Raw genomic sequence first — 60377 nt, 5'->3', positions numbered from 1 at the left:
TTCGGCTGGATGCTTTGGATTGAGGACTTCATTTTTTATGTAATGGACTTCACTGGATTGAGCAAGTTGTACAATGGACTGTCCTTATCATTTTGCAATCCATTATCTCTTATGCGATGAATCACGATTTCGTCCCATTAGAAATGAAAATATTTCACTTTCATACCCAAAAAAAAAAAAAAAAAAAAAAAAAAAATTGAATATCTGCAACCTGAATTCGAAAACGGGAAATATATGGCAATTCATTACCAGACCCACTGCTTTTCTGTTTTCTTATTTTTTTTAAAAAAAAAATTTAGGAGTAATTTTGTCTTATACACATTTTTAAGAACACTTGTGTTTTTGCGGGATAAAAAGAGTACAATGCAAAATTTTAGTAGTTTTGAGGGACATTAATGCAATTTTTAGCTCGGAATTACATCACAACACAAATTAAGTGTTAATTTGAGAGAGATGTGTGCATTTTTATTCAAATCTCCACCCCAAAGGAGGCACTCTCCTCCTTTTGGTTTGAGTTTGGACAAATGATATATGATGTGATGGAGCAATATGACACGTCATTTTGTTCTGAATCCGCCCGCCCTACTCTCCCTTCTCTCTGAGGCAAAGAATACGTACCCAAGGTTGCTGCCTCACAACAAAGGATATTTAGTGAACCAAGTTTGGAGAAGAATAGTTCTGCTCCCACGACAGGAATAAATAGTGAAAATTTGAATCCAGTTTCTCAACCTTCTGAAATATATATTTGGATCAAACTTCTGATATATATACACATTTTAGATACATAGTTATTCATACAAGCCACTGTATGAGTTCATCTTTCATGAACAAAACTGCTGGTGTTTTGGTAGAAAATGCTGCTGATTTGGCAGCATAACTCCGACCGACTTAAAACAGTTCATGCAAATCTAAGGATGGATTCCAAAGGAAAATTACACAAATATCTGTTTCCTTGACATGATCTGCAAGAGTCTTACAATACAGGGCAACAGTAGTCCTCCTAGTTCAAGAAGAAATAAATAGAAAAACGCATGTGAATATGTATGAGAGAAGGAATATATTATTTTCTATACCAGGAGAAAGAGGATGAATACAAAAATTTCTGCCATTCAGTATATGATTATAGCTTTCATCTATGGTTGATCTTGACTTGCTCAAAGGCCTCTATACTTTGAATAAAAGCTACCAGAGGCTTCAAAGAGGTGACTGGTGGATCCCATGAAGCACAAAGAAAGGGAGCTGCCAAAACATGTTGTGGATTCTCTTCATATAGAAATTTTATTCTACTGAGAACCGGTTTTATCTTCTTGAACCGTCCGTCTGATGAAGCCAGCCAAAAGAATGTATACGCCAGGATTCCTGAAACAGGATAATACAAATTATGTTAAAAGATACAAGAAAGATATAATCATTTGAACCATGAAAACTGAATGGTTTGGGTAAAAGGAGAGAATATGAGAGAATGGGCGAATTGAATGGGTTGATTTGTGAAAAATGAAGATAGACAATCAACAAGATGCTTAAGTCTGCTAGACGAAAGTTCATCTCCTTCAGAAGCCACCGTTATTTCTCTCCATCTAAATCACCCACATTAGACAAAACATAACTAAATGTCAAACTCTATGCCTATATCCCTCGACACTCCCCTATCCAACAATGGAAGTAAAAAAACTAACACCAAACAGCAACAATACTAACAACAAAGATCTGCTGCAATAGGAAAATGTAGTGAAGCAATGTGGACATAAAAATGAAAGTAAGGACCTAATATTTGCCCTTGTCTATTGTTTCAGACTATACATACTGGCATTTTGGAAGAACTTTGGCCCGAACAATTAGTTATTTGTTGGAGAAGCTCAAATGTGATTTACTCTACTCTCATCGAGGCTAGCTACAGATGGCATCATCATTAAACGAATGCAAGAAAATAAGGCATTTTTCACATAGACACACACGAGTGCACATGCCCACATATTTTCTTGCTAAAGCATATTATCAGTGGAAAACATGTTTTAGCTAAAAATGACTTTAGCAAACCTCTAAATGCCAGTGATTACACACCACTTGCATTCATTCCAAGCTTCTAGCTGTTCTACATACGTAGTGAGGGTTTCACACCTTTGGTTTTGTTTTTAAATCTTCTATCTGTTTTTGTTTTAAATTCTCTAGGAAATTAGTGCAGACTACAAATATATATATATATATATATATATATATAGAAGTGATCCAATGTATTCTTAATTTCGTCAGAAGGATGGGTCATGTTTTCTAATGATGATGAAACTTTATCCAAAAAGTTGATTTGGGACATCTTAGTTTCATCAGCATTTTCAATTACTCATCCGAATTGACTGAGTATTCCAGATCCATCATTCAAATTATTATAAGACTCATCATCATCTAACTACTCAATAAACTTCCACTGTTGGCTTCCTATCTAGACCCAACTTTTCCCTGATTGATTTTAACTTTAATTTTGATTTCCGAACTCTGTCCGACTCTAACTTCAGCTAAATAGTTGTTTTTTGCAACAAGCAACCAAATTCGAGTCACGGTAATTATTAAAGCTGCAAAGAACAAAGTAGACATAAATATAGACTGACTGATGGATCTGAACATTGAAAGCCATTCGCTTCTTTTTTATGTTTTCTTCCAAAAGAACCAAGCTTACGAGTTGTGAACCTAACTCTTCTTCATGCCCAAAGAGATATAATAACATAGGTGCAAGAATTGCGTATGCAGGTTATAGACATTAGCTTTTAGTTATAATAAATTTTGTTTCAGTATACTTCATGTGCACTTGGGTTGCGCTTTTGCCCTTTTTAATGAAATTCAATTACATATGAAAAAAATAAATTTTGTTTCAGTTTTGTACTCAGACAGGTGGAAGTTTTCATGTTCGAAACAAACATGATTCAGCCAATTGGTTATTATGGATTGTCACTTTTTGACTTTATATCATACAATAATGTGTCAACATTATGTCATGTAGAAATCTTACTCTTCAAAATGACAACTGGACCTGAATACCCAACTTTGAGAGAAGGGGCTTGCAATTGAGCTAGACTGGTTTCTTTCTCCATAGCTAGTTATTTTAATGCAAGGAAGTACTTCAAAGATCCCTCCTTGTTTCCCTTGACTAGTAAAAGTGATTGAGATGCTCCTAGAATCAGGAAAACGACTGTGCATATCATAGTTGGCAAGTTACCTTAGAGGGGAAGAAGCGGTGCTTTCTCATCATGTCCAACACGATGGCTTGTCTGGGATCACATTAGAGAAAAAAGATGTATAGTATGAATACGATAAATCAATCAAAATCTAATGAAGACTGTTCTCACAAATATAACAAAAAACTGTAGCTGAAGTTTCTTACATCCTCATTTGCGCCAGCTGCCATATTTACAAATGATGTATCCTTTGACCTGGAAAATAATGTAAGTGTTGAAATTTTTTGGTATCTATCAGCTTCGTGATTCTTATTTCCCAGTGATGAGATCCCCAAAAATTATAGTAACCTAAAGCTTTTTTTATGAAAATAAATATAAAAATAGAACTTTCTTTCACTAGAACATATAAGGATGCCCAATGATTCTAACTGCACGCACACAAAAATATATATATAAGGATGCCAATGCAAGAACCACAAAGAACATTATCCCATAAACTAGTCGGATGGATGGTTACTTGTCAAAAATACAAAAGACAACCCCTAATGATCATGGATTGTTTATATATAACTTATAAACAGAAACAAAGTGGACAAGCACACACCTTCGGTTGTTCTCATTGTCCATCATTTCCAAGTTACCATTCTGTGGTTCATCCTTAATCTTCGAAAGTGGTGAAAAGAACTGTACAGAAAAATAATACATAAACCAAGTTCATGAAACCGAATGGATAATTTCTCTCTCTCTCTCTCTCTCTCTCTCTCTCTCTCTCTCTCTCTCTCTCTCTCTACTTTACCTGATGCATAGAGATGAAAACAATAGAGATTCCTAAGATAAAGTTTATGGTCAGAGTATGACCAAACATCGCAGCAGATGCTATCCCTGTGAAGATTGTGGCAACAGTTGATGAATATTTCTTCAAAATTGTATCTGCAAGTACCAAGAAAAATCTGATTTAGAAAAGTACAAGGAAAATGGTACTGTAAACCCTTCAGTACATGGGAGATAATGATAAAATACCAGTACTAAGAATATAATATGGTGGATACAGCAAACCATCCCTAGGTTTATACATTCAGTTTCAATATTTTAAAAGAAGATTTAATTTACTAATTACAAGTGCTTCCCTCACCCCCTTTCACAATTAAAACTTGGAGCTACAAACTCCATTCAAGCTATGGAAAAGACTTCAACAAAAGTCAGCGGCTCAATCCTCCAGATACTTTAACATTGTAACTGCTTTGCAACATTTTAACAAATGTAATCCAGAAATCGAACGCAGCCATTTTCCAACATTTCACATTTGTCTCTAAATAATAAAACTGACTAATGCTGAAGTTCTCTTCTACCTTTTTCTCAAATGGACTTGTAAATTGCTGATTGACTTGTAACCAGACTTTCAGAAAGGCAGAGCCAATGGACTTGTAAATTGCTGATTGGCAGCTACTTGGCCACTAAAACTGAGTCAACGTGTGGAACAGATATTTATTTTACACTTATCTTTACTTTCAGCAGAGATAAGTGTTTGTCAAAATTCAAGTTGATTCTGGTGTTCTTTAATGCATTCATTTTACTAGCAAAAATAAATAAAAACTAAATAAACCCCAAAACTAGGATAAACTGGCTTGTGCCATGTTAGAATTCAACCGCACGTGTGTGTCTGTGTGAGAGAGAGAGTATGTTTTATCCATTCTGTCTGAATCTAAAAGGTCGAGAGGAAAAAAAAAAAAAGCACAATGCTGAAAAAATTGTATAGCAATTAACTGAAATTTGAGCTGCAAAACAAAGTAAGAAAAGTCTAGTAAAGAAATCACCTGCATATTTGAAGAAAAATGATGATAAAATCCCTTGGGCTGCATTGTTGCAAATTAAAAGCATAGTAGCCTTGGAATGTCCTTGCAGTATATCCAAGCTACTGGGACCTTAAAAAATTAAGATTCAGAGGTTAAAGCATTATTTGAACATGTTTTCCTGCCACTCCATGATGACATCGACTTTATAATCAATGTATATGTGAAACATAACTCAACCCAAGTCTGACAATTGGGCTATGCCAGCAAACGAGGAAAAAAATAAACTAAATAGATGATAAAATACATATCTAAAAGGGCATTGCATTCAGAAAAAGCTCTTCAGGTTAATAGCCAAAAAACTGGTCTAAAAGACTTCATTTTAAAAAGTAAAATAAATACAGCACGTGTAAAAGACTTTCAACGCAATCACTTATGACCAACTAAATGAAAATTAGGGAAACCCTATTGACATAATAATACAAGTCAATAATTGATAGCATGTTCTCCATCAAACATTATACATTTATTAGAGGCTTCATACAATCATACTCATTAATACCTTTCCAGTCTTCAGTAATGTCAACCATAATAATTTAAACTATGTTTGATATTTTACCTTTGAAAATGGCGATTCCAACAATAGCTAGAAAGTTGAATATGGCACCATAACCATATAGAAACAAGTTCTGCAAAAAGTAAAAAGTATCTTTTTGATAAGAGAGCATTTAAATTGGTTCTAACAGAGAATAATCGTTTAAAGCTTTTATAAAGCCAAAATACAAGTAAACCTGATAACCTTATTATAAATTACAGTTTAAAGATGCAGAAAAGTTACAGAATCATCCTAAGTTGGGATAAATGAAGCAGCACTCTAAGGGGTCCAATATCCAGTTTAACCTTGCCTGAGATTCAATAACGGGTTTACATGGAAGCAAGCACAAAGTAATACAGAACTGAAATCGGAGGTCAATATTTGAATATCAACTAGCTTTACCAATTCCAACATTTAGTACTACATAATTTCTCTACAACTGTGGCAAACAACGAAATGAAGCTCCTGCTTGAAGTAAAAAATGTACGGATTACCACATCAGCAATAGGACTTTACCTGAAGGTAAATGCTTGTCTCAAATTGACTCTTCAAAGCATATTCATTGTACACTGATGCCAGTGATGGAACAGTGACCTGTATTAATGTTTAATATCAGTTTCCATTACATAATATTCTCGAATACATCAGATATTTGAAATCATACATCTTTGTGTTTAGTTGCAACATAAACACTTCTAATAAACAATTTCTGTATTTCTTATCAAATATAAACAGTTAGTAAACAATGTAAATATAACAACTAAACTTTTCCCATTACTACCTTATAGATATTATTGTACAATTTCTTTTAAGGGAGTATTACACGTGCACCTATTCAGTTTTGAACCCTCCGCATCAGGCTTATGGGGGGAGAGGCGTCAATTCAGCTAGAACTCATTCACCTTTTTATAAATTTTACTCATTCACCTTTTTATAAATTTTTATCCATGGAGAATTGTTACCATAACATAGTTAAACTCGGTGTCCAGTCACAGCATGATAATTCCCAACATGAATAAAACCAAGTAGATCTCTGGAAGCAATTGGCCTCAGAAAAACTCAACTTATTATTATGACATCACCAGCAGGCACCAGATGCCAGTGTGTCCTGTGGGAATCCATTACTATGTGCTTGTGATAAAGAGATTGGCTTGTCTTATATGAATCTCAATGCAATGAACTTATCAAATTCATCCCCCTACTAGCTATGAATACCAAATACATATACACTCAAAACATTAGCAAACAGTAGCCATCTGGATAAATTTCAGCAATTCCCCCATTCAAAAAGGTTAGTGAACCCTTCTTGAGCCAGATTGTTGCACACTAAGTAATCACTTCTTACAGAGACAGCTACAAAAGCTAGCCACATTGAAGAGTGACATAAATTTTCTGTATACGTACAAAAATCAGTGTGTATAAATATGCGCCTGTAGCAATTGGAAGACCTAGAGCAGTGGTACCCTCAGGTAGAGATTTCAGCTGGTTGACACTAATTCCAATGAGCAACAAAGCAAGAGCCTCCCACTGTCACAAAAAAAATAAAAAAAATCAACCAGTACAAAATATGGAGCATTACGAACATTTAGGATATGAACATTCAGAGAGTCAAACTGTGATATGGATCAATTAAAAAATGTTTATTGTTCAAACTAACCTGAATAATGGAAAAACGCCTTCTCATTATTATTCTTAGCAAAATAGCAATAACCAAAACCTGCATATATTTGCAATCCATATATAAATCTTTCGTAATAAAAGAAATCAAACAAGAAGACAACTATTTATAGATCATTTCGTCCATCAATGAGGGGAAAAGGGGAGAACATTCAACTCCATAGGCAATGGTAGCTTTGTACTACTTCTTAAAGGGTTCAAAATCAGTCTACAGCCTGATCATTCTGAAGTCATATCAACTAACTTGTTGAAAAGGTCTGGACCCACACGCCCCCATAGATGAAGCGGAATTAACTTTTCATTAAATGCAAAGCTCAGTTGACAGATTCGTAAGCCACAATGTTTTGTTTATTAGGGGAAAAATAGGCTCTAGATCAATAAATCTGAATATATAATGCATCAATATGAGAACAGCCATCATAATATATCACACATCAACATACCTTCAAATTGCTCAGCATCTTAACCGTCGCGGGATTAAAATAAAGCTGCACATGAAATAGGAGTGTTATTGTGATAATACTTGAAACTCTAACTAATCGAAGGTAGATTCTAGCGTCAATAAGTAAATGTTCAACTTCTTTTAGGAAAGTAATCAATTTGATAACAGAGTTTGTTAAGAAGCTTGTTAGTTTGGTTAGAAGGTTGTTAGTGTGGTTAGTTAGTCAGTGTAATAGTTAAATGGGCCTTATTGTATTTGTTCCCTTTTCTAAAAATCTATAAATAAATGTAGAGAGGGCTATGATCAATATCTAACTAGCATCTCACTTTTCAACGTTTCTCTTCTAAATTCCCTAACATGGTATCAAAGCACTTCACTCAGATCCTTCTCTTTCCTTTCTTTTCTCTTTTCTCTTCTGCAAGCACTTTTCCGTCTTAGTAGCAATCAGCTGTGCTTTCAGTATTCAAGTTGTATAATTCTTGCTTGCTGGGCTGTTCAACTAGTTTGAATCATGGGGTTCTCGAGTAGTTGGTCGGTGGAAGCTAAAGAGTTTGAAGTGGTGGTTGTAGGAGGGGAATCAGGAGTTCGAATTAGGGAGAGCTGTAAGGGAAGACATAGGTCGATCTTGTTGGATAGATCGGAGTTAGCTTGGCTGCTCAAAACCTTCGAGTCTTTGGTGTGCGTGGAAGACTCTCGGGTGTTTTGGGATCAGTCTCGGTATGGATTCCCGCGGATCATTGCGCAACGGCATTTCAACAGACATGGCGGTTTCATGGTTATAGAAGAATTTGTTGGGAGTCGGAGGAAGGACTCGATCTTCATACCGGAGGGAAGAGCCGGGAAAGGCTGGATAAGCTTTCGTGAGGAATTGCGCCTGGTTTCTGAGTATCTAAGAGCCGGTTCCAGAGCCAGGGAGGTTGATTCGGAGGTCCACGCGATTCAAAGAGAGAGGAGGAGTTATGCTGAGGTGTTGGCAAAGAATGCATCCTCGCTGGAAGCACCTTTTGGAGAGATTACCGGCCCTGTAGCTAGAGCGCCGAGATGGGTTAGAGATCGCTCTGTGGGGTATAAGGGTGATCATTGCCCGGCGAAGAGTGATGTTTTTGGTCTAGCGAAAGAGCATCACGTTTTGGAGTCTCTTCCGGCGAAGCGGATTTGTACTGAGGAGAAGAATTCCCTTGCATGGGCTCCTGAATTTCGGCAACGTGTGCCCATGCAGACGATTCCGAAGGTCATAGCGAGGAAAGGAACAGCGGCGGGTGAGATAGCTTCAGTTCCGGACACGGCTCCGACTCCGACAGTGGCTCAAGCTGGACCCTCTGTTGCGTTGGGAAGGTCGTCTGACACTAGGCATGGTGTAGCCGAACCTACGTTTCTCCCTGCAGCACGCAACAGCCATTCTGGTGAAAGCTTCGATGTGGGTGCCCTCAGAGAGTCGTTAGAAAGGATGAAAAAGGAGATTGGCTTTTGGCTGAAGGGATTGGCCTTGGTTGATGGTGGTGGTGGTCTGGGTCGTGCAGCCTCTTCTAGGGCCCGGATGGTGGGTTTCAAAGTGGCTCGGCCCAAATCTAAACCTAAGCCCAAATCGATAAATATTGCATTATCCAATTCAGCCAAGGCCTCCAAAGGAAAGGGTGTCTTGGAGTGTCCAGACCAGGTTATGGAGTGGAGGGCTAAGGTGGATCCAGTCTTCCCCCCCCCCCTTGGGCCCATGCAAGTTCGGTGCATAATCTTGGGGCTGGCTCGACTCCGGGCTTGGACGCCGGTAACCTGACGTCTGGTGCCTCTTCCTCTTCGTGGGTTCCGGCTTTGGGTCATGTCGTCGCCTCCTCTTCTCTCGACGGCCAGCTTCGTTCGCCGGTGAGGGAGTCACCTGTGCTGGTTTCGGCAGGCACAAATCCAGCCGCACGGGGGTATGATTCTCAGTTCAGTCCTCAGAGCATAGTCGCCGACTGTCTGACTTCGACTCCAGCTCTGGGTGTAGATGAAGGGCAGCTCCAAGGACAGTCCAGACTCTTGGATAGAACCTTCTCGCCCCTTTGTAGCTCTGAGGTGCAGGTGGAGGCAGAGGCGGTGCAAAGGGAGGAGCCGGGTCAGAAGAGGGAGGGGGAGCTGATAGTTGGGTCCAGTGCAGCAGGGGATGAGTTGTTTTCGGAGCAGGAGCGGTTGTTTTGTAGTGAGAGCCCTGTCTTGTGCTTAGAGGGTGGTCTAGTGAGGGTCAAATACTCGGTAAATTCGCAGTTGAGGAGTGTGGGTATGCTGAGTGTGCCTCGGGAGTTGACAGGGGACGTGTTTGGGCATCAATCGGTGGATATGGAGATTGTTCCATGCTTTGGTAGTGCTGAAGGGGAAGGTTGTGAGTGGATGGGGGGGCCAGTGGAGGATTCAGTGTCCCCTGGTCTGCAGGTTGGACTGTTGGGTGAGGATTCAAGAAGCTTTACTCCCGGGGAAGTTGGTTTGGTGGAGTTCAAGGAGGGGGGAGGGGCTGTTGTTGTGGGTTCTCCTCTCAATGCCTACTCTCTAGACTTGGGTGGCTTGGGGTACTCGGACTGGGTGATGCAGAGTGCTAACGAGATTTATCCCATTGTTGGGATGACATTCGTGGGGCATAAATTGCAATTGTTAGCTTTTCTGACTTGTATAGAAGAGGAGAGAAAAGAGGAGCGTCGATTGGGTAAAGGACGCACGAAGGGTAAGAGGGAGATCAAGAATTTGGAGAGCTCTATTAACTATGATGCCAAAGGTTCCAGATTGAGTAGCGGTAAGAGGAGGGCGAGGGGACTAGTAGTAGTGCCATGAAGCCGAAGATTCTTTCTTGGAACGTAAGGGGGCTGAATAATAGGCGTAAACGCTTAAGGATTTGCAATTTGCTCAGAGATTGGAAGGTGGATCTTATTTGCCTCCAAGAAACAAAAGTTAAGGATCCTTCTAGGCAGTTTGTGCGTAGTCTTTGGGGGTGTAATTATGTGGATTGGTGTTGTTTGGATGCTAGTGGGGCCTCAGGGGGTATTCTTATTTTGTGGGATAAGAGGGTGGTGGAAAAAGTGGATGTGTGCGTGGGGAGGTTCGCACTTGCAGTTTCTTTGAGGAATGTTGATGATCACTTTGAGTGGGGTTTTGTGGGAGTGTATGGTCCGAATTGCAGGGTTGATCGGATGGGTCTTTGGGATGAGCTGGCGGGGATTATGAGTTGGTGGAGTTTGCCTTGGTGTATAGGGGGAGACTTCAATACTACTAGGTTTCCTAGCGAAAGATCTGGAGTTGGTAGTGTGACTGCCATGAGGGACTTTTGTGATTTCATCTCTGACCAGGGTCTTACGGATTTTCCGCTCGCTGGAGGTTCTTATACGTGGTCGATTTCCTGTGATCCTCCTATTTGGTCCAGAATTGATCGTTTTCTTGTCTCTCCTGATTGGGAAGATAGGTTTCCTGAGGCGTCTCAGAAGAGGCTTCCCCGCCTGTTCTCTGACCACTTTCCTATTATCCTCGATTGTGCTCACTCTTCTGCAAGAAGTAGGCCATTCAAGTTTGAAAATATGTGGCTCAAGGAGGATGGTTTTGTGGGGTTGGTGAAACATTGGTGGGACTCATTCTCCTTTCATGGCTCTCCTAGCTTTGTGCTTGCTTGTAAATTAAAGGCCCTCAAGTCTAATTTGAAAACGTGGAATGTAAAGGCCTTTGGTAATGTGGAGAGGAACAAGAGAAAGCTTCTTGAGGAGCTTCAGGCGATTGATATAGTGGAAGGTAGTAGGGCTTTGGTTGAGGGGGAAATTCAAAAGAAGCTGGAGGTTGTCAGTGAGTTAGAGAGATGTTCTCTGTTGGAAGAGGTCTGCTGGAGGCAAAAGTCCAGGGTGACGTGGTTGAAAGAAGGAGATAAATGCACAAAATTCTTCCATTCTATTGCCAACTCAAACAGAAGGAATAACTCTATTGATTCCTTGTTGATTGGAGATTCCATTTCTTCTAATCCGGCAGAGATAGGGGAGCATGTGGTTCAGTTCTATCAAGATCTCTTCTCTGAGAAGCATAGTTGGAGGCCTCGGTTGGATGATCTTTCCTTTGATGCCATCTTAGAGTCAGAAGCAAGGTGGTTGGAGAGAGCCTTTGAGGAGGAGGAAGTTAGAAAGGTTGTGTTTGCTTATAATGGTGATAAAGCGCCGGGTCCGGATGGCTTCTCTATGGCTTTTTTCCAAGCTTGTTGGGAGGTGGTGCGCTTGGACATTATGGAGGTTTTTTCTGAGTTTCATGCTAGAGAAGTTTTTGAGAAGAGTTTGAATGCTTCTTTTATTTCTCTTATTCCTAAGACTCCAGGAGCTTTGTCTCTCAAAGATTTCCGTCCCATTAGCCTTGTAGGAGGTATCTACAAGATTATTGCTAAAGTCTTGGCCAACAGATTGAAGACGGTTATGGACAAGGTTATCTCCAAATCCCAGAGTGCTTTCATCAAAGGAAGGCAGATTCTTGATCCAATCCTTATTGCGAATGAATGCCTTGATAGTCGTTTTATATCAAGGGAGCCGGGAGTCATTTGCAAAATGGATTTAGAAAAAGCTTATGATCACGTTAATTGGGATTTTCTGTTGTATATGTTGAGGAGATGCGGCTTTGGGGGTAAATGGTGTTCGTGGATAGCTCGGTGCATTTCTTCTGCTAAGTTCTCGGTGCTTGTTAATGGCTCACCATACGGCTTTTTCAGCAGCTCTCGAGGCCTAAGGCAAGGAGATCCTTTGTCTCCCCTTTTGTTTGTGTTTGTTATGGAGGCGCTGAGTCGCATGATTACTGCGGCAGTGAGTGGGGGTGTGTTGGATGGTTTCAGAGTGGGTGATGCTTCTTTTTCCCATCTTTTGTTCGCTGATGACACATTGATTTTCTGTGATGCTAGCTCCTCAAAGATTCGGTCTTTGCGAGTTCTCTTGCTCTTATTCGAGGCTGTCTCGGGGCTTAAGGTTAATTTGGCCAAATCCAGCATTATTCCAGTGGGGAATGTCGATAATGTGGGTAGGTTAGCCGACATTTTAGAGTGTGAAGTTGCTTATTTGCCTGTGATGTATTTGGGTCTTCCATTGGGGGCTCCTTACAAGTCTACTCGTCTTTGGGATGGAGTTATTGAGAAGGTTGAAAAACGGTTGGCTAGTTGGAAAAGGTTATACCTCTCTAAGGGAGGGAGAGTGACCCTTATCAAGAGTACGCTCTCTAACTTACCTACGTACTACATGTCTCTGTTCCCTATTCCGGTGAGTGTTGCTTCTCGCATTGAGAAGTTGCAACGAGATTTTCTTTGGGGTGGCATGGGTGAAGCTTTTAAATACCACTTGGTGAGTTGGGAGAAGGTTTGTACTCCAATTTCGAATGGGGGGCTTGGCATTAGGAAGTTGGTTCAGTTTAATCGCGCATTGCTAGGCAAATGGTTATGGCAATATGGCATGGATAGGGATGCTTGGTGGAGAGTCGCGGTGGACTCCAAGTATGTAAGTTTGTGGGGTGGGTGGTGCTCCCGAGAGGTTGCTGGGGCGTTTAGAGTAGGGTTGTGGAAGTTTATAAGGAAAGGTTGGGAGAAATTCTCCAAACTCCTTAGATTTGAGGTGGGGGAAGGGAGTAGGATCAGATTTTGGCATGACTTGTGGTGCGGAGATTCGATTCTGAAAGAAGTGTTCCCTGATCTCTTTGGCATTGCTCGGGTGAAGGATGCGTCAGTGGCTGATAATTTGGAGAGTTTGGGCGGGTCCATCCAATGGAACGTGAGCTTTATTAGAGAGGCTCATGATTGGGAAGTCGATGTTTTTGCCTCTTTCTTCCAGATGCTGGGCTCCACCAAGGTGAATATGGAGAGGGCAGATTGTCTTAAATGGGTCCCATCCAAGAAAGGTGTGTTCAGGGTGAAGTCATTTTTTGGTTCTATGATGTGTGCTGGAGGTACTCGGTTCCCATGGAAGTGTGTGTGGCGGTCTCAGGCTCCCCCGATGGCAGCTTTCTTCACTTGGTCTGCAGCTCTAGGCAGAATTTTGACCTTGGACAATCTTAGGAAGAGGAACTTAATTATTGTGGATAGATGCTGTCTTTGCAAGCGGGATGGGAAATCAGTGGACCATATTCTTCTGCATTGCGATCTGGCCTCAGCTCTATGGAACAACATTTTCTCACGCTTTGGGATTGCGTGGGTCATGCCTAGGAGTGTGCTTGACTTAGTTGCTTGTTGGTGGAAGTCTGGGAGATCTGGGAGCGCTACTTCTTGGAAGATGGTGCCTATTTGCCTTTTTTGGTGTATTTGGAGAGAAAGAAACCTTAGGTGTTTTGAGAATCTAGAAAGCTCCCTTGAGGAGGTGCTAGAGTTGTTTCTCCATACTTTGTATGTCTGGTCGATGGCTTATTTGTACCCTTTATCTATCAGCTTTGCTGAATTTCTTACTTCTTTTTCGCTTTCTAGTTAGGTGTTTCCTGTTGTATACTTCTAGTGTACGTAGAGGCGCCTTACGCTTTCAATAATACTATCATTACTTATTAAAAAAAAAAAAAAAAAAATCACGTTTCTTTTTGGCATTTCAGTGCTTTGCTTTCTTGGTGTGGTTGTATAGTTGTTGGTAGATTAGCAAAACTGACTCACTGTTGTGGTTTGAATTGATCAGTGGTTTCGTATGCGGTGTGCAATAGTGTTGATGTTCATAGTCATCTGCTGAGATATCTTTTTTTTATAAGTAATCTAAGGGGAAGTTTGACCCCACACATGAGGAAAAGTGTTAAAATATAAATTAAATAATTAAATAAATAATTTCTTATCAGCTTAAGCTTTTGGAATAGCTAATGATTTAATAATTAGTAACATGGGCATTATTGTAATTGTACCTTTTTTTCTGAAAATCTATAAATAAATGTAGAGGGTTGTGCTCAATATCTAACTAGCCTCTCTCTTATCTACGTTTCTCTCTTCTAAATTTCCAAAAACAATTCAACTTTCCTACCGAGCATAAGGAAGGCAACTCATCATGTTAGGAATGTTCAAAGAGAATATAAAGAAAACATGAAGGATTGTAGTGGTAAGAGCATTATAAAAAGTTCTACCTGCATAATGAACTTTAAATAATTGTTAATAGCATAAAGGAAAGCGGGAACAGCGAGAAGCACATTGTTTCGAGCTGCCTGCAGAGGAATTAAAAAAAAATGTCATCTATTTTTATTATATTCTTTATTTTCCTAGCAGCTGACCAGTGACAGCAAAAAATCAATTGGGGTCATCTATTTTTATTATATTCTTTTGTAATTTTGTCTAGATCAGAAAGTACTTTTCTACTTGGCTATGCCAAAAGAAATATCAAATCAATGCGCAAAATGCTAGATGCTAAAGAAAAAATTGATAGAAGCATGAAGAGTTGGAGAAAAAAAAATGTCAATTCAATAGGTAGTATGACAAACATGGGATTGCAAGAAAAGTCCAGAACAGAGAGAGAGGAGAAGAGAAAACACCATGAAACTACTAAAAAAACCATTATCAAATATTCATAATTAACCTATGAATTATGGCCCAATGAAACAAGATTCACACTCAGTAAATTAAAAAGGAACGGGAAAATACACTTGACCCCCCTAAACTAACACCTCTTTTACAAAGACACCTCCAAAGTTCGATTTCCAACATTTGGCCCCTTCAAACAACCAGATCTTTTTTTTCCAATTTACACCCACCGTTAGATTTTGACATTAAACAGAAAGTTGAGTACGTGCAAAATTCTGACTTGAAATGTCAAAATACTACTTTTGTTAAAAACAATATATATATTTTTTTTTAAAAAAAATGTAAAGATGATGAAAGGGCAATTAAAGTATTTCAGGCCAAAATTTGCACATAGAATCACATGCACAACCATCCATTCATTTTAACACCAAAATGTACCGAGGGGTCCAAATTGCAATGAAATTATAGTTTAAGGGGTTAAGTATCACAAATAATAATTTGGAGGTATATTTGCAAAAAGGATGCAAGTGCCGGGGAGGGTTAAGTATAATTTCCCCCCTCCCCCAAAAAAAAATTGGTTAATTACACTTATCCCCCACCACTCATTTACACATTAGCCCCACAAACTACCACCTATCAAACTCAACCCCCCTCAACTATCAATCATTGGCAAAAAAGCTCTTCCATTAAGCCAACTCATTAAATCCGATAGGAAAAACATATGTGAGATGCATGTGCTCTTTTCTTGTGAAATCACAAAAATGCCCTCAAATAAAAAAAACAAAAAAAACTTAAAATTAGAGATTTTTTTTTCTTGATAAGTAAGAAAACTTTATTAATGAAAGCGTAAGGCGCCCCTACGTACACAGGAACAACAAGAGAAAATTTAAAAAAAACAAACAAACAAACAAATAGGAACAATGGTGATTGGGGGGTGGTTGAACCCATACAAAAAATTGAAAACTAATTAAAAAAATAAAATAAAATAAAATAAATTAAAAAAAAAAAAAAAGAAGAAGAAGAAAGACACCCGGTCATCGAACCACCCTCAGGTACTGATCCACCCCCCAATCGCATGGGGAGTGGCTGAACCCCTATTTAAGTAAATTTAGTTTCTAAACTAAGGGTATTTTTCATAATTTCACGTTAAAAATGAGCATATGCGTATCACGTGTGCATTTTTCAGTTAGATTTAACGAGTTGGCTTACCAGAATGGCTTTTTTGTCAACGATTGGTAGTTAAAAGGGGTTGAGTGTGACATGTAGTAGTTTGTGGGGGCAAAGTGTAAATGAGTAGTAGTTGAGGGTTAAGTGTAATTAACTCAAAAAGAAAGGAAAATTAGTCTTGATCCACTACAATGTTATGTGACTTATAATTTACAAAATCATCTTTATACAAATTAAAAGTCAAAGACAAGGCTCTTCATTGGATGTCTTCCTCTCTTTTCCTATTAATTTACTTTATTCTTAATGAGTAGAGAAAAAATTATTAATTTATACTCAAATTCTAAGGTCAAAATGTTGAAAAATTAGATGCATAATATAAATCTTCAAATGCATTCCATCCATAAGTATGAGATGTATGGCAAACAAGTCATCTCTTATACTGCTTGAGAAGTCAAAATAATGTCAAAGACATAAAAGTTATTGAAGTGTCACATAACCCATTGAGTTTATTAGAGTCTATATCCCATAATTAGTGACATGATCAAAACAAATACGATGTACAAGGCCCATTTCATCTTAGAATATCCAAACCAAATTTGTGGTAATAGTATATGTCTTACCTGTACAAATGTAGAAAGAGAGAGAAGAGATTTCTCACCAACTTTTTTATGCCGACCCTGAAAATACAAAAAGTTGAAAAATAAGAAACGAGCAGCAAATGCTTGCCAATGTATAAAATGGAGAAATCATAAATCTTACTCTCCTATCCTATTTCACAAAAATATAAAAAAGCCTCCACTAAAGGGTTGAAAAGTGCGTTGTTCCCACCACTTATGTATAAATATGCTCCATTAATAACCATAACACTTAATTTTGATGCTTACATTATCGGGCTTGCACTCAACAGTTTGTTTACTCGACTTTTTTTTTTTTTGATAAGTAATTTAAAATTCAATAAAAAAGCGCAGAGGGGCGCAACCCTAATACACGGGAAGTATACAAGAGAGCCCCTAAACAGGAGGAACAACTAATAAATTAAGAAAGTCTACAAAAGTAGAAACACCTAGGTGGCAAAGATGGGGAGCTATCCATAGATATAACGTGTTAAGAAGACGCTTCCTTAAAACCACCATTACCGTCTCGACATCTTCAAAAAGCCTCGCATTCCGCTCCCTCCAAATGCTCCACAAAACACAGTGAGGAACTAAACGCCAAACATTTTTTGCTAGGCCATGCCCTCGAAAAGCACCCCAAGTAGTTAACAAACCCATCACCGATTGTGGCATGACCCATTCAACTCCAAACAAAGAAAACACAAAACTCCAAAGCTCACGGGCGGTGTCGCAATGAAGTAACAGATGATCAATAGACTCCCCCTTCTTTTTACACATACAACACCACTCAATAACCACAATATTCCTCTTTCGTAGATTGTCATGAGTCAAAATTTTTCCTAAAGCTGCAGTCCATACAAAGAACGCCACCCTTGTCGGAGCCTTAGCACACCATATCTTCTTCCACGGGAATGATGGACCTTCTTTCCGACTAAGTGCTTCATAATATGACCTTACTTCAAAATAGCTCCTTGAAGAGAGGTTCCAAACTAACTTGTCACCCTCTCCTTGTCGAATCGGAGTGGAGTACAACCGCTCGAAGAAAGAGAGCACCATCTCCAACTCCCAGTCCTGTAATTGCCGCGTAAAGAGAACATTCCAATGAATATTGCCATTATGAACAGCCATATTATCTACCACCATAGCCGCTTTGTTCCTCACAAGACTATACAGAACTGGAAAACAAAGCTTCAAAGAAATCTCCCCACACCACCGATCATGCCAGAAACTGATATATGAGCCATCCCCTACCACACACCGAACATAATTACAAAACTTCTCCCACCCTTTCCTAATATATTTCCAAACCCCTACTCCATAGGAACCCGACACCTCAATAGAGCACCACCCACCCTTTAGGCTCCCAAATTTGGCGTCAATCACCAAACGCCATAGAGCCTCTCTCTCCCTACCATATCTCCACAACCATTTACCTAAAAGAGCTTGGTTAAACAGGGAAAGATTGTGAACTCCCAATCCACCTGAATGCAACGGAGTACAAATCCTGTTCCATTTCACTAAATGAAATTTGGCCTCATCCCCTATGCCACCCCATAGGAAATCCCTGTGGATTTTTTCAAGACGATTAGCCACCCTCAAAGGAATAGGGAACAGCGACAAGAGATACGTGGGGATATTGGACAGCGTGCTCTTAATAAGAGGAAAAAGTATAATGTATCGGCTTGAGATTGCCAAGTACACCCCCCACCCAAAAAAAAATAAAAGAGGAAAAAGTATAACTATATATATATATATATATATATATATATATATATATATATATATCTTGCACACACAGACATAAGTGTAAAAGAAGTATATTGGCATCTTCACTTCAGCCTATATTAGAACCATTTTCAAGAGTGGCAGTGTGGCAGCACACAATGGTCTGCTAATTCTTGCTACTGCCTACGTCATTGTGGCATAGACTGGATGAGGTGATCACCACTGCAAGGAAAAGCATACCCTCTCATAAAACTCAATACCAATAGAGGCTTGTTTTTAAGAAAGAATAGTCTCCATCTCCCAATCCTGGATTTGCCGCGTAAAAAGAACATTCCATTGAATAACTCCATTATGAAAGACTAAGTTATACACTAACATTGCATCTTTGTTCCTCACAATACTAAACAGAACTGGAAAGCACTACTTCAAAGATATATCCCCACACCACCAATCATGCCAGAAACTAATATGTGACCCATTCCCCACCTCAAAACGAATAAAATTACAGAACTTCTCCCAACCCCTCCTAATATGTTTCCACACACCCACTCCAAAGGAACCCGACACCTCTTTCGAACACCACCCGCCCTTTAGGCTCTTAAATTTGGCGTCAATCACAAATCGCCATAAAGCCTCTCTCTCCCTACCATATCTCCACAACCATTTACCCATAAGTGCTCGATTAAACTGGATGAAATTGTGAACTCCCAACCCACCTGAATGCAATGGAATACAAATCCTGTTCCATTTCACTAAATGAAATTTGGCCTCATCTCCAATACCACCCCATAAAAAATCCCTTGAATTTTATCCAGACGATTAGCCACCCTCACTGGAATAGGAAACAACGACAAGAGATACGTAGGAAGATTGGAGAGCATATTTTTAAGAAGAGTCAGCCGCCCACCCTTCAACAAATACATACGCTTCCATCCAGCCAACCTCTTTTCCATTTTCTCAATAACACCATTACAAATAGACACAGACTTGTAAGAGGCACCCAAAGGCAAACCGAAGTATGTCATAGGCAAAGATGCGACCCGACATCCAAGTAGATGAGCCAACCCTTCGACATCCTCTACCTCACCAATAGGAACAATTTCTAATTTTCCTAAGTTAATCCTTAAACCCGAAGCTGCCTCAAAGCATAGAAAGATACACCTCAAATGTCAAATTTGTTCTTCTTGCAAACCACAAAAATCAACATATCATCAGCAAATAGTAAATGATTCACAACTAAAGCCTCAGACTCCCTGGAACCCACTGAACACCTCGCCAATCTAGCTTCCATCTTCTCAATAATGCTAGTCCAAGTATTAGAATCCTTATACTTAACACTCAAAGGAAGACCCAAATACTTTATAGGAAGCGAAGCCACACCGCACCCAAAAATGCTAGTCAACTCCTTCACATCCCCTACAGCACCTACAGGAACAATCTCGGACTTAGACAAGTTGATTTTCAGCCCCAAAACCGCTTTAAAACATAGCGGCAAGCATCTCAAATCTCGAAATTGTTCAACATTAGGCTAACAAAAGATCAAGGTATCATCTGCAAATAACAAATGGGACACAATTATAGCCTCCTGATATCTCGAGCCCATGGAGAACCCAGAGAGTTGCTTGCTTTCCATCGTTGCAGACAACATCCGACTTAAAGCCTCCATCACCAACACAAACAGTAAAGAAGACAAAGGATCCCCTTGTTGTAGACCTCATAAACTATTAAAAAACCCTGAAGGTGACCCATTAATGATGATAGAGAAACAGACAGGTGAGATACAATGAGCAATCCAACCTCACCATCTCTCCCCAAAACCACATCTCTCCAACAAATAAAGCAAAAACTCCCAATTTACATGGTCATAAGCCTTCTCCAAATCCAATTTACAAATAATACCCGGTGCTCCAGAGCGAAGCCAACTATCCAAGCATTCATTAGCCACCAATATAGAATCCAGGAGTTGTCTCCCCTTGATAAATGCAGTCTGAGAATGTGCAACAATCTTCCCCAATACTGACTTCAACTTGTTTGCCAGAACCTTCAAAATGATTTTGTACATTCCACCTATTAAACTTATAGGTTGAAAAGCCTTGATCTCCACCACTCCGGCTTTCTTCGGAATAAGCGAGACAAAAGTAGCGTTAAGACTCTTCTCAAATTTTTCACTGATGTGAAATTCCTTAAGAACGGTGATTATATCAACCTTTATAACCTCCCAACACTTTTAAAAATTCAAATGGGTTAAGTGAAGTTTTCTTTTTTTTCTTTTTTTCTTTTTTTTATTTTTTTGATAGATAAGCAAGCGCATTATATAAAAAGCGTAAGGCGCCCCTAAAGTACGCTAGAAGTATACACAAGGTCACAAAAAAAAAAAACAAAAAAACAAAACAAAAAATAAAACAAAACATAAACAAAACAAAAAAAAAAAAAAACAAAGTGGCAAGAACTAAGATAAACCCAAAACCCACAAAATAGCCCAAGCAAAAGAACCCAACAATCCAAAGAAACAAAATCCAACGACACTATTTCCTTGTGCCTTTATCACGACTGGACCCCTCATAATTAACTGAATACTTTATGTTATTCAATTCCCTCTAGCTTTTTAGCTTGGAAGCGAAACAAGCCTTCAAATGAAGGGGGGAAGGAACCCGAGACATCCCGTCCAAAACCTAGGAGAAAGACCAAGCACCCAATAGAAACATAGCAACAGCTACATCGTCCCCCTCCTTCTAAGCTTGGGGAAAGACTTCATCACCCTCCCAGGAGTAATCTTCTCCCTCCTTAGCTCATAAAATACCTTCCTCCTCATCCGAGTCAATCCTAAAATTCCAATCATTATGACTCGCAAAACGCCGTAACTTCTAGATGAACGACCTTCGATGCAAACACCATAGAAATAGGAATCGGGGCACTGTCTACTAACAATGCTGAAACAAAGGCTAAAGGCTGAAAAGCTGGCGAGAGGCACCCACCGGAAACATCTGAACTCATTGGGACAGACAAGGACTAAAAACATCCATCAACACAGGAGAAGCAGAGGACGGATCCTGGTCAGCATCCACCGTAAACTCCAGAGCAAACCCACCACAAAGACCATCCTTTACCCGAAGAAGCCACAAGCGCCTAAGAAAGAGCCTCCGTCGAAGGAGAAGAGGTGATCCCAGCAAACAACGGAGAATAAAAAACTTGTTTTTTTTGATAAGTAAGAATAAAAAACTTGTGACAGAGAACAAAGACCCTCTCCCTTCCAAAAGCCTAAAGCTTTCAATACCTTAAGATTGCACAGGTATAAAAACAAAGGCTTAGACAGGGTCAAGGAGAGAGTAGCCGCCGACATTTCCTGTGTAGCAAGCAATGTAGTCTCTAACCGAAGCCCAACCTGCCGAACCAACACAAACAAGAAGAGAGGTTGCACATAAAACATCGGAATGACCGTCAGAGAAGAGACCCCCAAAAAGAAGAAAAGGCATGAACAAAAGACACTGGAATGGCCGCCGGAGAAAGAGAAGAGGCAAGCACGACTTCCTTCTGAGTGGTCCCCGAAGAGGAAACCAACCTTGTCATAACCCCAAGAACAAGTTCAGAAGAGAATTCTGATGAAGAACCTAACCCCGAAACAACCTCAACGGCTGAAGAAGGCCCAGAGACATTACGCTCGACAGCATACGCAGATCAACACCTAGAACAGGACCATACCCGGCATCTACAATCGCGGAAGGAGGAGAGTCACCAGCACCAGCCTGAGATGTCGAAGAACACCCACCACGATGGAAATATTCAGACGTGGTAATCAAGCGCCTTTGCCTCCAGCGCTAAATCTAGGGAGCTCGGATCTCGGAGCCCCGTTACCCTCATCCACGCCAAGGAAGAGCAACTTGAGTGAGAACTAGATTTTGTCTTCTTGAGGGCGCACCAGAAGATGAGTTTGCTCTTGGGCTTGCGCAAATGCCTCCTCTTAAAACGCCCAAAGGCCAAACACTTGAGAAAGTTCCAAGGCCCAAATCCCTTAATAACTTCCAAAGCTCCCTTAGAGGCCTGTCCAAAAACTAGGCTTGACTCGTCCACGCCCCGAGAAGAGCCAGCGTCTCCTTCTTGCCTGCCTTTGAAGATAGCCCCTGTTCTTCGAGAACAACGAAACATGCAATATCACCTAGGACAAAGCAAAGACGATCCTTACCCTGCAGACCATCAAAGGAAAAACCCGTCTATTATTGATATGTCGGATCAGGTCCTGAATTGTAAGGTTTCGCTTATGTCTAGTTCTTGGAGTTGTTTTGTGTCTGTTTTTTATGGAGAGAATTGCATTAGGAAGAGGGAGTCTCTTTTGAACAATCTTTCTTCCAGTGCTTTTGCTTTTGGGGATCATCCTTGGATGGTGTATGGGTATTTTAATGCCATCAAATGGACCCATGAAAGTGGGAGGCTCTCGAGAGTGGCACTGTCGGCGTTTTCTTTGCCTAGCGAATTCCCCTGCCTTGACGACGTAAACATCGTCGTCGCAGCTGGGCGCAATCCGCCAGCACCACCTCCACAAACAAAGGCTTGTTACAATTCAAAACCTTTCCCATCCCTAGCCCCACCTTCTTCCCACCTTCCTTCTCCACCGGCGAAGAAGACCCAAATCCACACCCTACCATAGCAACAAGGAAGTCCTTTGCCTTTCGCAACTCACCAACAAACTTGAGCCAACCCCATCCTCCATGCCCCTAAGGAATAAGGAACCCTCTCCATCTGCCCACCCCATAGACCGTTGCCTCTACAAACCGGCCATTTTTTTTCCCACCTCTGCGAATGATTAACACCTTCGATCCCTATTTATTATCTATCAAAAAAGAAAACCAACTTCCAAGAAAGCTAAGCATCACATAACTTCCAAGAAAGCTAAGCATCACATAATTTTAAAGTTTTCTTTTGATTCTTGCCATTCCTAGCATAAAGACTAGGCTAAAGCAAATGAAAAATTGAAGCTTAGCTTGTTAATTCTGGCCAAAGAATTTGGCCACATATGTCCTTTCACATTTTTAGTTGTTAATTCTTTGTCCAAAGAATTTGGAACAGTAAGCTTCTATCAAAAGGATTTACCTTAATTTTATGAAAATAATTTCAAGGCTATGGTTAAATAATATCAAGTAATTTTAGGATGTGCTACATTGGCTTGTTTAGGCAATTTTGAATGAAAGAATCAAACACAAATTGAGATAACACAAAGTCTTATAGACACAATTGAGGTTAATTAATCTCTCCACTTCTCTGCACCAATGACTTTCCACTACCTAGAATCTTGAGAGACTAGAACACAATACTTCTTACTAGACAGGAATCAATTCGAGCAATTTGGCTACTCTCTCCTATAGAAGATGCAAACTAGAAGATTTTTGGATGCAAGAATCCAAGTCAAATGCAGTGGTTTTTGAGATCAAAGTAGTATGCATTTTCTTCTTTTGCTAAACCATCTGAAGCAGTAGTTCTCTCATTGATGTGTGGTCGAGAAGCCACATTTGGAGGATTTTGCAACCCTCACACGCAGCAAATTGACAATTTTTAATGATATAGAAGGCGATTGAGGCCGTGAAGATATCTTCATCATCTTAAGAAAAAAAATCATCGTATATCTTGCTTAATATAAGTTCTTCCTGATGGTCGAACTTCAGTAATTAAAATTGCATCCGCATTACACACATTCCTCCACTACCTTGGAGACAATTATCCTCTGCACTCAATGGTTTTCATCATCTTTTCCCACTTCACTAATCGTAGGTATTCTTGTCTCTTGCTACTGCTGTAACAAGACACATTTTTTCTTTTTACATTTTTTTCACCAGTATAATTTTAATTTGATATATAAGGAGAAAAATTTCAACTAAATAGCAAGTTTTTATAGTTTTCCATGACATACTCAGGACATATCATGACAACCAATACAATTGTGCTCCGCTAAGAAACCCGGTAAGCAAAAATACCAAAAACCCCCCCCCCCCGCAGAGGGGAGATGGAATTCCTCACTTAAAGTCTCTAACAAAGATAGAGTACTTCTTAAAAAAATAATTTTTTTTTGATAAGTAAGAGAATTTCATTAAAAAAGCGTAAAGCGCCCCCAAGTACACAGGATGTATACACAGAAGTAACTCAGCTAGCCCATATAAAAAACCCAATAAAACCACAAGGAACCCACAAGAAAACCCCTAACCCCTTCTTAAAAAAATAAGAATAATAATAAAGTAAACTTAATTAATTAATTAAATAAATAAAAAGAAGAAAGAAAGAGTAAATATACCTGGATCAAGAGCATAACAATAGCAAAAATAAGTTTTGCTGCCTCTGTCAAAAAGTTAACACTGACAGGACTAAACATGAATTTCCCATCCACCTTAGACATATAAACCAATATAGGCTGCAGAAAAAGGAAACAAAGATACATAAGAAACTTTGGCAAAAAATAAATAAATTGAAACTGCAAAATGTAAGCTTAAGACAGTGGTTTACAAGATTTATTACTTAAGTTGAGGTATTCTATGTTCCTATATTATATATATGAGAGTCATAATGGTGATCATGAACTCCAATGACTGATTTGCACAAGGCCAGCTGAAGAGTCAAAATTCAATATAAAAATAAAAATTCGCTCATGTTAAGGTTAAGCAATCCTATTTGGATAACTCATCCAATCCAAGGATAGCTACAAGGTCTTGAAGTTCTTTATGCCGCTGTAAAATTCGTGTAATTGTTTGTCTAGTTATCCGAGGTTGGAGCATAGTTGATGTTGAATCTAAAGGATCTACTGCTCAATAGATACCTTTGGCAGCTAATCCTTATTTATGTAGCCAGACCGATCCGTCACTTATTTAAGTATCATATGACATGTAATTATGCATTTGAATTTATATATGTGTTTCAATAGGTGCATTCATTATTATCTCCTCCCATTGTCTTTTACACTGAAATAGGATCAACATATTAGATAAGGACGACCCAAGTACCTGTAGACCAACCAAGATACAGTCTCCGACAACCAAAAGGATGTTCAGGACCCTGGTTTTTGAGGAAACATCACTTTTATGCCGGTCATATGCCCTCGACACAGTTTTGGAAGTTGGGGACAACAATTTTGAGTGGCAAACACTGCATTCTACCATCCTGTTCTGCATGAACGTGCCCACCAGCCCTCACAACAATACTGTTTTCAAAACCAATGAAAATGAGCTGAGGTAGGACTAGCATTCAAGTATGAAATTTTGCAACAAGAAAAACTGGATTCAATTAAAACAACCACCACTAACAGAAAGCTAATACTTGAGAGCTATATGGTTATAGTACTGGTTATTAGTCTGCATATATGTCTACCTATGTGAGTCTACGGGAGTATGCAGACCTAAATACAAGTATACCCATGTGGTTGTGGTTGTGCATTTACCTACATTTCATGAAATGATAAAAGATATATAATATGTATATGTACACACAGGTGGGTATGGATGTGAAGACATACCTGTCTGCATATGTGCTTATGTATATAACTAAAACATGCATCACTAGTATTATGTTTAAATATGGAGATACTTAATATCCTTAGACAATAGCATTGAGAAATATACATGTGTCTGTGTACATATGCAATCATGAAAACTTGTACATATGTATATGAATGATTTTTCAATATGTACACTTGCACACACTCTCCATAGATGTCCAATGAAAATGTGCACTAAAAGTTCAGCTACATATGCACTAATACATGGACATATGATATACAAATAGAGCACCATATATATGCATACCGTTATACATATGCAAACATGGTATGCTCGTGTTGAATACAAGTACACAAGTAAATTTTCATGTATGTCTGCAGAAACATATGCACCCCAAATTGTGCACTAACTTTAACGTCTACGTTATTGCACTACAACCTGTACATAAAAGATACAAATTTTTAACTAAATCCACCAAATCTATCCAAATTTACAGCTGGTTAACTGAAATTGATTTAAAGCATACACATACAAGCACAATTCTCCCAAATAACACAAACCCATTTAACCAAATCGTTAATAACAGAAGAAAAGGAATAAGAAACCCCAAAAAAGAAAGAATGAAACAAAAACAAACCCAGGTAAATACAGCACAAAAAGCGCGCAATTCGAACCAGATCTTGCGGGTGACACGACGGGAGCTCAATCCCACAGACATAAACAGTGTCAAAGTGAAGTGGGTTTGGTGGATCCGATACGGAGCAGAAAAATTGCACCAAGAAGAAACTGGGAAATTTTTTTCTCAAAATGGTATGAATCTGAACTTCTTGAGAAGTATGAATGCAGAGAAAGGGACGAGGTGGGGGTGCGGCTGTAGGGTCGCTGAGTCTCTACGGCTCTTTCTGAACAAAAAAATAAAAACAAAAACAAAATAAATAATTAAAACGTGAGAGTTTTTATCTATTTATACATTTACTTTATTTATTTTGGTGCGGGCTGTGTGTCACTCAGAGACAGCCGAAAGCCACTAGAGCCTGAACAAGTGGTGGTTCTCTGTAGAGTCTTCGATTAAGCCCACAATTCAGGGCGATATATGAATCCGTCCGTACGATTATCCGCTCAATATTCACTAGGTTAAGCCCAACTCAAACTCGAATTTGGCACTGTAAAAACTTGTTTGTTATTGTAGAAATCCATTCAATAAGTAAGTGGTACATACCTAACTCGCTCAACAGAATCTCGCGAAATCGACTCGTTTAGCGCCCAACCTAATCAGCTCGCCCGGCTCATTTAGGCCTCGTAAGCTCGGCCCATATAACACTCGACCCAACCAGCTCGTACGGCTCATATAGGGCTCGAGTTTCGAGGTACTCGGCTCGAATAATGCTCAACCTGACCCGTTCGCCCAACTCGTCGTTAGCTCGATCATATATATACATAATAAGTTATATAAAAATATAACTTATAAGTATGTAGATTTATATATGTTAGTTAATATTAATATCAATATTATCATACTTCATTACTTCTTATAAATTTATAAATAATCTCATATCATGTGATATTATTTTTTAATATCATAATGTCACACAAGTATACGACATTATACGAATACAATATATACTTAGTTGATGTATGCAAGTGCAACAATAACATTGTGACTTATATCATATCAAATTAAGTTATTAAAATTTAGAGTAAACAATATATTTGTTATAATCACAACTTAAATCATTATCACAATTCACAAGCATGTCATTACAATTTAGATCATATCATTATAGACTTATACTCTATATATCATTTGAATGAAAAATGTAAATATAATATGATTGATTATATCATTATCATATGAATATAACTATAACTATATAAGCATATGATCTACGTATTATCATTAAATACGTAACAATGTGATTCATGTAATCACAAATTGAGTTATTAGTATAATAGTATTAGAATCAACAATATGTTTGTTTATAGTCACAAATTAAATATTATCATAAGTAATCAAGTATTATGAATTTAACATTATAAATTTATAATTTACTAACTTAGTATTACATAATCACTCAGTTAATATATTATAATATCAAATTTAGTAAGTTAGTAACTTAGTTAACAGGGTAAATGTATCATAACTCCCTAAGTCGAAGTGCGATTTGAAATTAGTCTCTTACTTTTCTAAAAATCAATATTAACTCCTTCAATTTTTCGCGAATTTGAAATTAGTTATTTCATCTATTTTCGCAACTTCTACTAGTGCCACGTCAGCCTTTTTGCCACATCACGACGCAGGCCTAACTCAATGGCCTAGGTGAGTGAGGCACTTGCCTAGGACCCCCGATTTAATAAGGCCCTAAAAAAAAAATTTGGGCCCAAATTTTTTTATTTTTTAATTTAAGGCTCGAAAAAGCTTAATCATAATTTGAAATGGTTTTTTCCAGTGGATTAAGGCCCCAAAGATAAGTTTGTTTGAAAAAAGAAAAAGAAAACAGGCTTAATCATAAGCTTAAATGGTTCAGAGCCTTCATTTCCTTCAATCGAATTTGCATGAAGTCGAATTTGCTCAACACAAGAAATTTCTGATTTTGATATAGCTTCATAGCCTTCATTTCCTTCAATCTCTTTCACAATTTCGCTTTCTTTTCCACTTTTTCCATTCAAATTGGAGATCCTTTCTAACATAATTTCAGCATTAGCTACATAATTCAACTCCACACACGACGATTCGGACACCTCCACTTCACCGCTTGTCCCTTCAATTTCCTTCTTTCTGTAATATGATCTACGAAACGGTGGTTCTACCACAACTCTAGTAACTAATATTACTAGACTACTAGTTACTATATTATATATACGAATATACACTAACTAGTTATATATTTATAAACTAACATATTATCTAGTTAATTAATATATACAAAGTAAATATAATTAACTATAGGTTACTAAATATTTATATCTATATTATTTATATTATTATATATGTGTGTGTTATATATTATTATTAACATTATAGCATTCTAAGTAAGTTAATATATATTAAGTTACTAACTATTAAGGCTTATTAAGTTACCGAGTATAGTTTTTTGAACTTTTTTTTTTTTGGCAAGTTTTTACCAAGGCTTATTAAGTTAACTTAATCATTATCACAATTTACAAGCATGTAATTACAATTTAGATCATATCATTATACGCTTATAGACTATAGATCATATGAATTATTATTCAAATCAACTATGTGATTTTGTGAATATAATATAATCATATGATTCATATGAATAATAGATCATATCATTATATTATTATCATGGATTCATAGGAGTATAACTATAACTATGAACTCATCTATGTATTATTATTAGATACGTAACAATGTGATTCATGTAATTTCAAATTAAGTTATCAGTATAATAGTATTATAATTAAAAATGTGTTTTATATTGATTCATGTAATTTCAAATTAAGTTCTCAGTATAATAGTATTATAATTAAAAATGTGTTTATTTATAATCACAAATTAAATTAACTTATATAACAGTACTAACATTAACTAATAATTACATCTACTTAAACCAAAACTTTAACTAATAACTATATCATGTCCTTAAAAAAAAAAAAAAAAAAAAAAATTAACTACATCATATGCAGATAATATGGTATTTAAAAAAAATTATTAATAAAAGTACACTTATGTTATGAACTTTTGAGTCATGACTTATATAAATTTATATTAGTTATATATAAATATATAATATATTAATTGTAATGTGTGGACAATGGTGGACGGTGGAATTGGAACATTGGAAGTGGAAGTTCTAGAACTTGTGAACATAGACTCGCGTGGACCGCGTGGTGACTGGGTCGGTCTGGACTCTGGTCCTTTGGAATTCTCAATTTTGGAAGACGAAACAAAAGCACAGTGCACGAATGCACGATGAACGAGTTACAACTTACGAGGTAAGCGTAGCCGTGCCATTAAGAATTGAATAAATTCTAACCATTGGATTTCAATATGGATGACAGCTAGAAAGCATGAACGAATGAGCGTTATTTGGTGTTTCGCATGTCCACATGAGCTCACTAATTAATTGACTTCATTTGAATTAAAAAAAAAAATGGTAATCATAATCAATGCTCATGATCATTATTACTGCAAAGATGACACCTGTTTCAGCAATAAACGCATGTAGATGAACATTTTTGTTTTTTTGAAATTTTGGTGTTTATGCATACGACATACACGGTCTCCGAGTTTGAGAGGCTGACATCCCACTGTTCACTCCCCAACACCAATGTTTGATCTTGGTTGTTCAAAATGAGTTGATTAAATTCATTTTATTAAATAAGTAAAATCGAACGGTGATAAATCTCTCCCTTCACATTTCTCAAATTTTCAAAATACTATACCGTCAGTAAGAATTAAATGCAGAGCAGGCGAGCATTGAATGGTTAGTTGCTGAGTGACTTGAGTCTTTGAATTGTTGTTGAAGAAGTAAATGTTCTCATTCAATGCATCGCCTGACCTCTCAACTACTCATTCCCTCAAGTTTCTTCATCAGCCGTTGATGAACAATCAAGAAGAAAATCAGAAGGCAAATATGCAATTCCAAGCATTCTGGGGAAGAAATTCAATAAACCCTTGGGAGTTTTTTTTCTTCAATCTCTTCGAGGTCAAACCAAAATAAGGTACAAGGCAATTAGCCATCCCATCCCATCCCTCCAAAGGCTCCCATCTCGCAGCCAGAATCCCTAATTTTGTGATCTCCTACCATCCTAACTCCTACGCTTTGGCGTAGCGGTAGGCTGTAGCCATACCAATGGCAGATACAAAAACGACTATTGATCTGATGGATATGCTACTTGAGTACTGGGCTTTGATTGTTTTGATTTGGTTGTTTTTCTTTCTTGAATCCTCTCATATGATAGATCATACATGCTCTTGCTCACAGTTTTGCACTCGAGAGAGAAAATATTCTAAAGAGGGAATGTTCTTGGCATTCTTGCACCTTGGGCTTGTCATTTGAGTTTTGATTGCTGAACTTTTGAATACTTGAAGGCTTGAAGCAGACTACAACTACAAGCATATTGTATACAACTTAGGTACGTAACTCCGGTCTCAAGGGATGGGATGATTTAATTTATTTATTTTTTCAGTTTTACTTAGATCTAAATTATAATTTTTAATTTTTAATGTATGGATTTTTTTTTTTCGCATTTCAGGTGACAGAGTCACGGGCTATCATACAGTTCTTGCCTCTTTGCCTCCTTGACTTGGTTCTTTTAAACCTGCAAGCAACAGATCCTATTAGAACAATATCGAGTTTGAGGTTTTTTTTTAAAAAAATAATTTAATCTATTATGCTTTGTTTGAGGTTCTTCCATGGTCTTTGTTAGTTAACATTCCATAATCTGCAATGGTCTTTGTTAGTTAACATTGCATAATCTGTCATTTTATTTTTTAGTTAACAAAACATAATCTGCTATGTTTTTTGAGGTTAGTTAACACCTCTTGAATCTGCCATGCTCTTTGATAGTTAACATTCTATAATCTGCCATTTTATTTTTTAGTTAACAAAACAAAATTTGCCATGTTGTTTGAGGTTAGTTAATAGCCCTAGAATCTGCCATGCACTTTGTTATCTAACATTCTATAATTTGCCATTTTGTTTTTGTAGCGCCCCAAATTTTAAGACATAATATATAATGCCTTAAATTAGAATTTAAGACCTAATAATAATATGGCAAAATAATATATATGAATATTTATGAGAATAAATATTCATTGATATTTGACCTTACTATATAAATATTTATATGATTAAATATTCATTAATATTTGAGGCACATTTATAGTTTTAATTGACTAAATTAGATTATGGGACCTTAAGTTATAAATCTGAAAAGAAATAACCCACCTGTCGCGATGGCGATAGATTCTCATAAATGGGAGATCGATCAACCTAATGATCAACCCTCAGCAGTGGCTATTGATCAACACAGTGATCGTCCCCCATAAGCCGATGCTCAATCGACATGACGCTCAATTGCTAGTACCTGATGCTCGATCGCCATAGTTCTGCAGAAATAGAATTACATGGATTAGTTTCCTAAGTTAGAAGCTAAGTGCCGGTTAGTTGATGATAATAGATATTATGCTGATGCTAGTGACTCATCATATACCTGCTGTTATCCCAGCCTTTGATCAAATTCCTAACAAAGTGATCCAAATCGTTCACGGTTTCTAGTGCACCCCTTTAGTTTAACGCATACCTTCTCCTTATTCCTTCATTCTCTGTTTCTCTCTCCCTTTCTCTGATTCTCTTAGCTTCCAATAGCCTCTATTTTTCCTAAAGAAGCAAGAATTCTCTCTTCCTCTCAGAGCAGCAGTGAGTCCAGATCATAGAAAAACCAAAAAGCTCTTAGCAACTCTCCTTCTCTTTCTTTCTTTCGGTCACAGCAACCCAAAAACAGGAAAGGACCTCAAAAATCATCTCCTTTACCTCACGACTAGTAGCACAGAAACAAGAAAAGAAACTCCCACTCTCCCACTAAGACTACAGTAGCAGAAAAAGAAAAGGGACTTTATTCTCTTTTCACTATCTCGGCAAGAAACAACAAACATAAACTCTCTTTCTCTATTTTCTAGTCTTGGATGTAAGCATAATATATAAATAAAATGCTTTAAAATAATAAGCAGCGGAATTATAAATACCTCCAGCCATATTTTGTTCAAGCTTGATGAAGAACGAAGAACGAAGAACGAAGAAGTTTTCTACAACACCAAAATCTGTAAAAACAAAATTCAGAGAGTTCTTCTGGTCTATGCCTATGAGTGTGCCAATAGATGGATACACATGGCTCTATATATAGGTAGGCTAGGGACCCTCATCATCAATAGATAGCTGATTATTCTCCTCCCATCAAGGAGAATAAATCAGAAAATTTAATATAAAAACCGTTTTAAACCGTTACGATTTCATATAACTTAATGTGGAATAAATCATATTCAATCCTTATATTAAATAATTACCGTTATGATAATTATTTAAATTCCAACCGTTACAATAAATTAAATAATTACCGTTATGATAATTATTTAAATTCCAACCGTTACAATGAATTAAATGTGTCTAAGGGACACATATGTAATTTCTTACATTGGATGCACCCCTCCATTTAAACAGAAAAACAGAAAAGAAGAAAGCTCACCAGAAACTCTTCTCTTCTTTCTTTTCTCTGCAACTCTCTTTCTATCTCAGCCTCTCGATTCTCTCTCTCTCTCTCTCTCCCGATCTCTCAGGTTCCTTTGTGTTGTGAGATCTAGAGAAAGAAAAGAAAAGAAAAGAGAAGGAAATAAGAAAATAGAAAAAAGAAAAAGAAAAAGAAAAAAAGAAGAAGTAAACTCTTTGTATCTCACACACTCAGCTGGTCCCTGTTCTTTGTGCTTGGAGTATTATTGAAAATATCTCAACCTTATTTTTGAGATATTTGGTAAGTTTCTAATTAAGCTTGGTTTATAGTTTTTATGATTTTAAAGTTATTAAGTTATTTAAAATTTAATATTGTGTTTAAAAATGGTATTTTCAAAGTGGTATATTTATTTACCAAATACGTTGTTATAATGCTTGGATAAAATAGGATATTTTATAAAAATGTCATCACGCTGCCCAAAATTATAAAATGTTTTAAACATTAGTGGTACTAATGCCGTGATTCTGCCAAATTTAATAAAATGATAAAATAGAAATTATCTAATTTATGTCGTTATGTCGCCCATACGTTTTTAAAACATCATACTCATTATTTATACTAATGGGATTGTTATGTCTACTTTTATACAAAGAATATAACATTTTAGCATACTAATGTTGTTGTATGTTTGTTTTACTTTGTAGGTATTTTAGGCATTAATTAATTAAATGTTGTAATAATGCCTACATGAAAATATGTGGTTATGCAATAGACCTAATTTTATATGCCATTATAATATCAAAACTACATTAGGAAATTAAGTTAAATGGTTTAGAACTCAGAAGTGACGTAAGTATTAAAATTGGTTTCTTAGTATCTTGTACTAATATATTATCACATGTACAAAACTGTATTGTAGTGAACACTTGTGTGAACATTTTCTGAAGTAGGAAAAGACAGTAAGTATTTATTACATACTGAGAGTGATACTGGTTTTCATAACATTGTAATTTTTGTTTTATTTAATTATATACATAAAAATAATGTATTGCATATTGTTGTAAATAATCATTATGCAGGGTTAATAAAGAAGCTGGCGGGCACAAGGTGCATAGTGGGAGTACAATGCCCTAAAAAGATATAATAATAACAAAGCTTGTGGGAGCACAAGGCCCCCGTAAATAATAATAAACTGGCAAGCACAAGGCTTACAGTCAGGGCACACGGCCTTAAAGACCAATAAGCTTTATAGTTAAAAGAGCACAAGGTTCCAAGACAATACGTTAACCAAGCACAAGGCTGTTATAGTATGAGCACATTACATCATATTGTTGTATTGTGCAAATAAGAGTTGTCATTACATCATATTACCGCATTGTGTGTACAAAACTGTTATTACATCATATTAATGCATTGTACATATAAAACTATCATTGCAATATGTATCTTTAAATAAATCAGTAATTCATTATATTATTAAAGGCAGTTGTCTCACTTGATTACATTATGGGATTGTGGTGATAACCACAATCACATAAATATTTGTGCAAAACTAGAGGAAGGTCAGGATTGTCAGGATCATTATGCCGATCCTGATATTTACGTATATTTATTAATATGTAATATTTTTCTTGATGTTTTGTACTAGGTTAAGACAATAATTACGTAGTATCATTGCCGCATGTGTTACATATGTTAATGCTTTGTGTGTAATATTTATGAGAATAAATATTCATTGATATTTGACTTTACTATAAGAATGTTTATAGGTTTAAATATTTATTAATATTTGAGGCACGTTTATAGTTTTAATTGACTAAATTAGATTATTGTACCTTAAGCTATAAATCGGAAAAGAAAGAACCCACCTGTCGTGAGGGCGATCGATCCCCATAAATGGGAGATCGATTGACCTAACGATCGACCCCCAGTAGTGGCTATCGATCGACACGGTGATCGATCCCCCATAAGCCGACGCTCAATCGACATCGCTCGATCGCCATAGTTTTGCAAAAACAAAATTACGTGGATTAGTTTTCTAAGTTAGAAGCCAAGTGCTGGTTAGTTGATGAAACGAGATATTACGCTGATGCTAGTGACTCATCACACACCTGTTGTTATCCCAGCCTTTGATCAAATTTCTCCCAAAGTGATCCAAACCGTTCACGGTTTCTATAAATAGAGAGGTGCACCGCTTTAGTTTAACGCATACCTTCTCCTTCTTCCTTCATTCTTTATTTCTCTCTCCCTTTCTCTGATTCTCTTAGCTTCCAGTAGCATGTTCTTCCTAAAGAAGCAAGAAAATCTCCTTGTTCTCACAGCAACAGTGAGTCCAGATCATAGAAAAACAGAAAAGCTCTCAACAACTCTCCTTCTCTTTCTTTCTTTCGGTTGCAGCAACCCAAAAAAAGGAAAGGATCTCAAAAATTCTCTCATTTACCTCTCGACCAGTAGTATAGAAACAAGAAAATAAACTCCCACTCTCCCACTCAGCCTACAACAGCCAAAAAAGAAAAGGGACTCTCTTCTCTTCTCTCTGTCTCGGCAAGAAACAACAAACATAAGCTCTCTTTCTCTTTGTTCTAGTTTCAGATGCACCACTCCGTTTAAACGGAAAATAAGAAAACTGACCAGAAACTCTTCTCTTCTTTCTTTTCTCTGCAACTCTCTTTCTATCTCAGCCTCTTGGTTCTCTCTCTCTCTCTCTCTCTCTCTCTCTCTCTCTCTCTCTCTCTCTCTCTCTCTCTCTCTCTCTCTCCCGTTCTCTTAGGTTCCTTTGTGTCATGAGAACATGAGAAAGAAAAGAAAAGAAAAGAGAAGGAAAGAAGAAAACAGGAAAAAAAAAAAAGAACAAAAGAACAAAAAAAAGAAAAAGAAAAAGAAGAAGTAAACTCTCTGTATCTCACACACTTGGCCGGTCCTTGTTCTTTGTGCTTGAAGTGCTATTGAAAATATCTCAACCTTATTTTTGAGATATTTGGTACGTTTCTAATTAAGTTTGGTTTATAGTTTTTATGATTTTAAAGTTATTATGTTATTTAATATTTAATATTGTGTTTAAAATGGTATTTTCAAAGTGGTATGTTTATTTACTAACTACGTTGTTATGATGCCCGGATAAAATATGATAATTTATAAAAAAGTCGTTACGCCGCCCAAAATTATAAAAATATTTTAAGCATTAGTCGTACTAATGCCGTTATTATGACAAATTTTATAAAGGGATAAAATAGAAATTATCTATATTTATGCCGTTATGCCGCTCATATGTTTTTAAAACATCGTACTCATTATTTATACTAATGGGATTGTTATGTCTATTTTTATACAAAGAATATTACATTTTAGCATACTAATGCCATTGTGATGTTTGTTTTACTTTGTAGGTGTTTTAGGCATTAATTAATTAAATGACGTAATAATGCCCACTTGGAAATATATGGTCATGCAATCGGCCTAATTTTATATGCCGTTATAATATCCAAACGACATTAGAAAATTATGTTAAATGGTTTAGAATTTAGAAGTGACATAAGTATTAAAATAGGTTTGTTAGTGTCTTGTACTAATACACTATCATATGTACAAACTGTATTGTAGTGAACACTTGTGTGAACATTTTCTAAAGCAGGAAAAGACAGTAAGTATTTATTACTTATTGAGAGTGATATTGGTTTTCATAATATTGTGATTTCTGTTTTATTTAATTATGTGCGCAGGAATAATGTATTGCATACTGTTGTGAATAATCATTATGCAGGGTTAATAACGAAGCTGGTGGGCACAAGGCTCATAGTTTCTCATCAGTGACTGATAAGTGCTGAATGTTACACATTCAAGCCCCTTAATTTACATATGTTAAGCTCTTAGTTTTGTTATAGTTTGATGTTTTGTGTTGTTTTTGTGTTTTCTTGTATTTTATAGATTTTGGAAGAATATCTATCAAATTCCAAAATTATAACGAAGTCAAGAAACTCACTTTTGGATAGATTCAACTCCAATCAATTTTGAATTTAAGGAAAGAGAAGTCGGAAAAAATTCGTAATTTTTGAAAAGAATTCAAAATGAGCACCTCTTAGTAATTTAATCATAACTTTGGGGTCAAGTATTGAATTGCAACAAAATTGGTGGCATTGGAAAGCTAAGAAAAAATAAAACAAATATGTGAGAAATAGGTTTTTCCTAATTCGGATGTTTACCATGCCAAAATCGCCCCGAAATAAAAGACTACAAATCTGTACGAATTTTGGAATCATTTTCTTACTTGGATGGAAATTTTGGAAAAGGAAAAGACTTGTAATTATTCTATTTGAACTAGAAGACCTATTTATAATTGTTCTAGGATTTCTAGAGCTTCTAGAGCTTCTCTAATCCCTATAAATAGGCTTCTAGCCTTTGAAGAAAAACACACAGAAGCTTTGAGGAAGAATCAAATGCTACATCAAGAAGGAGGTTCTTCTAATTTTTATTTTCTTTCTTCCTTTATTTATTTTATGTATGTATCTAATTTTAGTTTATATTAGTTGTAACTAATACTTGTTAGGGCTCGATTGAAGCCCTAATCATGTCTCTTTAAGTTTTTCAATTTGCTTTGCTATAATTTATATATTGATGCTTAACTTGATTAATTATAGTTTCTTGAATTCCTCGCATGTTTATGTTTGTTTATCATATGCATGTGGTATGCATTTGTTATTTATGTTAATTTGGATGACCGAGTCTTGGGCATAATAAAGTAGCAAAAGAACCCCGACACAGGTTCTTGGATTAATCAACATAAAGACAACTGGAATAGATATCATATTCCAATCTGAGTGTGTTTACCGATTTCCATAGATTTATGCTTTCTTGAAGAACAACTTAGTAGATACCATGCTAAATCCTTCAAGGTAGAAAAGAGTTAGAGTAGATACCATGTCTAATTCGTTGCTTAGGGAAATCAATAGCTTTAGGAGAAGATACCATTCCCTTGTGGCTGGTAAACATTAAGCATCATATTATGATTGTAGTATCGTGCATATTGCGAATCTTATTTGAGTATGATTAGCGGTGGATATTGAAGCCCTACCTTTTTTTCATATTATTTTTAATTCAATCTTTTATCTCGTCTTGTTCAATATATCTCTTTTAGGAATTTCTCTTTAAATACAATTTATACCAATCCTCGTGGGAATAATCTCGTATTTGCCTGCTATACTATTGTTTTGATCTTGTGCACTTATGAGTAAAACGTACAAGTATTTGCCTATTTATTTAAGTAGATATTTGAATAAGTTTTTGGCACCGTTGTCGGGGATTGTGTTTTTAAAATTTTCCTTTATTTTAGTTATTTCTGTTTATGTTCATCTAAAAAAAAAAAAAAATTCTCTTTTGTTTCTAAGTCTTTTCTGCAGATTTTAGATTTTGGTTATGCGATCGACTGCACAATTCATATACGCTCGAGCGCAACTAGGATCAAGTGCAATGGGTCGTTGATCTCAGAATTTAGACATCATTACATACGATCCAGAGATCAAACGCACTATTCGACAGTGTAGAGACACCTTAGAATTTGAAAACAGATTCAAAGTTGAGGAAGACATGGCAAAAGTACGTGTAGAGAATCCACCTGAGCGGAAGCCGATGAAGAGTTCCTTCATACCACAAAATCCAAATCAACCCTCTTGCATTACTTTTCAACCAAATGTGCAAAGCAATTTTGATTTGTCTCCGTTGCTCAATATGGTTCCACACTATAGAGGCACACCTACAGAGGATCCATATCTACACATTCGGGACTTCTTTGATCTTTGCAAAACTCAAAACATCCATGGCTTAAATGTGAAAGGAATCAGGTTAATTCTCTTCCCTTTTTCCTTGAAACATAATGCTAAGTTATGGTTGAATTCTTTGGCTGCAGGGTCTATTCACAATTGGGAGGAGTTGACCACAAAGTTCTTGAAGAAGATCTTTCCAGCTCAACAGACTAGGCAATTGAGAAGGGAGATTCAAACCTTCCAACAAAAAGATGGAGACCTATTCTTTGAGGTGTGGGAGCACTTCAAGGAGCTACTTCTAAAATGCCCACATCACAATCTATCTCAGGACGATTAGGTACAAGCTTTCTATGAAGGTTTAAATGATTCTAACAAAAGCCTTGTAGATTCAGCTTGTGGAGGTGTACTAATGGAAAAGAATAGTGAGGAGCAAAAGAGCTGTTTGAGACTTTAAGCGAAAACTCCCAACAATTCTCATCCCGAGGGAGGCAAGGACTCAAAAGAAAAGGCGCCTATGAAGTGAATGGCAATAATGGAGTTCAAACTCAGATGGCTACCTTGGAGAGGAAACTGGATATGCTAGTAAAAGTTATGACTACTCATAACATCTCTCCCATTCAACATGTTAGTATTTTTATTGGCTACATTCTGGTTAAAACAAAAACACTTTATGTAATGGTTGTAGGACAGTCGGTTTTTCAAATCTTTAGATATTTGACAATTGGTTTTCAAATTGGAATTTTCATACATAGAGACATTTACTGTTTATAAGCTTCTAGAAGATCCCCATGAAGTGTCCATGGCAAAAACCAAGACAAATCACCCGGTTCCTGTGCAACCGTCCGGACTGGCCTTTGAAGGCGTCCGGACGCCCCACAGTGTCTTACAGATAAACATTGAAGACGTCTGGACGTCAGAGCAACACCGTCCGGATGCTCGGTCAATCAATATTCAACAAGGAGTCCGTTTTCAGAAATCGACACTATTTGGGAAGTCCTTGCAATCTGTCCAAACGACTCGGCAACACGTCCGGACGATGTTCAGTATTTGCAGACCGTCCGGACGAATTGGCAACACGTCCGGACAATATCCAGTAGTTCAGATAAACTCCAGATTTCCGTTCGAATGCGGAAAGGATTTTAGCTAAGACCGTCCGGACGGTCGGTCAAGCCGTCTTGACGCAAACCTGATAAGGGTTGAATTGCGCTGTTTCTGAAGGATATCACTGAAATCCGTCCGGACGTGGCAAATTTCTGTCCGGACACTTTACAGACAGAGTCTGATTTTTAACAATTTTTGAGGTCTCTTGAAGCCTATAAATAGGGGGCTCTAGGTCTGTGTTTTGTACAGAATTCGGTGGTGAATTCCATAGTGCTTTAAGAGGGTGTTTAGGGAGAATTGAAGATCCGCTAGTTTTCAAGCCGTTACCGGTGTGTGCTCGTTGTTTGTGTGAAGTCTATCTTAGGGGTTGGCCCTAAGGTAAAGAAATCCATCAAAAACCCCTTTAGGTGGAAGATCTGGTTGGGAAGCATTCGTGTTGGGTTACACGTCAGAGTTAAAGGTATGACTACTGTATAGGGTTATGTGAGTATGAGTGTCTTGTAACTAGCTTTGTTTTTGGATAGTGTATTTTCTGGGTTTAGCTGCCCCGGAGTGGTTTTTTTCTCTTCATAGAATTTTCACTTCGTAACAAATATCTTGTCTCATTTAAATTCTGCTTTTAAGATATTTGTTTGCACACAAACACACACATTTGGTTTGTTTAAGAAGTCAATATTTTATTTTCAATTGGTATCAAAGCAGGTTACACTTGTGTTTTAGATTTATTTCTTAAGTGTGATCCATGACTTCTTCTAACATAAATCTTCCTGAGTTCTGTGAAGATGATTTTTATGATTTCTCTAAAGATACCCTTTTGATAGGTAAACTCTTTAAGAAATCCAATAAAGAACTCAAGAAGATCAAGCAAGAAAAAGAGTCTTTGATTTTACAATTCTCTGAATCACATGTTTTGATTGACTCTTTGAAATCTGAGAATACCATGCTTTTTGATACTGTTGATGCACTAGAGAATAAATTAAAAGAATCAAAGGATCTTTTGAAAAAATTCTCTAGTAATAATTTGAAAAGCATGCTTTGTATTCATATAGATATTTCTAACAAGTCTGATTTAGCTGTTAATGATTTAAATACTTCTACTTCACATGCTTCTGATTCTGAATTAGATTCTATTGATATTAAGCCCGTAATAGAAGATACAGCTATTTAGATAATTCTTACTTAACTAATCATGTGATGCCTAACTCCAAGGAATCAGAAATACAAGGTAAGTTTATTCCTAAGTGTCATAATTGTGGGAAGATTGGTCATATTAAGCCAAATTGTTATTCTTGTTGAAATCCCACATGCCTTGGATTAAGTAGGATGCTTTGAGGAAAAGTGAAGTTGAAGATTCTTCCTCATCAAAATATGTCCTTCTGCATAGGAGACATATAAAAGGTAAGGGCAATATTGTTTGTAAGAATGCTAACCATATTTCTGCAGAGAAAGTCAAGCAGCATTCCAACAAAAGAAGCCTACTCACTTGTCATCACTGCGGCATCACCGGCCACATCCGACCCAAATGTCCATATCTTCAGGCTCAGAAGTCGAAGGTTCAGAAGGAGTTACCAACAAGAGCTACATCAGGTACTCTCTCTCCGACGACATTCTAGGCTCCATGGCATCAGCAGCGACAGCTAAAGTTGGTTCTTGCCAATCAGAGTGGCAAATCAAAGAAGAACAAATCCAGGCGCTATAAGAGAAAGCCGCAAAAGGCCATTAGCAACCATGGCAATGAAGGGTTGCTGAGCCTAATGCAATGTATGCTAAGAAGAATGGACAACAAGAACAAGACCTGCAAACCACCGTCACGGGTCAAGCAGGTATGGGTCAGGAATGATGAGACCATTCACCCTTTGAGGGGGAGTGGACTCACCTAATAGAGGTGAAGTCTTACCATGCCTAGGATTTTTGTTCCTAAATCCTAGTGCATGTCAGGTATGTTTTTGCATTGCATAGTTTATCATGTCATATCCTATTCGTGCCTTGCATTCTATTTGAGGAACCATTTATTCTATCCCCATATTTTCTCTTGTTGTCTTGAGAAACTTCTGCAGATATTTTTTGGGATAACAGTTAAAGCACGTCGAGCGGCTGCTTTTCTGTCTTGGTATTTCTAAACTTCTCTCCCTGACGATAGGTTTGATTTTACCTTACATGCTAGGACTAGATGTTATTTCCTTTTCCATAAGCATGTCCTTGTTTTTTTCTTTCTATTTTATTGTTTTCAACAAAAAAGAAAAAAACAAAATTGGGGGAGAAGATGCAGAATTTTGTTTTTTTATTTTTATTTTTTATATAGCTTTTCAGATATTGTATGTGTTTTTGCCTGATATCTCAATTCATTATGCATTAATTGAATATGCTAGGCGAACGTGCTAAAAGGGCAGGTGAAAGTCGTCTTCTCCTGATCTTTGGGGTCCATAGGGACCTGGTTGTATCCAGAATATCCGTCCAAGAAATAGTAATGAGCATGACCCGCTAAGCGTTCCACCATTTGATCAATAAAAGGAATGGGAAAATGATCCTTCCTGGTGGCGGCATTTAACTTGCAGTAGTCGGTACAACTCTCCTTCTTAATTGAATACGAGTTGGCACCAACTCGCCATCCTTGTTCTCCACTACCGTCAATCTAGCCCACTTTGGCACAACATGAATTGGGCTCACCCATTTGCTATCAGAAATTGGATATATGATACCTGTATCCAATAACTCGATCACTTCAGCCCTCACAACTTCTTGCATAGCTGGGTTGAGCCTTCTTTGTGGCTCCCTCGATGGTTTGGCATCCTCCTCCAAGTGTATCTTGTGCATAACCACCGAAGGGCTTATTCCTTGGATATCTTCAATGGTCCAGCCAATAGCCTCCTTGTGCTCTCTTAAAACATCCAGTAATTTCTCTTCTTGAGTATCAACTAAGTCTAAGGCTATAATCTCTAGGCTTGTATTATTTACAGAATTCGCTATTGAATTCCTTTGTACTAAGAGAGGGTATTTAGGCAGAGATTGTGATATGTGCTAGATTTCTTAGGGTGTTTATTGTGTGATTTAATCAATTCTTTGAAGTCTAGTTTAAAGAGAAGCCCTAATGTAAAGGATTCTATTGAAGACCCCTTCAAGTAGGGGACCTGGTTGGGAGGCGTTCACGTATAGGTACGTGTCAGAGTTCAAGGTAACAACTACTGCATTAGGGGTATGTGAGTATGATTGTCTTGTAACTAGCTTTGTCTTCTGAATAGTGGATATCCTAGGTTTGGCTGCTGATGTACATATTTTAATACTCGCAAGCGAATGAATCGTTTGCAATATAGTATATGTGCAAGTGCAAGGTCGAATCTACAGGGAATTGTGTTGTGAAAAATTAATCTCTATTCAAACTAATTCTATTTTAATTTAGTTCCAAATTTTGGGGTTTTATGGATAAAAGAAAAATAAAACAAAATAAAACAAAACAAAAGAAAATGTACTAAGGTTTTAGAATCCACACTCACCAAATCACAGCAACATATTCTCATGTTCGTCAATACATATCCGAAGTTCTCACCGTACAAATCATATGTATGTTCTACTATGCTTCAAAAATTAATTAAATCATTCAATGAATCTGTTATTTGCACAAATCACAAAAGATTTCCGGTTTAAACCAAATCATCAAATGTATCCGTAGAACGAAACACAATGAATATCCAATGTATTGATAAATGAAAAAATCCAAGCAATCAATTAAATGAGACTATATCAAATCATCACATGTATCTGGAAATCAAAATAGATATCCAAGAAATCATCTCAATAATTGAAAAGAAGTAAAATATTGAAAATATTAAATCCAATAAAATCGGATAGTATAAACTCTCATGAAAATATTGTTGCTCTTCAAAGGTGAGGTTTCATCATCAACCTTAGTTAAAAAAAACTAGCTACTCATCACTAAAAAGAAAATACAAAATTTTATTAAGAACATAAAATAAAAATAAAAAATAAAAACTTGCAAAAGAAAAGAGTGTGGCTGGGGATAAAAATATTTCTCCAGAGTAACTCCACCCCGCACATCTCGTATTTCAAGAGAAAGAAAAAGAAATAATGTACAAGTCTTGCGCCTCCACGCACACTCCCTAGTTCCCACAAAAAGCTCGTATATATAGAGCTTATGCACGGCTTTAGGTGTAACAATAAAGTTCTCCAAAGCGCGGCACGCACACTCTCAATTATACACTAACATACTCCGATGCAGCGATCGTACATTGCACTTTGACGTGTACCTATACACGAATGCTTCCCGACCAGGTCTCCTACCTGAAGGGGTCTTCAATGGATTCATTTAGCTTAGGGCTCCTCCCTAAGCTAGACTTCACACATTCAAGTCACACATCGGACAACTCTTAGAGAGCTAGCAGATTTACACAATTTCTACCTAAATACCCTCTCTAAGCTCTAAAGAATTCAATACCGAATTCTTAAATAATACATGCCTAGAAGCCTCTATTTATAGGCTTTAGAAGACCTAAATCGAGTCTGATTTGGATTTCTCTAGGCTACGCCTAGACGTAAGCTGAGAGCATCCAGACGATGAACTGTGCAACCGCCTTTCCATAACGCGCTTCACACGTTTCCTTATTAAAGCCGCGTCCGGACGGTGTTGCCCTAACACGCGAACGGTTGCAAGTTGTCTTCCCAATCTGTGTCTGTAAAGGACTCTGGATTCTTCTTGAACACTGAAAAGCGTTCGGAAGGTGTTGCCCTGTCTTCCAAACGGATGCACACTGAGCTGTCCGAATCTTCTCAACACAGAACGGTGTCTAGACGCTTCACAGGCCCGTCCAGACGAAAACGAGGGATCTGACTTTTGCTGAGTTGGAAACGGCACAGAATCTTCCTGGAACTTTAAAATTGCCTTCTTGATACTTGTAACACTGAAACTTGTCATATTAAGGCTCTTTCCATATTATAGAAATAATCTTTGAATATTTGAAGACTCTAAAATAATACGGTATCCCTGTTAAGGCAACAACATTACATGATAGTGATTTTGTCAACAGAATGTAGTCAATAAAACTAACAACTTTAATTTCCATCGCACAATTTGATATTTTGGTTAAATGTCGACATCTGATGTTTGCAAATATCTGACGCTTCTAGAAGAACTGATGGCGCTCGATCGCCACCTTTTGGTGATTGAGCGAAGGGACGATCAAGCATCACCTTTTGGCGCTCGATCAACGAGACTGGCACTTGATTTTTGATTTCTTCAGTCGATCTTCATCATTCCTTGATACGTTTTTAGGCCTAACTTCAATGGTTTTGCTTGTATTTTCCATTATGACCTAAAAATAAGCTAAAATAGTACAAAACATTATATAACAGTATAATCTAAGGTTTAACATATGTGAATTAAAAGGCTTTGAATGTAAACATTCAACGCTTATCACATCCTCTACAGTTGTCAGTCTCTACTCTTTAGTGGCATTGTCATCTTGGTCACCCTTCACTTCCTACGTTGAAGTGTAAAATCCTAGTCTTTGTCATGAGTTGTTCATGCATTACGAAGCTTATCAACTTAATATGCATCCTCGTGTCTCTTTTTTATCAAGAGTTGTTTATGGGGTGTCGAATCCTTTTAAGTTAGTTCATTTTGATGTATGGGGACCAATAAATGTGGCGTCCAATAAATTTCACTATTTTGTGACATTTGTGGATGATTTTTCTCATATGACATGTACAAATTATTTTATTTTATTTTTTTGTGTAGGCTGTGCAATGCTCGGCTCCCTTAAGCTTTCTAATTGACCCATGTAAGGAATGTTGGGGCAGTGACTCCCAAACTAGATGGTCTTAGAGCATTTGTAATGAGCTCCTCAAAGTTTCCTCAAATTTTGGGGAAAAAAAATACTCTTTTGTTAGTTTGGAGATCCACTTTTTAAAGGCATCAAATATCAAACTCCCTAAATATTCTCTACTTCAAATAAATACTATTTTTTTATTACTTTTAAAACAACCATTTTCAACTACTTTTAACTGCCACATGAAACGAAAATTTATTAGAAGCTCCATCCCATGCTCGTATGATTGAGGAATGTGATAATGAGATGATCCTTCAAGCTTCAAGAATCAAGAATGAGTTTCAGATGTTCAAAATGAGAAACAACGATTGACTCAAGATGATGCTTCGAGTCTTTGACCCTTTGAGTTTCGCTGGCTTTTTCGTAAATATGCACAAGAACCCAATTAAAAATCGCCAATAACTTAAAATTTAAAAAATCAGCAAGTAAAATATAATCTTTCCCTTGAAATAAAATGAGGCCTGAGGCAAAAATAAAATGAGGACTTTTAATTTTAAACCAACCCCTTAATGGAAGTGGTTGGATGCTCAACAACATTTTGCTCTTAATGAGTATTGATGCGTAAAAACCAAAACCTTTCAACGTTCAATACCAGATGGACCAACGCCTTCAATGGAATTGAATGGAGGCACTCACCAACCTTCCAACGTTAAAAATGAGATGGACCAGGGATGGACCAACTTCACTGGAATTGAATGGAGGCACTCACCAACCATTATGCTTTTAATGAGCATTGATGGGTACAAAACCAATTCCTTAATGGAAGTGGTTGGAAATACATCATAAAGCAGACCATGAATTTTGGAATAAATCAACGTCTGTGAAGGGTCACCCCCACCACTGCCGATCAGATTTGGCAAGAGCAATCTACTATGGCTCGCTCTTTTTTTCAAAAAATGCTTCTTATTGAATCTGACTTTGATGAAGAGTTAGAGATAATTGCAAAACTTGTTATGGAAGAAGAAAGATCAACATTACATAGTCCTTCTAAACGACGTCGCACATTCATCATGCGTGATCGCTTGCAAGCAGGGAAAGATCTTTTTCGCGACTATTTTGCTAAACGGCCATTATATCCTCACAAATATTTTCGAAGGAGGTTTCGGATGAGTCGTCTTCTATTTTGCCGTATTCAAAATGCGGTTGAAGCTCACGATGTTTATTTTGTCCAACGAAGAGATGGTTCCAAAAGACTCGATTTTTCTTCCCTTCAGAAAATTACTGCAGCACTTAGGATGCTTGCATATGGTGTTACCGCTGATTTTATGGACGAATACTTGAAGATTGGAGAACCCACTGCATTAGAGAGTCTAAAAAAATTTGTTAAAGCGGTGATTTCAATTTTTTCAGAAGAATACTTAAGGTCACCTAACAATCAAGACATCGCTAGATTGTTAGCGGAAGGTGAAAAGCGTGGATTTCCAGGCATGTTGGGGAGCATTGATTGCATGCACTGGAAATGGAAGAACTGTCCAACTTCGTGGCAAGGTATGTATTCTAGTCATATCCATGAACCAACTATTATTTTAGAAGCAGTGGCTTTATATGATCTTTGGATATGGCATGCTTTTTTTGGGTTACCCGGTTCTCATAATGATATAAACGTGCTAGATAGATCTTTTTTATTTTCTGACCTTGCTCAAGGACGTGCTCCTCTTGTCAACTACACAATTAATGATCATAATTATACAATGGGATACTACCTCGCTGATGGCATATATCCGCAATGGGCAACATTTGTAAAAACAATTTCATCTCCCCAAGGGAATAGGAGAAAACACTTTGCTACAGCCCAAGAGTCGGCAAGGAAGGATGTGGAGCGTGCCTTCGGAGTACTTCAAGCACGATTTGCAATAGTGCGTGGGCCTACACGGTTTTTTTTACCCTGAAACACTCAAAGACATTATGATAGCATGTGTAATTTTACATAATATGATCATTGAAGATGAGCGGGATAACAATGGAGCAGAAGACTTTGAGTACGAACAATTCAACCAACCACTTGAACCAATGACCTCTGGGCCTACAAATGACTTTAGGGAGTTCATTCAAAGCCATCATTGTATTAGAGATACGGAAACTCATTCTCAACTCCAGTTGGACCTTGTCGAGCACTTATGGCAACTACATAGTGAGGCATAAGAACTTGTTGTGATCATTATTATATGTTATTTAGACAAACTTTTGTTATTTAGGAACTTCTCATGGTCACTTTTGGTTTGTATTAATGATCACTTTTAGTATGTATTAATAAACTTTTGTTATTTAGTTTGCAGCTACTAATGACCTGAAAATTGCACTGAGGAGCTACAAATCTATTTGAGCAGAAAACATTTGGAGAAAAAGTGGTTTGTTTTGACTATGGAATTATGATTATCGATCTTTTGGTTTTGTCATCATCAATCTTTAACAGACTATATGATGCTTTCAGATCAGTAATGTGCTTTCAGAAAGTGGTTCTTTTACTGTAAGAATTATCTACATAACAATAAAGACAAACAAACATTTTTTGAATTAAAATTCACATAACCAAATATTTCTTATTCAAATTCACATAACCAAATATTTAAAATAACTACTAATGCACACAGTTCAAGGGGAAAAGGGCAAGTGGTTATTGAAGGCATCTTTCAACCTAAAAAGACACATATACAACCAAACACCTCATTAGAAAATAATGGATATTAAAAGTTCCCTGGAACAACTATCTGCTGCGTCCATTTCAACACATATTCTAACAAAACTTATCACCTTTTTTTATTCTGTCCGTGTGCCTGCAGGCAAAGGCTTCCCAAATACATTTGCTGCATAACTGAATTTCTTACTACAACAATATTCTAGAGGAATATTATAAAACATCACCCATGCTAGAATATTTTTCAGGTCTTCTTCAGAAAGAGGCATACCAGGCTGGCACTTTTTAAGCACCAGTAGTTAATCAATAAAATACCAAATGCTCTATGAACAAAGGCATTCACAGCATCCATCTCAATAAGTTTAATAAAATAAAGACCATTTTCATTAGAGAGGAACTCCATCAGAGCATCCTTATCCTGTTTGTGAGGAATATTATTACATGGAAATTGAGGCAACTTCATGTCAAGAAAACAACATACTATGGTATGCTCCCAGTAGGATTGTCCTTCAGCAGCAACCATTTTTGAAACTGCTGAAGTCAGAACTGAGTTAAACTAGAAGAGCCTCTTAGATATCAAGGAGAGTTGTCATGGCTAGAGAAAAACTTGAGAGCATCCAGAAGCAAATTCAGCTGAATACTGGAAAGGGTGAGCTTTTGTTGAAAGAAAAAAGAGTTGCTGCTGAAGGAGGAAGCTGCTGATCGAACACTCCACATACAATCAAGGAGTGTTCGATCAGCAGCTTGGGGTTGACAACTTAACCAAATAAACCAAGCAATATTAACACAAAAATAGGCTGATGTACAAGAATTAAATAGTTTCTCAAAATGGACTGATGTACACTAGAACAGGACACAAAATAAAACATCAAGATCCACCTATGCAAAGCATCATAACTTTCAGTAGCTACAAAATTCAGCCTCTAGGGCGCACTAGCAAAATAGAATAGAACTTAAACTAAAACTAGCGGCTTCAAAAGTAAAGAACTAACAAAAAAGAGAGTGATATTTTGGCCTTCAAGGATTGCCAATTTGACTTTCAAGGATTGTCTTTTTGACCTTCAAGGATTGCCTTTCTGCGTCGACGAACATATTCTTGCCCATCTTCATTTAAATGACTTGTATCCATAAACATAAACTCTTTTTCCTCTCTCTCTTCTTTCAACCGAAGCACTTTTTCTCTCAAGCGCAATTCCCCATCTCTAAGGCGGACTTCATCTTGCTTAAAGAGCAATTCCTCTTGCTTAAGGCGCACTTCCTCTTTCTTAAGAAGAAACATCTCTTTGTCTTGCTCACGTGCTTCCTCAAATAGTCTTGTTTTCTTCTTCTTATCTTCATTTATGTCATTCAATATCACAACAACACCTTATGACAACTAAAACATAAATGTATTATCTCAAAGCTATCTTAATTATCAAAAGAACAATGTAGATTACAAAATCCTAATCATGAACAAACAAACATAAAAGAATGGACAGCAGCAAGAGAAAGAATTATTGGTGCAAGTAATCATCAAGATCCACCTATGCAGAGCATCATAACTTTCAATAGCTACATAAAAGAATGGACGGCAACAAGAGAAGGAATTCGGTTTGGGGGGGTGTATACAGGTCAAAAGCTTGGGGACCCATGGTCTAGAATGTGGCTTGTTTTCTACCCATCAGATTCACGCAATTGCTACCCAAAGATAACGGACAAACTGCAGAAACAAGATCCCATAAATCAGTAAATAAGGCTTACAATCCTAATAAAAAAAGGGGTAATTAATTTTATGTGGATTATCATTATTATTGTGGTGTCAATAAGCTATGTTATATTTATTAACAAGATGCCTATGACTGCACTGACAACCTATTTTCTATTGAAAACATAGGGAAAAATCCTACAATCCCATCAAAGCCATTTTAAACCATTTAAACCATATTGAAGTAGCAACATGTTTTACTACAATTTTAAACCATTTTGAATATCTTTGTACCATGTCAATCCCATCAAAGCCACCTTCAGACTTAAGATAAACTTCTAAAACAACAAAACCGTATGAATCACAGTAGAAATCTCTATTACCACTCCTCTTTTATCAAGCTCATATGCAGAGAACCCAGATAATTTGCACATATCAACACAAAAAAATCAATTAAAACTAGTGTCAAACATATTGTAGAATGCAGGTCTTGTTAAGTTGTTAATCCCCAGTATTGTAGAACCCAGAGAATTGATTATTATTTTTATTATTTTGTTAAAGAAAGATCTATAGACTTGGGGACACTTTAATAAGAAAGATCAGGGAGGGGGGTGGGAACGGAGGGTGCAAGTTTTAGCTTTTCCATATTATCTTAGGACTTCACTGCAATGTATGTAACCAAGAAAACCTTGTGAACTTGTAAACAATTACAGAGAACTTGATCAATAAAATTTGAGCAAAATTTGCTCAGTTCTTTGTTTTTTTTTTTTTTTTTTTTTTGATTAGTAATTTGCTCTCTTCTAATTGCGATACTCCATTAAAACTCTTCTAGGTGAGACTAAATCCTATTCACAGCCCCTGGGCCGCATGTTTGATTTTCTGTCTTCTCATGTGATTTTGATTGCAAAACCTCCATAATCCTTAACACTATTCTTCAAAAGCAAAAACCCTTCAAATCTAAAGCCTTTTGGCCCACCCATATCGATCACGGGAAACCCAAATCTCCAAATCAAAGGTTTGTCCTACATTAAGTACAAATTACTGACCTCTTGCTAGAACAAAATGTACATCTGAATTAACAGAAGATCTCTATGCTTTCACATAGAATGATTCAACAAATAAAACTGATTTTAGCCACCCAAGGAAACCACGAGGAACTAGCATTTTCCATGGGTTTAGAAACAGATAGAAACTGAATTACAGAATGTTTTCAAGAAGTATGACTGATGAGGACAATGGCAGAGGATTGATTATTATTATTATTTTTTTGTCAAAGAAATATTTGTGGACTTGGTTGCCATGTTTTCAAGAAGTATGATTGATGAAGACAATGGCAGAGGATTGGTTATTATTTTTATTATTTTGTTAAAGAAAGATTTGTGGTCCTTTTCAATGGTGTGGATTACAACTCTTGGGTTTATTGGTCTTAATGCTGCAGGAGTTATCACATGTTCTTCCATGTTTTTATATTTTCTAAATAGCTAAAAGAATTGTCAATATATGTGGCAATTGTACGTGATGTCCACAAGTGCAGCACAAACAAAATGATCCAACTCCAAATTATATTCAAAGCAATTACATGAATCAGTCTACCCATTCTGCTACTTGACGAAACCCAACCTTCCAAACACAAAACTAGCAAATAAAACACTGCAAATCTCATAAACTCACAAGCCAAATGTAACCAATAACATAAATTGCAAAATTTCACAAACCCAGAATCCTAAAACTAATATAAAACATGCCAACCAACATATCAAATACAACCCACATCAAAAGAAAATCAAAAGAACCAATCTTGCACATCAAAACAAAAGCAAAAGAAGTAAACTTGAGAATTGGGTACGGCAGAAAACTCACGCAGAAGAACAGGGGCCAAAAGAGATGATTCTCCACAAGAAGCTGGAACGAGAGCTTGCCAAGAAACCAGGCTTCGCAAGCCTTTTCGATTTGCTCTGAACAGATCCTATGAGACCCATAAACCCACAAACCAAAATCAAAATTTGAGATCAAAATCAAAACACGTAAATAAACCAAATCAAATATGAGATATTTTGGCATAAATGGCTTTTTCACTTATAATAGGAGATCTCAAAGTGAAAAGTTGCGTTTTCCCGGAATTTTTCATCAAAAAATGGCTCTTTTCGTCAATACACAAAGGGGAACTCCAGACTAGGAACCCAGCTTAATTGGTGGAGCAGGAGAGGAATAAAAACCTTTGCAGTCAGTTTGATTGGCTAACCAAATCTTGAACTTGCAAGAGGGAAGGAGCTCAACCTTTTCTTGGCTTCAGGAGATCGAGAACGCGGGAAGGCTGAATAAAGAAATAGAAAATATGAAGAGACGAGCGAAGCTTAGCTCCGCAGAGCAGACGAGCAGATCTGACAATCACCAAATTTACTGTAGCACTGAGGAGCTTGCTGCGGAGGTGATTTTGAGGAAACTCAGCAGAATTTGAGGAAAAAGCTTATTTGAGGAGCTCGTTACAAATGCTCTTAGGGCACTAGATGTAGAAACATCCCTAAGAGCTTAATTACTCAAGTCAAAAAGGGTACGAAGCCAAACTAGCCATACAATCAACCAAATTGAAATTCTCACCTTTTAACGTGAACACTCAATGCTTAGTGAGGCAAGAGGCTCGGTTACTTAGTGAAAAACTCAAAATAATCTTATTCCTTTTATATATATATATCTTGCAAGCCAAGGTTATTTACCAATAGGTTATCCAACAATTCTCAAAATACACAATGATTAACGACAAATTCATACCCCACGGATTGCATGCTAATGTACTCGTGATAATTCAACTTAAACAAATGAAGTCTTACTAGCCCAAAAATAAGACAAAAGACTTAGATTCCTAATGACATGATGTGTTCAAAAATTTGAAGCAAGCTAATGAAATGCAAACCACAATTACGGTTTAACTGAAACTTGACAACAACAAATTTTATTTTATTTTATTTTTATTTCAAAAATTTAAGAACAAAAAGACAACTAAAAATAAACAAACAAACAGACAAAGTGTTTTTCCATATCCCCAAACTTGAATTACACATTGTCCTCAATGTGTACAGTAGAAATACATTACCAGAAGTGAAGGAAAATTCGAGGTGTGAAAAAGGCCAGGGAGTCCCCCAAACTTAAACACCAAACACCTGTCAACAAAACTAACAACAACATTTCTCATAGAAACAAACATCAAAAGGTTAATTGCTGTCAGAAACAAAAATCAAATAACAAGAAATCAAATGAAAAATGAAAGAAATCAAATGTACAAAAAGTAAAAGGGAAAAGAAAATTTACATCGCCTTCCCCAATCACGTGGATTTCCAACCAATCCCTTCCACCCTTTCTTCTTTAAAATTTGATATCCCTCTGGTAGAATGGGCCGCCTTCTTAGGTAGCCAACTTGCTTGCTTCGAAGGATCTTCGTAGGACGATGGTTCCTAGATTTTTGACCTTGTGTGCATCGATCCTTGAGGCTTTTAGCAGAAGATGGCTTTTTGAGACATTGAAGAACTGAAGCTTGGAGCTCATGATGTGTCTCAAGAGGGACAATGATGAAGGGAGGAGATTCAGTACTCACTTCCTTTTCATTGGACAAATTAGGAGCTAGCGGGGGCTCAATTTGCTCCAGGTGCTCAACAGATTCCAAGTGCTCCTCTTTTTCTTCCTCTTCAGCTGCTGATGAAGAAGGGAATGATATTTTTGTGGTTTCCCCATTCTCAGGTCGTATCTCAGGAGTGGAATCCAATAAGGCCTCATCTTGCTCAAGTACCAAGTCAAGGTTGAATTCAAATTGATTACTGCTCTCTCCAAAAGAAACTTTCAGACTTGGCTCATTAACAGTTTCCTCAAAAACTACCTCACTCCCAAGTGTGGTGGTGGCTTGGACATGCTCATGATGAAGATTGCTGGAATCTTCCTCATCAATCATATAGTGCCCTGTAGCCATCAGCTGACTTTGAAACTCTTCTTCCTCCATTATGTTTAACTCAGCAACCAGATGATTATGTTGTCCTTTCAACCTTTGAATCGCTGAAGTGTTGGCCATAGTGGCATCTTCAATCTCTTGAATGGCTAAGCTATCGAGCATGGTGACATTCTTAAGCTCTGGCATGGTTTGGCTATTTGAATGCATGAAAGCTTTGAATGTGTCTTCCAATGATGGCTCTGGTGATGGCACTTGAATGGTGGATTGGCCAATTGTCTCCATAAACTCCTCCAGCATGTCTTCCAATGAAGATTGTTGAGGAAGAGGATTATATAATGAAGGGTCAAGGACTTGGTTTTCGAATTGTGGATATTCAGGATGGTGCAATTCATGAAATTGGGAAGCACAATTTCCCATGGCTTGAGCTTGCCACGAGAAATTAGGGCGGTTGCTTCAGTCCGGGTCGTAAAAATTGGAATTTGAATCAAATCCCAGACTGGAGAAATTTGTGTTCATTTGCTCATATGAAAAATTATAGAATTATCCCCAAGATGGACAATTACTAGCACTATGATAAGGATCAGAGCAATATGAACATGGTTCATGTGGGTTAAAACTATAAGGGTAGTTGGTTCGAGCAGGTGTCCAACCACTAGGTGAAGCATGTTGTGCAAAAAAATTACTATAATTATCAAAATGAAAATCCATGTTTCACTCGCACCCTATAGCATGCAAATATCCCACAACATAGTTTTAACCCACATGAACCAAGTATCCTACCACTAGGTGAAGCATGTTGTGCAAAAAAATTACTATAATTATCAAAATGAAAATCCATGTTTCACTCGCACCCTATAGCATGCAAATATCCCACAAAAGAAATGAACCAAGTTTGTTTTTTTTTTTTTTTTTGGCTAAAAGAAAATGCAAGTGGGATAGACAGAATTCTTCAAGGACCCAAATTCGTTCCCAGGAAAGTGGGGGGGGTCACACAAATCTCTTAAGTCCCAAGACTTTCCTAAACAGAACTTGCTTAGACACTTAGATAGCATTGTAAGACCACACTAGCAATTTCTTTTTCTTTCTTTCTTTTTTGGTTTTTTTTTTTTTATAAGTTAAAATAACCAAAAATTAAAAATTAAAAAAAAAATTAACACAAGCACAAACAAATACACCAAAAATTAAAAACTCACAAAATGGACCAAAAATAAAAAATTGGCAAAGTTTTAGCTACTGATCTGCCGCTAGTGGTGCCCTTTGCATTGGTGTGCTTGAGCCCAATTCTATGGATTATCTCACCAAAGCTGCAAAACAATGACAGAAACTTCCTTTTTTATTTTTATTTTTATTTTTATTTTTATTTTGGTTAGACAATAAAGCAAAAATAAAAATAAACAAAAATTGCAAGAAGAAGAATAAAACAAAAATCTACTTACGCTAGTAGAAAAATAAAATCAATTTAAATAAAAATCAATTTTCACAAACAAAACAATTCCCCGGCAACGGCACCAAAAACTTGATGTGCAAATTTTGATATTCGCAAGCGCACAAGTCGTATGTAGCATAGTACATGCAAGTGCAAGGTCGAATCCGCAGGGAAATGTATGTAAAGAAAAGAAAATCAATTTCTATTTAAATCACTTTTGTTTTAACCTAGAGCCAAGATTTTTTATTTCTTTTAAGGACTAAGAAATAAAATAAAATAAAATGAGTGAATATGCAAAGAAGGAAAACACTAAGGTATTGGAATTCACCAAATCAAATCAAACACCTTACTCTTGCATTTTATTCATAAATTCAATTCAACAAGTTCGATATTCAAATTCTTTAGTAACAAAGCGTGAAATCATTTGAAGAATTCAACTCAAACAAATCACAACAATTATCCATTTAAAGTCGAAATCATTTATTGTATCCGAAAATCACAATAGATACCCCAATCTCAAATAAATCAATCGATGTATCCATCGATTGAATTACAACAAACATCCAATAAAATTATCAATCTAAAGAATATAATTCAATAAATTAACATTGAACTTGAATATGTATAAGAACATTGAATCTATGAATATCATAATAAGAGTATAGGTGTTATCATTGACGAGGTTTCATCATCAACCTTAGTCGAGGATTTTAGCCTCTCATGACTAAAAGCAACAAAAACTCTTGAAATGAAAACATGAAATGATAGAAACGAAGAAGAGAAAGAAGAATAGAAATTTAATAACTTTAAATAAAAAGAAAGCAAGAAATTAAAATAATGAGAAAAGAAGAACTGAAAATTAAATAACAATAAATTAAATTGACGAAAAGAAAGAAGAAGAACGGAAAATTAAATAACTTTAAAGAAAATTAAAGCGATGAATTAAAATAGCAAAGAAAAGAAAGAAGAATGGAAAATAAAATAATTTTAAATTAAAAGAAATTTGAACGAAGTAACAACTTACAAAAGAAAAGACAAGAGTTAAGACAAGTGCTCTGAAAGAAATTTGTTCTCTAAGTGGTGCCTAGCATGGAGTATTTATAGCAGAAGATTAGTTAAACCCAACTTTTACAAAATGGCACCTTTACCCCTCTAAACCCTAATAGGAGAAAAGAACGCTAGGGTTTAGGCCATATTTTCAAAATGGCGCATCTACTCCTAGAAAACCCTAATAGGATTGTTAGTAGTCATCATAGCATTGAAATTCGTGCATGCCACGTTAGCCCTGATTGTCGATCGATTGACTATTTTGGCCAATTAATCAACAATGCGCTCGATCGACTATCTTGGTCGATCGATCGACATCGTGCTTGAACCCTTGTGCGTCTTCTAGGAGCTTGATTCTCCAAAGATGCTGCCATGTCAGCCCTAACACTCGTGCTTTGAATGGCCCTAACGACTTCTTCTCTTGTTTCTTTGCAAGTTCCACAGAAAATACTGCATTTTATCTCAAAGTCCTGCAAAACACTGAAACATCAAAACTAACCAAGAAATCAGAAAATAACAAAGCTAAAGGTTTAACAAATACAAATTAAGGGGTCCAAATATACAATATTTGGCACTCATCGACATAGGATGCGTTGGGATTGCGATTTCGTAGAGAAAAAGTGGGATTTTAAACCAAATCGCAGAAAATGAACTATTTGGAAACTGCATTTTTTTAAAATTACGATTTGAAAACGCAGAAAAGTGCTTAATTCAAATCGCAGGCAATGTAGTAATTTTTTTGAAAACGCAGTATTTTAAAATGCTAAACTTAGATTTTAAAAGCCAAACTGCGATTTTGCCAAACGCTTAATTGCGTTTTTAAAAATCACTTTTTTAAATCGCACATTTTAAATCACTATTTTAAAATCGTACCTTTTGAAATCGCAAACCCAAACGGACCCATAGTCATTTTAAATTTAAAAGTGTTCTGAGTTATTTTCTATTTTCCACGTTTTTTCGTACTGCTATTAAGACTCAATTTGCTCAAAAAATCTGTATCTTGCGTTCTAATAATGCCAAAGAATATAAATCAAGTTCTTTTGCATCTTTTTTATTTGATAAAGGCATTATACATCAGACCTTATGCATTCACAGTCCACAACAAAATGGTGTGGATGAACGCAAGAATCATCAATTATTGGATGTTGCGCGTGCTCTCTTATTTCATAGGCATGCCCCCAGACAATTTCGGAGTGATGTTTTTCTCATTGCTTGTTATCTTATTAATCGAATGCCCTCCTCGGTCTCTTGTCTTCTTCTTCATTCCCATTCTCCTTGCCTCTGAAGGTTTTTGGGTGTGTCTGCTATGTTCATAATTTGGTTCTTAGTTTTGATAAGCTCGATCCACGTGCTACTAAATGTGTATTCTTTAGTTATTCCACAATCCAAAAGGGATATTGTTGTTATAGTCTTGTTCTTCGATGCTACTTCACAAGCGCCGATGTCACTTTTGTTGAGTCTATTCTCTATTTTCCTGTTGCTACTTCTTTGGATGACTTTACCCTTGAGCCTGATGTCGCGTCTATTCCGATGTTTGCTGCTATGTTCATTATTTGGTTCCTGGTTTTGATATGCTTGATCCACGTGCTACCAAATGTGTATTGGTGCATTTTATGCTTTGGGGTCAAAACCCATTCCTTTCAAAGTTTTATCCTGATGGTTCAATTGAAAGATTGAAAGCGCATTTGGTTGATAAGAGCTATACATATACATATGGCATTAATTATGAAGAGACGTTTTCTCCAGTTGCCAAAGTTTCTTCTGTTCGTGTATTTATTTCTTTGGCAGCTAATCTCGATTGGCCATTGTTTCATTTGGATGTCAAAAATGTCTTTTTACATTAGGATTTACATGAGGGCGTTTATATGGAGCAACCATCTGGGTTTGTTGCTCAGGCAAATTATCAAGGTTGTGTCTATAAGTTATAAAAATAAAAAAAAAAAAAAAAAAAAAAGCTTTTGTATGGTCTAAAGCAATCTTTGATGGCATGGTTTGAAAAATTCTTTGAGGTGGTATTGAAGTTGGTCTTTAGAGATGTCAGACAGATCATTCAGTATTTCACTTAAATACACTATGCGGTGTCTGTCTTCAGAGATGTCAGATAAATCATTCAGTATTTCACTTATATGCTATATTCTCCATGTGGTATACGTAAATGATGTTGTTGTGATTATCGGCGATGATTCAGGAGGCATTGCTCAATTGAAAATGTTTTTGCAGCAGACGTTTCATATAAAAGATTTGGGAAAATCTAGATATTTTCTGGGGATTGAAGTTGCTAGATCTTGGACAGGTATCAATTTATTTCAAAGAAAGTATGTATTTTATTTGTTAGAAGAGACAAGTCTTTTGGGTGCTTATCTTGTTAACAGTCCAATGGATCTTAATCAGATATTACTAAAGGATTAAGGGGAATAATTTCAAGATCCCATTTGGTATCATTGTCTGGTTGGAAAGTTAAATTATCATACTATTACCAGGCCAAGCATCTTATATGCAGTTAGTGTGGTTAGTCAACTCTTGGAGGCTCCTAGGGTTTCACATTGGGAAGTTGTTACTTATATTATTCAATATTTGAAAAGAGCTCCTGGTCTTGGGATATTGGACTCAACAGACACTTTCAAGTAGAAGGTTTTACTGATGCAAATTGGGCATGTTCTCCCTTAAATAAACAATCTACTACAAGATATTGTACATAATAAGGGCAATGACTGATACTACCAATTAGTTGACGTGGTTACAACAGTTTCTCTAAGAGATGAGATTCTCAACTCCTAGTCCTATCCCATTGTTTTTGTGATAACCATGCTACTTTTCTTATTGCCTTTAACCCAGTTTTTCATGAAATGATTAAGCATATTTAGGTTGATTGTCGCTTTGTTCGAGATAAGATATTCAGTGGAGATTATATATCTACAATTCTACACCATTTGTGAAGTCTGAAGACTAGTTAGCTAATATGTTTAAAAATCCTTCTCTCGAAAGAGGTTAGAGTTTATTTGTTCCAACCTGGGCTTATATGATATATATATTCCAGCTTTGTATTGAATTCCACAATATATATACATACATATAAAATTTTCTTATAAATTAGGTTGTATGAAAATTTCTCCAACCCAATCTCTAAAAATGTTGTCCCTTGACATGTGAGAAACACATGTTTTTTTAAAAGCATGTACTTCTCACTAGAGGTGTATATGCGGGCGGATATTAACCGCCCACATCCGCTATCCACACAAGCAGATGCAGTTAGCAAAAACTACTATCTTCATATGCGGATGCAGATAGCGGTATTAGGATATGCGGTTAATAACCGCCGCATACCCTTTATATATATATATATACACAATATTCACCAAAACGATGTCATTTTGGATTAGATAAAGTTATCTATATTGGTTTGATTGGTTGTGTTGGTTTCTTGTGTAACACTTGGATAAAAAGACAAAAGTAATGTAAAATCCATATATGTTAAAAAGATTAGGGCTTAATAATAATAATAATAATAATAATAATAATAAGCCCAAAACACTAAAAATCAGCTTAAATTATTTTCAAAATCATCTAAAATATGCCCTAATAAAAACCCAAAAAAGACCCAAAAGACTAAAATAAGCCCAAAACGCTCATTACCTAATATACAGATAGCAGATAATAA

The 60377-nt window shown here is 36.8% G+C and overlaps 2 protein-coding genes and 1 non-coding gene across 4 annotated transcripts; 1 reads left to right on the top strand and 2 right to left on the bottom strand.

Annotated features, from left to right (window-relative positions):
* Window positions 1-915: 915 nt before the first annotated feature.
* Window positions 916-27029, bottom strand: LOC133851423 (CMP-sialic acid transporter 3-like). Of its 2 annotated transcripts, none has more exons than XM_062287849.1 (16): window positions 26734-27029; window positions 25605-25801; window positions 24902-25018; window positions 16906-16962; window positions 14728-14805; window positions 7673-7717; window positions 7210-7269; window positions 6957-7079; window positions 6069-6146; window positions 5577-5646; window positions 4982-5089; window positions 3964-4097; window positions 3772-3851; window positions 3374-3422; window positions 3209-3260; window positions 916-1359 (listed from the first exon to the last, which is right to left on the bottom strand). In XM_062287849.1, the coding sequence occupies exons 2-15, from the start codon at window positions 25770-25772 to the stop codon at window positions 3210-3212; spliced, it is 1218 nt and encodes a 405-aa protein (XP_062143833.1). In that variant the 5' UTR covers window positions 25773-25801; window positions 26734-27029; the 3' UTR covers window positions 916-1359; window position 3209. The 2 variants fall into 2 exon arrangements, with proteins under 2 accessions (XP_062143833.1, XP_062143834.1); XM_062287850.1 differs by having other exon boundaries at window positions 26771-27029.
* A 12234-nt stretch (window positions 27030-39263) lies between these two features.
* On the bottom strand, window positions 39264-39370 carry LOC133853081 (small nucleolar RNA R71). Its single transcript, XR_009896205.1, has one exon. It is a non-coding gene; the product is annotated as a small nucleolar RNA R71 (small nucleolar RNA).
* A 7516-nt stretch (window positions 39371-46886) lies between these two features.
* Window positions 46887-47879, top strand: LOC133852552 (uncharacterized). The gene has a single exon (XM_062289318.1). It carries the CDS (start codon window positions 46887-46889, stop codon window positions 47877-47879), a length of 993 nt encoding a protein of 330 aa, XP_062145302.1.
* Window positions 47880-60377: the final 12498 nt, after the last annotated feature.

Source organism: Alnus glutinosa, chromosome 12, assembly GCF_958979055.1.
Source record: "Alnus glutinosa chromosome 12, dhAlnGlut1.1, whole genome shotgun sequence".
Taxonomy (NCBI): Eukaryota; Viridiplantae; Streptophyta; class Magnoliopsida; order Fagales; family Betulaceae; genus Alnus; species Alnus glutinosa.
The sequence above is the reverse complement of the archived record's forward strand: the minus strand, read 5'-3'. Positions and strand labels throughout refer to the sequence as shown.

Excerpts from the sequence above, each read along its gene's own strand:
- LOC133851423 (XM_062287849.1), bottom strand. The coding sequence starts at position 25,772 with ATGCAGAACAGGATGGTAGAATGCAGTGTTTGCCACTCAAAATTGTTG. Across the intron at positions 5,090-5,576 it reads TGGAATCGCCATTTTCAAAG|GTCCCAGTAGCTTGGATATA; the intron begins GTAAAATATCAA and ends TAATTTTTTAAG. Across the intron at positions 3,261-3,373 it reads CAGCTGGCGCAAATGAGGAT|ACAAGCCATCGTGTTGGACA; the intron begins GTAAGAAACTTC and ends ATGTGATCCCAG.
- LOC133852552 (XM_062289318.1), top strand. The coding sequence starts at position 46,887 with ATGCTTCTTATTGAATCTGACTTTGATGAAGAGTTAGAGATAATTGCA.